The sequence below is a fragment of the Sinohyriopsis cumingii genome, chromosome 5, assembly GCF_028554795.1.
Source record: "Sinohyriopsis cumingii isolate HCF-2022 chromosome 5, ASM2855479v2, whole genome shotgun sequence".
NCBI classification, from domain to species: Eukaryota; Metazoa; Mollusca; class Bivalvia; order Unionida; family Unionidae; genus Sinohyriopsis; species Sinohyriopsis cumingii.
The window spans coordinates 21289621-21361709 of NC_142965.1; the positions used below are offsets into that span (position 1 = coordinate 21289621).

Consider the following 72089-nt stretch of genomic DNA (forward strand, 5'->3'; position numbering starts at 1 on the left):
TTGCTACAAATTGAGTAAAAATAAAGTTGCACTAGAGTTGATTGACTATATATATAGTTGAACAGTTAAAAGTTTAAAGAAAATAAACTTTAAAATGAGACGGTAATTTTATTTCAAGGTAGAAGGATATTGGATGAACGTGCTTGTCAATTAAAGCATAAGGTAATGTATTAATGTTACCAACCAAATAAAGCCATAATTTAAATATTATCGACCAAGTATCCTTTATCAAACGTCGGTTAAAAAAAACAACTTTGGAATCATGACGTTGTATTTATAGTGTAGGAAATTGATTGCATTTCTTTGTGATCTATAGTTTGGTCAAATAAACAAGCTTAGTATAGAATAATTTGACAACAAAGTTTTAGACCATTTCGTACTGTTATCTACCGTGTCAGTTTCAAAAGCATATATTTGATGTTTATGGTCACCCATTTGTTTGTGGTATTTCTACAACATTTTCCTCAGATTGGAAGAATCCAATATTACATCTATGTTATCAGTTTGGTAATCATTGTATTATTTTAAGATAATTCTGTTTTAACAATGACAAACATGTATTCATATATGCAATTAATACCAGTTTTCACCATATTGTTTCTTTACTATATTGTAATCAGGTAGATACATCAGTAATTTACATCTCTCACAACAGATCCACTATTGTGTTGGTTATTATATGATCTTGCTATTTAATCTAAATAATTATATATCTTCATTCAGTATTGTTCTTGGTGCAAATAAAAACGACTTGTAAAGTTTACGATATGCCTTCTGTTCAGTACTATATCATCTATCTTGAACAATAAATACATTTGTCTTTGTTTTAAACGAAGTAAATAATTTGGGTTCCAATGACATTGGCCTGTTTACGGGACGCTATGCGAACGATAACCGTATACAACATGCTATGTAATACTAAAAAAAACAAAAAGGAAAGCAAAACAGAAACGCTATACCTGCTATGATCAAACCATTTTGACAGATTATTCACATTATATCATACGCCAGATTTTATTGGAAATGTTTGTTATATTCCAGAAAATTAAATTCTCTAAATGTTTCGATGGTTTTTTTTACAGACAAATTAAAAATAGATACTTACTATAAATTTTATATGCGTTTTAGAACGAAGGTAATATGACTGATCTAAGATATGTGTTTACAGTTATAGTACATGTATTATGACGCTAATAAATTTTTTATAGCACGGGGGACGGCAATGGAGCTTCAAGAAAATTTTTTTTCTGTCGATATTGTTAAAAGAACAGTTATGTGCCGAATCCGATAGAGAGGGAATGTTTTCATTTCATCATATTGGCCAATTGATGAAATCCTCGACTTCTAAACTTATGATTAATGGCTCGATTCTAACTGAACATATGTTGTATGTATTCATGATTATCACGTCAGTGCCTATCCGTATTCAGTGTGGATGATAAATGAAAAGTGTCCAAGAAAATAAGTCGTAAAATCCAACTGCTATAGTACGAAGATCATGACACAACATCACATGTATCCAATACGAAAGCAGCATACATAAAATATAAACCTTAAAATAAATAAACAATACTGATACAATATGATGCGTATCAAAGCTATGACTTTCAATAGTCGTCTGTATGAAAAGAGGCAAAATATTTCGCTAGCTTTGAGTTGGAAATAGGTATGTCAGTTACCTATAGCTTTGTTACGCATATCAACAGAGGAAATATTTAAGCCTGTAATGTGGAAATTTTACTGAGAATTTTCATAACGAATTAAGTATTCAGTATCATTGGGTTAATAAGTTCTGGCATTATATTTTCTATTAATTTTGTCATAGAAACGAATTAAAATATCGGTGGCTTATGTAAGTGATCCAGGATTTTAGAAGAGTAATGGACATGCAGATAAGTCACAGATTCACCTTCTTAGGAATCACAGTATAAAAGACCAGTGGCCCAGGATTATTTCGAACAGGTAACCAAGGTGACCCATGTTTTCAAGGTCCTTGGCATAGGGTGAAGCAGAGGTCAAGTAGTAAGGAAAGGTTACTTACTGTGTATAGTGGCCCACAACCGGAGGTTACGTGTCGCAGGAAAAGTAAACTTCTGATAAACACATTAAATTATACTTCATATAAAAATAATATGTTAGAGTGCTTTATTCTCTCGGCTGATTATATAAACAATCATCGATATACTTGTTAAATCCTTGCTTTGATCCTACATAAATAACCATTGTTGGGGGCCGGCTCGCAAATCTATTAAGAGGTAGCTAGTCCTCTCCAGATGATGCCTGAATGTGTGATTCTTGTTGAATTCACTGCACGTTTTGAGATGATCGGTTTGTGCAAGGGTGTCCAGCGTCGCAGGACAAAAACCCCATTCGAATACAAATTTTATCTTGTTCAATTTACCGTCGGCTCGCTCTTTATTGTCAAACAAGTTTCGTGTTCAGGGTATTTCCTGTTTTATTTACATCAGAAGGTAACTGAGGCGCTACTCCGTAAGGGCCCTCTTAAAGTTGTTCTTTTGCTAGAGATATAGCTTCCTTTATATTCGTAAAAGAATATGATTTGTCTACTACCTCTTCTCAGCCTCGGCATATTTCAGTTTCATTTCAGATATTCATTGTTTTAATTGTCGCACTGTGTGTGTGTGTCATGTGAGTGGAGACTTCAAGAGGCTTAAATACATGTATTAAAACAACAAATTGTTCTTCAAGCAATGCGATCCTCATGAAGACCTCAAATTACCTCGCAAAGTTCCATCATGTGGCTTCTTGTGCTGAAACTGTCACCCTTTATATTAAAACGACTTAGATAGATTGATGACTAAATCTAGACGACCGGTTAAGCAGTGTCTATCTGTGATATTTTCCGAATAGTATACATTAGCTTCTTGGCTATTCTGGGCAAAGCAGATTTCATAGTAAGCATGCATTGTCGTGGGTAAAGAAATGCATTTTGGATGCAAAGCTTGATGAAAATTATCACTTTATTGCTAATCTAAATTAAAACAAACACTCAGTAGATTAACAGCATATGCATTTATACAAAGCTGCCATAACCGTCTGCTGAAAGTAACCAATCGGAACTATTCAAGTTTACTCACTTTTTCTTTCTCTCCCAAGGATGAAACACATTGGTGCATTTACATAAAGAGGCAATCTTTAGTTATATTAAATACTATTCTACTGAAGAAAATAAACATTTTCTTTTAAAGGTACTATGGAAACACATTTCTTGGTCCCTTTCGTCTACATATGTGCGATAGCATTTCAGTTTCGTTTTTCAGAAATGCTTCATCATAGCTTGACTTCTACATGAGAACTTATTTTAATCCCAGTGATTTTCAAGGAATCCAAACAATTCAGACTAGTGTATTTCTAATTAAAACTCATTCATTGATCGTAAGAAGGTTTCTACTTACACAACTTGTGATTTGTCTGCTGGCATGTGCAGTTCCTGAAATTGACATTTTATTGAAAGCTTCATTGGCAGCTCTGACTAGGCCCATTTCAACTCTATAGGTGACGTAAAATATCGAAAATCAACTTCATTTGTTTCATATACCTAATTTTTCCGTCAGTAGTGTAGCACATCATCTATATGGCCCATCTTCACTACCACCTTTCTCACTGCCATGACACAGTACTTAGCTTTGTCTCAGCAGCACATCCATATTTAGGTTCGGAAAACAAAGGTGTTGGGAGTTTTTACTTAACTTTGTCCCAGCAGCAAATATATATTTAGTTTCGGATAAGAAAGGTATTGGGCGTCTTTCCTTGAAGGTGATCACAAAGCAGTGAGATCTTACAGATGTGTTGATTGCAAGCGCCTGTTTGAGCAAGATTCAGAAGACAAAATACCGGTGGCACTGCTACTACCATAATCATCCGATAGGCTTACATTTGCTAGAAAGTGAAAACCTTTGTTTCTAAATGTTTTTTTTTAAAGAATTGATATTTGGTTTCTTCTTGTCATCGATGCACACATATTTTGAATAATTGTTTTAAAAATTTCCAGAGAACTATTTCATTGTTCTTCATCAGTATAGCAAACAAACACCCACACCTAATACGCATTACGAAGATAAGGTCTAGTGAAATATCTATTAATTGTGTTCAAATATACCTTGAGAGGGACCATTTGTCAAAATTATTCATTGGAATTGCAATGCTTGTTGGCATTTTGAACTGCATCACTAATTTGGTTTTCTTGTGAATAATTGTAAACGCATTCTAGATTATATCACAGTGATATATCAAGACCTTCGATACATAGGCAGAGTTAAGATTATTGGTATATCATCATATTCAAAACTTGGAATTAATTCGGAATATTCCATATTTTTCGACCTCTGAAAGGATATTTATAATTACATGGGATCTAATTTACAATATTCTAAAGTTGTTTTATAGATTACCTTGGTATTCTAGTCAAATAAACTGTTTGATAAATTTACTAAATATATTGCTTTTGCTTGTTTCTGTTACTTACTTTAAGACCATAGAACCGTAATACTAAACCAGACAATACATCCCGCATGTATACTGACTACAGAAAATGTCAACAGTGTCACTAAAACGGGTTCATTTCAAATGCAAAGAATCGATTCCTGCATAGGGAATAACTGGAAATGCAAAATATGCCAACAAGATTGACCTTTTCATATGACTTTGCTAAGATTATTTTAAGGGAAGGAACAAATTCTCCATCAACGTTCCATTGATGAAGTCATCATCTACAACTGCATCTAAAAGGACCACCCGAAGCATTTCGTAAATTCTTTGGGAGAATCAGCAATGCAAATCTGACAATTAATTTAAGTAAAACTGAGTTTTGCCGTGCTTGTGTTACTTTTTTTAAAGATATTGCCGGACATGTACAAGTTATTTCTGAGTTGTCAGTTCGTATTAGTGAAATGTAACTGATGCGGTTTTCGAGAATAGCTGGATATTACCGAAAACGTAGTTCCCATTTCGCAATAATTGAATTTCGTCATAATTGCTGAGCCTGTGAGGATTTATTGAGTAAAAAACATAGTTTCATTGGTTTGTCAAGCATGAACAATCTTTTGACCAACGACAGGTGAAAGATGGAGGTACACAAGTGCTTTGAGTTCTGAATGCTAATAAATTATTGAAATGTATTTTGATGAAAGTTATGAAGGAGTTGGAGGAGTATTGATTCTAGACATCATAAATAATGTGGATCATCCATTGTGCTATTTTTTCTAATAAACTAAACCATTTCTATCTAAATTATTATACTATCGAGAAGAATTTTTTTAGCTTTGAGACTGACTTTGCAACATTTAAACGTTCGGGTCCTTCTACTATTACTTCATTCAGTGATCGCAACTCTCAATGAAAACATGTAAAACAAAAATCAGAGATTGCTAAACTGAAGTTCGATTTTGCTGTAATGCACCATTGGCATTAGGCACATCAAAAGAAAATATATTTGAATGGCAGATTCCCTCTTACTTGTATAGAAGTACTATATTGCTCTATTTTGTCTATCTTTTGCGTCATTCATTCGACATATTACTTTGGACCTTTAATTATCAATGTATCATATGTATATTTCACAAATATGTGATAAAGCTTCATTGTATAAATCTTTTTGTTTTCTTTATTAGTGGAGGTTTGATGTATATTTAGTTTATACTGTGTTTTTGACCTTCGTGCGTGATTGAGGGTAGAGATTTGCCCTATCTGTCATGTATCATTTTTTAAAGATTTTTACTTGCGTTCAAAACATGGATATTTCCCTTAGAAATACCAGATTAGTTTCATGATGTATAGTTAAATATAAGTTCACGACCTGACCTTGTTGACGAATTTGATGACTTTTTAAATTTTAAGTGACCCTAATCAATGGTAGTCTGTAACGTCATAGGTCATGTGACACAGTCTATAATTAGAGTATGTATTTAAAAATGATTCATTTCTGATTTAATACCAGTCTTTGATAATCTCTGATCGATTCTTTTAATTGTGTTCAGCTATAATTTGTGAGGTATGTTTTGTTTAAATTAGTCATTGGAATTATAAAGTTCTCATTTACTTCTTTGGACTACAACATTATTTTGAGGTTACGCAGGATTAATTCAAAAACATTTTGGATTGAATATTGATATTTTTTAAGACTATTGTTACATCAGTACAGAAAAATATATTGGTACATCAGCACATCCGATACTATTGTTTCATCAGCACAGTCAAGACTATGAAATTCATTCCGCACATTCTGTACTTCGGGACCTGTGATATGACAATATTGTGAGATCTTCTCAAATTTTTCCTTTGTATTCTAGGTAAATAAATTATTTCTAAAATATTATTCTTGTTCCTTTCGATTTCATTTTAATACAGTTTGAATGCCTTAGTCTAGTAACGCTATCTGTTTCTCTCTCTCTCTCTTTCTCTCTCACTCTCTTTCTCCCTCTCTCTCTCTCTCTCTCTCTCTCTCTCTCTCTCTCTATATATATATATATATATATATATATATATATATATATATATATATATATATATATATATAACCTGCTAGTTTTTTAACTTGGTAACCAGTACAATCCTTGACTGAACCGTTTAATGCACAGGATACATTTAAATAGGAATATAATGATATTAATTAGGATTATGAGCACATTTACTTACTTTGTTACAAATGAAATTTTTCAGTCGCACTGGATTGTAATTTAATATTTACAAAATTTTTTACTATAATTTAATTTGTCTGCGTACAATACCTAACTTGGAACAGATTATATTGTTTCCAACGGCATTTCGTGGTGTTGATTAGATCTGATCCTTGGTAAAAGATCTAACAAATTCGGAAACATTCAAGATATTAAACAATTTCAAAACCTCTAAAATATGGCAATGATAAATAAAATGGAACATTTCACATGCATCAGCTGACGATTGCTTCCGTGAGGTTGACGGCTTTCTCACAATACACATCCGTATGTGTCGATACTTAGAAAAATAGCTTCTTAGTTTTATGATCGTGGTAAGATCTCCTACCAGATAACTAGAGGTATACAGGTTCCACCTCCCGGCACATTATGCATGCATAAGTGAGTACACATAGATCATTTTTTAAATTCACAAGGTTAAAACTATACACTTCCTGGTAACTCTCTATTTGAAATCAACTACATTTTCTTTCACATGTAATTTCGTGATAATTCACTAAAAGTGCTTCGATATAGTTTTTGGCTTTAATTTTAATAAACTTTAATATTTGCAGTTATTAACCAATTGGATAATGTTGACCTGTCCGAGACCACTCAAGACCATTTTATTACTTTAGCTCTGCATACATCGCTATGTTGCTTTAAAATTATGATGTATACTGATTGATTTATTTGTAGTACGATGTACGCCAAGGCATACTCAGAACGTTACTTTCCTAGGAGAAAATCCTGGTTATCCCATGTAGCCTGTTCCGGTAATGAGCAATCGATTTATGAATGTTCACACCATGTCAGGGGATCATGGACCTGCGGAACGCGTAGCGAACTTTGGGTTCGTTGTGGTAAGTTAAGCTGTGTATATTTAATTTGTATTTGAGAGGTTTTTTTTTTACTTGATTAAATGCTATGTAAAGTGTATCTTTAACAGACATTGTCAAAAGCAAGTTCATATTGTAGCTGGCTAAATATTATCATTTGTTGTTACTTTGTAAACAAATAATACACTATCAATAATTCCCTATATGTGTGGGAAAATATTATGATTACTATCTGTAGAAGTTAACATATTTATTTGAGTCCGGTTCTAGAGCTTTTGTATTCCCCATAACAATACATATCCAATCTGATGCTTTTGACAGCCTTATTATAATTTCAGCAACAGATTTTATGTTGCAAATAACTTGGAATGTTCTAGAATATACACTTCCATTAAGTCATAGCATTTCCAGAGAATGCTTAATGTGACATAGGTCAAGTAGAGGGTTTTATAATCTTGTTTACCTGAGAAATTACTCATTCCTGCGATAGCATATGAAGTGTAGATCAGTCTTACTGTTGTGTTCAGTATTTCATTTCGGTGAAATTATTTATTTAAATTACTTATTCACTGGAATTACAAAGTGCTCTTAAATAATAGTCTTGGATATGAACAAGAATTTGGAATTATAGCGAGGATATCTTGGAATATATCATAGCCATTAATTAGAAGACTGTTATTTCGTCATCACATTTCAGGCTACTTGTACATTAAAACATTCAAGACAACAGGCACAACAACGCCTTCCAACGCCAAAATATGTTAATTTCCAATCTCAAGAATTGATGACCATCAATAAAGTTAGAAAAGCAAAATATGTCCCCAAATTCGACCTCTTAAATGGGTTCTGGAAGATTCCTCTTACGGATAGAGCAAACAATTTTGGTGTTTGCAACCTATATTGACCCTACCAACGTAATTCTATTTGGTTTGCACAATTCTCCCACTACATTCCAGCGCTTAATGAACATGATAATATCTGGTATAGATGGATGTGATGCATACATCGATAATATTATAAACAGTGACAAATAGAACGATCATCTTAGAAAATATCTGGAAATTCTTCATTGGACTGAGTGAGGTAAATTTGACAATTGATTCAACAAAACTATTTTTGCCGAGTTTGTATTACATTTGTAGGACATTGTGGGACAAGGTCTGTTAAAACTGAGGTTAAGGCTTTCTCTAAATCCCCTGTACTTATTAGGAAAAAGCACTTGAAGTGATTTTCAGGTATGGCCGGAATTGTCATAAATTGTGCTGAAAGTTTTCCATAATTGCTGAACCCCCTCAGCAATTTGTTGAGTAAGAAAAACTTGTTTTATTTTTCTGACAAATATCAGGAAGCGTTCGCTAAAATAAAGGCTATACTTGAAAGTGCGCCTGTTCTTTCAGCTAAAGATTTCAACCAATCGTTTAAGATGTATGTTGATGCAAGCGATGTCGGGGTTGGTGGTGTAATAATTCAAGAAGATAAGGTCGTGTGTACAATCCAGTTTGCTTTTTTTCTATATAAAAGAGTATGTAGCAGAGACATTATTCCACAGTCAAGAAGGATTGTTTAACTTTAAGTTTAGATCCATAACTGATTGAGTTGTTTATTAATTCAGCTCCTTATCCGAATATGGTATTCAGTAATCACATCCCCCTTACTTTCATCAACAAAATGAAACATACAAATATAAGCTTTTCAAGTGGAGTTTGATGTTGCAAGAATACAAAACATCAGCATTAGTCACACCAAGGGATGAGATAGCCTGATCGCAAATGCAATTTCTTGTATTGTTTTGATTTGTGTATATTTTTGTGTTATTCATAAAACATCTGTGTTATATAGTATTAGCATCATTTTTATGTTCTATTACTGTGGAAAAGAAAGCTTTATTGCATCAATCGTTATTTTCTTTCCGAAGGTGGTGTTCTATATCTATATTTTTAACGTTTGGTACATGACTGAATCTAGATTATGAGTATTTTTATTCACGACTATAAATTGTAAATGATCATATATAGTCAAGACATTAGCTAGTTAATTTTTTTGTACACGATTTTACAATTCTGTTATTAGATATTAAGAGCGTAGATTACGTAGGATCTATAAATAGTTGTTGACGATCATTAATAATAATATTATTAATAAGACCTGTTTACGTGTTTGAGGTTTTATCCATTGGTCAGGTCGGTCAGGTGGGTTCTTAGAAGAATTAGGCCATTTCCAATTGGTTGGGTTAGGTCACATTAATAGATATTTTGAAATATTAGATTGAGTAATAAGATCCGTCACGTGTGGTAAGTTGCGACATATATTCGTAAAGCACTCTAGAAATTATATAAGGAGTACATAGGGCAATCGATTCATTCCTATTTTATATCTATTCATATTTCCTATTCTTGTCTTGTATCGAGTGTATATACATTGTGAGGGGACCTTTGTTAGGATTATTCATTGGAGTTACAAAGTGCTCATTAGAGTAGAACTTTACTCTAGGACTATATTGAATTATCAAACGAATTCTGGACCATGCCATTATAATATGTATATACGAGGATCTGAAATTCATTCGGAATAGTCGATTCTTTTGGACTTGAATATAACTTTTCAGGATCATTTTTGATTCAGTTCATAATACTGGAAGTTCCTCTTACATTTTCATTTTATAACTTTGATAATTAAATTGCATGTCTGATATTACTAAACGCTTTGGTTTTGTTTATTTGTGTTACTTAATTTATGACCATAGAATCGTAACACCGGTAAATCAACTTACTACGAGTGGTGGTGGTATCACATTGGTGATAAGTGTTCATCCACGTATTGCTTCATCCCTTCTTTGAGTGTATAAACATGGCCTTTAACAAACGCAACTGACACACCAGAGTCTCTGATTCCCTCGTTTTCATAGATTTCGCACTGTTTCCTTGCAACACCGCCTTTCAACTTGACAAGAATACATTGAATGTGAAAATTAGTTTGGTGCAGTTTAGCAGTTCAACCTTGGGAAAAAACAAGGTCACCGAGGTCATTACTTACAACAAAGCAAATGTTAAACTTTGTCCAATCCTCTTTGGTGACATTCCTACTCCGATCCACCTCAGCCCCGCGTCGTTGAATTGAGTAACGTCTGTAAATATTAAATACATTTTGTAAATTGATGAACATCCTTTAATTTGGAATATATAAGTGTTGGCGGTTTGGGGGTGGACGATTTGATTCCCTCATGTGCATGCAACTCTTCAACAACAAGATGACTACATATGGAGCTGAAAAGCGAAGTTTGCAACTGCAGAGTCGAATTAAACAGTGATTTCGTCCATCGTCCCGGGTTAAATAATGAATAATTCAATTCGTGGTACAATTCCATATGAGTCAAAATATAAACGATGCTTAGTTATCACCACATACGCAACCCAACCAGTAACATGTTGTCTAATCCAGTGCGGATTTCATTTGTGCATGACGCCATTGATAACAGTTAATTTTCACATAAAAACACCAAGAAAATGATTGACTGATTTTTCGATCGCGGGTAAATCAAGATTGGTTATCGGCGTTGTCTTCTGCGTGTTTTGTATTTGGCGGTCTCTTCCTGGTAATCACAGACCGTTTCCTTTTTATATTCGTATGCGACCGCCAACCGCTTTAATCCACATCATACCATCATATCCCACACCTTGTCCAATGGATATTTTCAAGGCTATGCGCGTCAATGTCACGGAATATTAATATGGTACAGTTATCAATGATCACTGTAAGCATGTGTGCGTATCTCTAAGTCAGATAGATCATATCAATGTTTTTGTGTCGATCTTGTGAAAATAGTATTGCTATATTGATTTGATTTCCATACATCATACCATCGAAAATGACAAGGTTATTTTCACTTGCATCCAAATATCCAATGTTACGAACGTGGAAACGAAATCGACGGTGGACGACGAAGTCGATTCCGCTTTGTTACCCATGAACGCCTTGTCACTTAATACCCTCTTCTAGTTCTTGAAAACCTGATATCACGATTGATCATCAGCTTAAGGCGCAATCCCATACAGCCATCGTAAAAACATATTCAGCAAGAGCTGAGTTTTTTCTTATGCAGCAGCGTCAATCATCAGTGCACAAACCTAGTTTGGAAACACAGAACTTCTCCATCACAACTATCTTTAAGCGGAGTAGGCTCTGCCTGCCCGGAAAAGTCAATGACATTGCATTTACATTTGCGTGATGACATTGAATAATACAATTGCTGTACAACTATCATATTTTTATATTATAAGCATTGTGTCAGGAAAACTCGCACTGCAAATCCAATTTGGGTTCGGACCGTAATAGTAGAGCTGCAATCAAGGAAACTTGTGCTCGATGTGGGGAAACAGGTTTACGTTTATGAAAATCTCTGGTCTCAGAACTTCCAGTCCAGCGGCGGAAGGTTTATTAAACGCCACCGGCGGTAATGTCGCGGCTACATTGACAAAATTACCAAGAACACCATGAAGTAAATATTCTGGTGAAAATACATATGCCTGAATACGATTACTATGGGCCCTGGACTCGGCTTGATCTACGACTTGTTTCCTGCAAGGAACTAAAAGCCAGGTGAGGTACACGTAAATCGAGTTCATGTCGCATGTTACAGACCCTGTTTATAATACATCAAAATGTATCAGTGTGCGTCAATGTGCCGACGTGGATCGAGTTCATGACTTGAAGTTTAGGCCAAAGTGTTACATATTCTTCGGTTGGTTTCCTGAGCCTTCGTCTTTTAGCATATTAACAACCATTGTATTGGCGTTACTAAAAAGCGGATGTTCTTTAGGTTAATTGTTGTTGTCAAATTCTTGCATTGTATGCTTGCAATATCAGCATAAACGTCATAGGGAGTTATATGCATCAGCAGTGAATCAGTCTTGACACAAAGTATCTTGACACGATGCTGGTAAAATGGTTTGATCTTGTCGTTATAAAATACATACGTGAGCAGCTTCGAGAAGTCATACAAGGACACGATAAAATAAAATTGGTTATTTGAGCTTGAGCTTTGCTTTTGTGCTATGAACGGCAAAGTCCATCATCAGAAGGCACTCTTGTTCATTATCACCGACAAGGTCGAGTTGAATTCGCGTTTGGAAAATGTTCTATTGTTCTCCCGAATACAGCAATATTCATGAATTTAAAGACATTTTTTCAAAGTTGTTCGTGGCATTCGTAATCATCTGTTTATATGGGTCCATGCAAGCATCCTGGTGAAATTCAAGAACTCGATGAAGTTTACTTACACGCATTCACAATCACAAGTATAACTGCAGATTTTGGACGTGTAATACAAAATTATTTTTCTTCCTGAGACTCAGAACAAACTTAGTCATTCGATAAATTTAGGTCCTAAAGATTATTGATATTTTGGTACATGATGTATATGATGCGGGCAGCGGGGTCATACCAGTATATGTCTGGGTTGTTTGCGCGCTCGTATCGATTATTGACCATTAAAATCCCCCCACGAAGTGAGCGCTATATAAACAAATGTTGGTCAATATCGACGAGCAATTCCAACATCACTTTGGTTTTCTATAACAACTCAACCCAAGCCATTGCCGGTGATGAATAGTAGTGTGCATGATCGAGCTTTTCTTCGTCAATGGTGGCGAGTTGGAATTAGAAATTAAGAGAAATGAGGAAACATCAAAAGGTAATTCAAACATTTCAACGTATTTCAAGTTCATGCAAGTGATTATTATGAGTTAGTTAACATTGCTACCAACCATACAGTTGTTAATATCCTCCATTTCTGACTTCCTCCTTTATGTTGCTTTGCACGACTACATTCGACTTCATTTATCGTCACATGGACTTGTTTTTGTTCTTACGGATTGTCGCTGGTATCTTTCTGCGAAGGGAGAGACAGAGACATACATACAGACAGACAGAGACAGACAGAACCAGATACAGAGATAAAGAGACAGAGAGACTAGTAAATTATGATGACAGATCGTACCAGATAGAGAGAGAGAGAGAGAGATCTGGGGTTGGAGAAACTTACCATAAAGACATTTATTCATTGCATATATATATCATTTTATATTGATAACGTGCAGCTTGAGTTTCAAATGCCGAAACATCTTTTGTAATTTCTGAGTGGAATTTGCCAGTATCTTTTGAAAAAGATGGTCACATATTTTTCATTTCCAATTTTGTCAATGTAGTCATCGATTCTTGACATTTGTTTTGGTCGCTCTGTTCACTTGGTTGAATTATTCTCCAGCAAATACTGCATTTTGAGAGAATTCATCCTAATAAGAGACTGTTTCACATGTGTAGAATATACAATATCAACCTCATGGCAAATTTTATTTGCTCGCGTTAAAACACCGGGAACAAGTGCTCATATTCCCATAACAATTCTGTTAGTTAACTCTTGCATTGTGGCTGTATATGTGAACGTTTTGCTTTCAGATTGTTTAATATTAATGAATTTCGAAGAATGGTTATATTAAGTTCACTACGGTCTGATTGTATGCCATCGTTAATATCTTCAGTACGTGATACAGGTGATGCAAGTATAACTAAACTGATTGAATAATTGACTGGATTATTAATTCTGTCAACATAGTTCTTTAACATATTTCATGGCAAAGTTTTTCTGTTTCCTCCTGTCAGGTGTGTTAATTATATAACTCAAGTCACTATTCTTTCAATTGTATAATCGCCATAGAATTTATCCCTTTGAGGATTTTGATGTATGAGCATGAGAGCCAGATGTATATCACCAGTATGAAAACTCCTTCCAGATGTATATAAACAGGATGAAAACTCCTTTCCATTGTGCTCCTGTCATATATTAATTTTAGTTTGGACTGAGTATAGTGAATAATAGTTATTGCAACTGCACAATTATTTGGGAAATTATATTTGAAATCAGAAATATACTCAAGAAGATTAATTACGGAATGATCGTGTAAAAGAAGTGTCTCTTTTAATAACATCAGTGGTACAAGTACATTATGTCTAAAACGTCTTCAAAACGATTAAAGCCTGATAAATCTCGAACTGATTCCCTAATATTAAATAACAACAAATGAACACCTTCATCCATATCTACTCATGTACCAATACAACATGACCGAAAATTTTGTTTACATTTCTAAACCCCCTTGACTTTCAGGGTGATAGGGAAAAGATTTCAACTGTTGGTTACCTAAACGTGCATAATCTGTTGATACATTTCAGACATACACTTTTGCCACTGCCAAGACTAGAATGAATTCGGAAAGCCAAATTTTTTAAAATTGTATCAGAGCTTTTGCTATAGATTTAGTTGTAAACTTCCTCAATGAATTTGACTCTGGAAATATTGTGAAAGCACTCTTTATGGTCAACAAGTATTGGTTGCCTGGCTTGGTACTACCTAAGGAACAGACACAGTTAACCATTATTATGCTAAATGGTTCGTCAAATGCAGAAATAGATTGCAAACGAATCATTGGAATCTTAAGAATCGGTTTTCCTACTATTTGACAAATATGACAAAATATACCGTATTTAGAAACATTATTTTTAATTTTCGGCTAAACATTGATTTACGATCATGTGGTAAGTCTTACTGAGTTCCTGATAATCAGCCAAAAGAGTTTCGTGAGCTCGTGCATATGATTTAGGAACAATAAAATGATAGCTCAGTGACCACTCAGTGACCAATGGGTATCTCAGGTGGTCTCCGTTGTCTCCTGGGTCCGGATATTTCATAAAATAACAAACTGGTACATGTTTCGCTAAATATCTCTGAAAAAACCCGGTAGATTTCAGGAGCGTATTCCTGTTCGGCAAATACTGAATGTCTGTTGTCATCCTGATTAGAATAAGGACGATGAGTAGATAAAGAGTATGACTGCTATCAATTTTTGATTAATACCATGAGTAAAAGTGACCTCATCAAAAGACTGACCAATAAATGTGTCAGAAAAGGGAATAATTTCTCATTAACTTTGTTCTCAAGAGATTTTTTTTGGCCCACAATCAGGGTATACATACGAGATTTTAATTTTAATGAGATCAACAGATTGATAAAAAAACAAGACTTGCTAGTTACAAGTTATCTCCGGCTACGTCATTACAGTTTAATACATAAATTCCCTCAGTGGTTAAAGAAGTCATTGATCTAATTGACACGGGTCCTGAGACTATGCCTGATGACATATTTACACCATGGAGACACATTTTAACGAAGCCACATTCTACTAACTGAAAAAGAACACTTTTATTAGAAGATGACCCAATACATGTATTGCTTTCAATACAAGACCAGACCATGACCTTGACCTCTTAGAATTAAGAATATTTCGAATAGCTCTGTATTTAATCTCATGTTTTATTTCAACTTTTAGCAATTAGAAATAACATGCCCATTCCTTTTACATTAAGCGCAAGTAGGGAGAGATAAGGACTTCTGATCAGTCTTATCAAATATGTAATTCCTAAATGGTGTTCCAGACTTGATTTGATACCGAAATATTTTGTACGTGAAAGCTTTTAAGGGTAAAACCTATTGAAAATATTAACTTTATGAGTCAAAAAATGACCATCACCTATTCAAACAGCATTTTTCCAAGTTTCTACCTTTTGCCCATCACGATAGGTCTTGACATTATTATGGATACAACTAATGAAAACTTTAACTAATATGAGTTGACTGAGGTTATCGTTAGCCGAACACCACCTATCAATGATTGTTCTTTTTTCGTTGCATATTAAACGTAGTTTTGTCCAGTTTATTGTCTACTGAGCTGATGTGCCAATAGTCATAATGTAACACAGTGAATAATCCATAGTGTTTTTGAATGAATTCACAGTAATCTCAAAATAGTTTCCAACCAAACAGTCAATAGACATCTGTAATTCCAATAAATAATTCATCATTTATATAAATGGTTCCGTTGCATATTAAACGTAGTTTTGTCCAGTTTATTGTCTACGGTTCTTAAAACTTTGCCGATATGCTTCAAGTACCAACTGATATCCATTGATGATACACTACACAAGAGCATCATAATTAGCACTTTGTTCTACCGACTGTGAACATATTGAGCTTTTGCACATAAGTACACTTTGTGAAAACGTTATCAAAATCAAAGTAATTTTGTTAAAATGAGAAAAATGTTGATCTACTTCTTTTTCTTGAACGGGGTACTAACCTAATATTTCTAGTAACATCAAAACATGAACGTCTGTATAAATGAGCGCAATATTAACTTTCACCTGCCAGTGCTGATGTTTTAAAAATTAAAATGCATTTTTCTTTCTTCTTTCTGCATCTGCCTATCCTCTATCTCTCTGCATCTGTTTTTTCTTCAATGTTTCCTCTGAATTTGAATTTCTTTCACTATTATGTTTCTCTTTGCATCTCCTTCTCTTCTCTATATCATCCTGTCTCTTTATCTCCCTCTCGTTTTCTTCTGTAACTTCTCCATTTCTTCATTCTTAATTTGAACTTCCGTCATTTCTTTCCTGAAACTAAGGTTTCGAGAACTCCAATTGCATCTTGTTTTTGTTTTTAAAATATTATTATTTTAATTACCAAAATTCTTTGCCACCAATTACTATACCAAAATATGTTTTATATCTGCCGTCGTTTAAAAAAGTTTCCTCCAGAAAGAACATTCTGTCTGGCAAGCTCAAACACCTTTCTTTTTTCCAAGAGCTCTTACCCTTCCTGGGTAGAATTAAAAACAAAGGTCTCCAGTTTTTGACAAAATTGTAAAACCTTACTGGTTTTTCTTAAGATTTCTCAAATATATGAAATTAAGATCTTTACCAGGGACTAAGAAAATTCCAATGCTAAGTGAATTTAAATTTCAAATTCAATTTTAATTTGTCTGAAATATTTTAAACTTCTTCATATACCGGAGGAGCCCCAATTGTTTCTTTTGCGTACATATAGTCTGAAACTAAGTATCATATAACGCAAAACGAACAAGTTCAGTAAATGGAACAAATAATCTCTTTCCGTAGAATGCAAAGTGAATATTTAAAATTATCTTAGATTATTGCGAATTAAATCGAGAATAATCATAAAGGTTCTATCATATATCGATAAGTATAAAGTGTTTTGAACTAATTACAGTATATACTATGCTGATGTTCCAAAAATCTAGGATAAGCTGATGCGCCAATATTCTTGATGTAACACAATGAACAATTCATTGTGTTTTTGAATGAATTCACAATAATTCCAAAATAGTTTCCGACCAAAAAGTCAATGGGCATCTGTAATTCCAATAAATAATTTATTATTTATATAAATGGCTCCTCTCACATTAAATATGGACACAAGAGTAAGCAATTCATGACTGATATTAAAAGGAGGAATGAATAATATTCAATTTTGCCAGCCTTATATACACCCCCATTTGACCATTGTCGCATTAACCTTCTGTGACAAAATGACATCATCGCAATGGAAAATCACCGCAAACTGTAAACAATTTGATCTCTAAGGTCTTCAGCTCAAAGCCACGTAACCACCCTATTACCTATTTATAGCTTACAAAGAAGACAAACCTGAGAGAAGTCACATGAACTTCTACTCTCAATTACAGACTAAAGTCAAGTACTTATTACAAATTGAATATAAATGACCATATTATATATTCGATTCTATTGTAGTGTTTGTTTCTTTTGCCATTCTATACCATGACATATCGTACATAGTATCTACATTATTTCATAAGAGTAACAAATATTGTTGTGAAGTATTTCTTGCTGTAATCATAGCCCGAATGTAGCTTCTTCTCATTACCTTCAAACTCGTACCATTAGGCATTCTGAACATTTGTTTGTCTGATCCAGGCCTCGTGCATAGCTTTCTTGCGAGATCTTCAGTATGTGTGCGGAAACATTCTACACGTAGGATTGTAGTACCCATAACGAGGCTTACTATGACACGGTACATTCACTAAGTGATTGACATGTTAGTCAACCTTTAAAATACGGACTTAAATGACATATAAAATAAACAATGTTTCATAGTTTTGCATATGTTTCATACATACCACATACAATATGGATACGTACTATAGGTTTTGGATTCTGATCAAGAATATTGAAAATCGTCCGATTATCATACTAACTCATTTAGTACATAAAAGTGTTGATAAACTTTATTGATATTGACACTTCATATATAATGCAAATATATCCAGACGGAGGAAACCAAAGAAAAAATAACGAAAACTAGTGAAAGCACAGATATCGGGAGCAATCATTTATACCAGTCTTAACCATGCTATCGTTTACTTTAGATTTCTCGGATTCACGCTATGCTTACATGTATTGCTTATGCATAAATAGTGCGGTTAGACTGAAGAAACGAAAAGAAAGAAAGGACGAATTATTGTTGTTTTGGGGTTTAACATTGTTTCCTCAGCGCAAGATAGGTTACACATGGTGGCCAGTAACTGGTGGAGGAAGAACCCTAGAAATCCTCAGTTAGACCCACCGAACTACGGGCAGCTACTGGCAGCTTTCTCACATACCGACATTCCGAAGCTCGAATCCACTGGGAGAGCCGTGAGATGGCAGTGATCAGTAAAGCGAGAACTTTAGACTGCTCGGCCACCAGGGTGCCTAAGAAAGGAAAACAAAACGACCATCAGTATAATCAGTTATGCATATATTTACCATATTTTATATTGGCTTAGATCTCTCAGGGTCATTAGAGAGTTTTGTTGAACGAGATTATAAGTTCCGTGCGGTAGTTATTTGTGAAGAAACCCATTTCACATGCATGAAAGGTTTTTTGTTATTCTTAAATGCACTTGTCAATTTTAAGCAAGTGATGCTGACAATTATCATCTTGTTCTCTATGGTTTTGGTTCAAGACATACGAATGTTACTTATGTAAGATATAAAAGTAAGATTAACTTGAAAAGAAGAAGATAAATTGTGCGCCCTTGTTTAGCATTAAAATGGGTTTGTTCTGACTTACGTGACAATCGAGAAATAAGAAGATTAATATGAGCTTTTATACGCATCAACGTAGGATATGAACATTTCCCTGATTACGAGATTTTAATTTTAATATCCAACACTAGCGCATAATAAAGAATTATTTCTTCAAGTTAAAATGGTATATTGTAAATGATGATGTAAGCATATAAAATAGCAAGGTGCCAAAGCAACATTTCCCCAATGTTAAAGGGAACATAACAACTTAAGTTTGCGCTGAAAAATCAGTCTAAACTTCCAATGACGCTGAAACACATATCAGAATTCTGAGAACGGTCGTAGAGTTCTTTGAGATAACTATCGATAGAATGTTTATCTTGTGAAAAGGTAGCAAATAAAGTCCACTTATATCCCTAAGATTAAATGCAATACATACGACCCTCCCCCCACAAAACCACATAAACATCATAGTCATCATTTCAACTTTGAAGTATAATTTATTTAATGAGAAGAAGAATGTAAGCACAAAACACAACAACCAGACTATCTGTAAGCGAGGCTAGGTAAATGCATGCAAATATTTCGTATAGTTACAACTTTAAGTATAGTCACTGAAAATTTTAAGATGCAAATGTGTTGTAAGTATTGTTTATCTTGATTGTTGTAAAATATAGTGATTATAAAATCAAGGAATTTTTCTAGTTGGCGAACAATATGACCATGGAAGTCATGTGATGAAAGAGGGCAGTAACATCATAAAAACTTAGTCGAATGTTTTATATTCATTTGGTGTCGACACCAAACATTACACCGGATGGTCGGAATTATAATCATGTCACGAGTATCTGAGCCAAAATGCTGACATCGATAGTGGACAATATATCACAGAATCATAAAGAAGGATTGTTTTTCTCACCTTCCTCAACGAAAAAGTAGGATCGAAGTCAACATGGTGTAATACTAATACGATTGCAACTTGAAAACTTTAAAACACCCATTGACAATTTTCATATCTCAAGACAGAGTATACAATGAATACATGTTTAGTGTATTTACAACTAAATTATATTAGGTGTATAAGTGAAGTGATTTTTAAGCATTCAAATAACGGTCGCCGAGATGGCGATACAAAACATCTGAATTATATAAGAGTTCACTTTGACTCTAACTTTATCTTTAATTGATACAACTAAACTAAATATACTGGGAACCTAAGGTGATGCAATGATACTCTGGTTTAAAGATTTATTTTACGACTACAGAACTGGTTATATGACTAATGCTTTTAATATTACAATACACATATAACATGCCACATTGGATATCAATTTCTGCATTATATATATATATATATATATATATATATATATATATATATATATATATGTGTGTGTGTGTGTGTGTGTGTGTGTGTGTGTGTGTGTGTGTGTGTGTGTGTATTATCCAAGTATAGTTATCTTGGGAGTACTACTATTACCTCGACAATCCAGCCCTTCCATATACTAATTTTTGCTAAAGGGAGCCAAAAGTTGTATGCAGCCTTAGAAGGCGGTCCAGCAGAGTGATCTCACCTTAAGATTAGGTATTGGTGGAAAAACCCATGAGCCTGTCAGTTACCAATTCCGCTCATGGCAACAAGTACGTTCTCGTCATGAGAGAACTCGCAAAAGCCAGAATTTATTTGGAAGATATACCATTACAAGTTGGAGCAATATTCCACTTTTTTCCCTTTACAATTTTCTACTACTTTATCGTCGTCACACATTTAGGTACTTCTATACGACTTCACAATAAGTTCGGTCTATATTTATTTTCTGTACGTGCATGTCTTTAGTGCTTATATAAAACTCATAATACATGTGTTTAATTTCGCCTGTTGAGCTCAAAACATATTTATATATTTTGCTTTTCTACTTACTAATTTTGAGATTTCATTCACAATATATACTTACAAAGGTGAAGTCTTATACACTTTGCATGAACATCATTATGACAATATTTGTCAATTGCCTTTAAATGCTGTGTGGCAATGTGCATTAAAATGAAATAAGAAACCAACAAAAATTTCTCTTATTTTATTTTCGCTCCAATTGATCTCTTCCAGGATCGATGATTACAAAAGCAAGTTCATCAGGTAATTTGAAAACTTATTTTGTTTGAGTGACCTTACAACAGCAAAAGCCCTTGCTTGCTATTACTCGATATATCAATTACGTCAAGGCTTTAAACCATCGTAACCCTAACCGGAATGTGTAATCGAAATTCATGTGATTGACATATCTTGGTAAAAAGGGAGGTTTTATATCCATCCTATTAAAAAACACATTATGTCGTACATATTTGAACGAGTCGAGTGGAGAAAAACAACCCGAAGTAAACCAGAAGATTATTCTTTATGGAAACGTTAATATATAGCCATATCTGATAATTCATTTTATATAATTTATGCTGGTTTTGTAGTGAATCATCTTCGTTGTTTTGGTATGGCGTAAAGTTTATTCCCTAATGTACAAATGTCGGGTAAACGAGACTGGATTTCTTATTCCATAATGTGATGGTTGTATACATTAAATACAAAATAATCACACACATCTTCAATTCAACTTCGTAGCTTCATCAGTTAATCATTTTTGTTTCTTTATTAAATCTGTACAGTTATGTTAATCCCGCTGTCCCGTTGAAAATCTATTTACATTTTGCGCTCGATACCAGCTGCTTGCTAAAAAGAATTAACCTGGTTCATCTATTTTGAAATAAAATACATTAAACGTTTACAGCAGGGATCTATTTCTTGATGACAAAATCATATTATTCTTTTGATTTATTGAATAGGTATTGATGTTCGTTTGGTTGGAGGACCAACACAGTATGAAGGACGAATTGAAATTCTGTATAATGGTACCTGGGGAACAATTTGCGGTGCTTCAAGAACTGCTACTGACGTAGTCTGCAGAATGCTTGGATATGGGTAAATATTAAGATTCAATTTCTCGCATCATAAGTAATTGCAAATTATATATCGTTATTGGTGAAATATTACTCCTGCTTTTCATTCCTATACGTTCACAAACCAAATATATTGTTACGAGTCTATCCTCTTAAAATAGGAAACAGAAAAGAGTGAAGACTACAAGCCTTGTAAAAGTTAACAAACAATTTATTTCCTTTGAATACAAATTTAAAGTGAAAACTAAGAAAAATGAACTTACGGTATTGCAAAGTAAATCCAAAACAAATCCAACAATTAAAGTCACAAGTCCTTGTAATAAAAAGTCCTGAATAAAACTCAGTTCAAGTCCCGAAGAGATCCAATATTGAAGGCGATGACGAGTCTGTTATGCCTGTGAAGTGCTGATGTGTCAACAGTCTCTTGTTGAATCACATAAATATTATTTCAGGTTTGAATTCAGTATAAATTCCAATGAATGTCTCAATTTTGTCCAAGCAGTTTTGTATTTCCAGAGACAATAATCACTTAAATTCAATAATTTGAAGAAAAACAAATTCAGCCCAAACTGGTCACAACATAATGGCACATAAAGTGCTACATGTTAAAGCACGACTGGTAAAATCCTCACAGTCACAAGATAATATGGTTCTCTGCTTGACTTCAGGTCACAGTTAGCATTTTCTAAAAACAACCATTACCTAATGGAAAATAACCTTCAAGGATGATCAAATGAGCCTTGTTTATTTACAACACAATAATCTACACAAGTCTATAAGGAATCTCCAAAACACTGATCCTGATCAACATATTTACTCCTTGTTTACCTGAATAATAATCCTGATAATAAGCTCATATACAAAGAGAATAATGAAACTATTATTAGTTGTTTACATAAAAAAAAACTTTAAAAAATAATCAGGTCAAGCAGAATAAACTCAATTTTGGCAACTCCAGCCTACAGTGTTACATTACAATAACATGAAATGAAATGCAAAACATTAAAACTAACAAACACTTAAATTAAATATACAGAACAATATCCTGACAAACTCATATAAGATGAGACAAGAATATCCATCATTTAACGCGGCGCTTGATTTCCATGCTCAGTGAAAAACTTGATCCAAAGCCTATGTTGTTTTTTTCTGTTATCCAACGGTATGTGCTCTAAAGCATGGGTGAAGCACATGCAGTTTATCAATTCTTGCAGCAAGTGCTCTTCAGCAGCTGTAGAGTTAGCTCCCAAAGTCTTTAGCGTTGACTCCTCTGTTGCGACCCTTACCAAAGAGCAAATCGAATGGAAATTCTCATCATGTAGTACATTCACCAGGCATGCGTCGAATTTGGACTTGGTTGTTTCTGGAACTACCTCGAAGACTACAAATGTGACTGATGTCGTTAGCTTTTTCATGGTGACCTGTTACCTTGGCAGTTTCTTTGGTGTGGGTTGGTGTGCAGCATATTACAGATCTTGCTCTCCTAATCTGTTGACCATGATGTCACCCGACTATCCCCACATAGTCTGTCTGCCACTTTAATAAACCCAAATAAAACGAGGATGCTTACAAAAACCGTGACTGAACTCCGATTTGTTTGCTGCGATTTCTGAACAGATTGGGCTATATAATGCATCTTGAGGTGTCAAATTATATAATTTCAAACAAGACACAAAAGTCTTGCTGCCTGAGGACAAATGCATAGGTCTGATTAACATGGATAAATATGCACCTGGTAGTACAAACGGCTTCCATCGTATGACATGTCTGCTGGTTACTCACCTTGGTGTGCTAGAATTCCCGTGCACACTTGTAGTTAGACCGAATCAATAACTGGTTGTGTCAAGGCCACCCTTGGAAGAGTGATTACGTAATGCGAAGGTTCCCAGGCGACGTCACGCACCTCCTGGCACGTATGCTTAACTTCGTTGGTACTAGCCTTATCAACATGCCGCAAAGGTTTTCTTGCTCCTAGAACATGGTCATGCTGATAAAGACAAACTCTATTTACATCAAACAAGACCACCTTCTTTCTCAGTTTTTGTACCACCATCCTGCCACATTTTAAGGGATGATATGAATTTAGACTGCCCTTAAGTGAAGCAGCGTGCTAAAAATGAAACACGTTTAGCTCCCAATATCCGTGAATCCTGTATTTCAAGGCCTGAGTACTGGAACCGCTCCCCACAGTTTTTGCAGTGCCATACTCAAAAGATCGAATGCCGACGATCCGATGGCAACTCACCGCATCCGTTACATACATATACGGTGGTAGAAGCTTTGACAAGACGACTCATGCATTTGCGGTCATACCAATTTACAATCAGCATGTGTTTCTTTGGACAGATAGACCTGCAAATAATGCAGTGCTGGCACAATGGCAGTGTCCGAGCTCAGATCTACCATGGTTCCTTTTTCTGGAATCGCACAAAGATTGCAGGACGTATGTCCTATGTGTACAAAGTGCGTGTCAACATTTGGAACGAGGTGTGCAGTTTAATTCCACGTTCTTGAGACTTTTCTCAAGTTTCACAATTATTTGCTGACGTGACCAAAGCCGACTACCACCACAACTGAAGATGTCCTTCATTCCTGAAAACGCGATATCGCGGAATGAAGGAGTGTTAAGAATTAATCGAAAAAGACATTCGTGCCAAAGACGAAGCCATTAGAAACCAAATACAGAGGATGCGCCTCAAATCTATGTGTGCAGTCTTAAGTGATGTGCATGGCCCTCCCAGCCTGTCAGGGCTTCAATTTCTTTCTGGAGTAGTGGGCGCCCAATAACAAGCTCATGATCTCCCTCATAGCTGTGAGTTGCTGCGCCACCGGCTACGTTACACAGTTGGGAACCGAGAAATTTACCTAGAAGTCTACACAGAAAAAAAATTTGTGTACATATGCAGGGGGAAAAGTTCTGTGATCACAGTGTAACCCGTGCAGACCCGCTTTTATGATCAACTACGTCCTCCACCTTCAGTAGCAACAAATAACTGATGTGCCGGATGCAGTATAAAATGATCCTGGTCAACGTACCAGATGACATACAGCAGTTCAGCGTAGACTGTCTGCACAGGACCCAGAGTTACTCGAAGGACAATGTGAGGATGACCTGTTTGGAGTGCAATCGGAGAAGAGGACTGCGCTAATATTCTAACAGCGAATCTGCGCTACCTCTGTATCGTTACCGTTAAAGGTACTGAAGACACTATATTTCGGGTCGCTGCTAAAGCAAAAACTTGCGATGATTCCATCACTATAACTGGTTCTGGCAATGAATGTCAAATTATATAATCCTTTAGTTGGGTCGGAGGCTCTAGAATAAGTGTTCCAGACCTGTCCTGGTATCAGTGTGGGGCTCTGTGAGAACTCGTTAATACCAGGATGGTACAATGTTTCGACTGCTCTTGGTAATAAGAGATTTGTCGTAAAATCGGCCGTAAACGGCCGGTCGTTATCTGTTAATGTTCTCTTTCGGTATTAAAATACAAATACGCGGATAATTGTAATACGGGCTTCCATTTTTGGAATGGTTGCTGACTACAAAGAGGTGACCTCTGTTGTAAACATTAAGCTCACTTACCCAAACTATCCGGTCTAATTCTGCACAATAGCCCCATGTAAGTGTTGTAATTTCAGTCGATCACGGACATGGCTCGCATACAGCAGTGAATCACAAAAAAGTCATGCGACTTTGCGTCTACATTGAACAAAACAAACTCATCTTTGATTATTGTTTATGGAAAAGCAGAACATTGTGTGAGACGTGATTCCTATGGGAAGTTATCTCCGTTGGTGTAGATTGTATGATGGCGACATCTGGAAATCCTCTATACGAATTTTATACCAAAAAACTGCGTCTATTATGCTCAGTGCACCATCACTTCGAAATTAAAGAAAATAACGAGATCAGGATCCATCACTGTGATTTTATGTTGGTATGGCTTCTTTAGTAACAGTCCTGCAATCACCTTGAGACTATGACTCACCCCTTTATGACTGCAGTCTAAGGCCCTAACGTTATTGCCCGCTAAGTGGGCAGTATTAACGCGGATTGTTATAGCCTTAAACGTGGTGTGGGTAAGGGCCAAAAGTATAACATCGGTCATCAAAATTACGGCAATAAACACATGTGGATGCTGTTGGGAAACTGTCTAGAGCTGTTCTAAGTGCAGCAATAACAATATATAATCACCGACCAGATTTCAGACTTTTACTTTATTGGCCTCCATAAAGATCGTGGTGACAGAATGTGGATAACGCTCTCAATGTGTGCAAACTTAGACATACACGTATATAATGACATCATGAGTCAGTATTCCGTTCCGTTTAAAGTCCCACAGGAAAGCTTTTATAAGTACATCTGCGTATACATTTGCCGTTGGAGACACCATCCAACGTGAGGGTCTCGACATCAACGCACACTCGTGATGGCATTTTCAGGAACGTACACAATGTTTCCTACCGCAAAAAGAAATCACACTATGCTTAGGCTGAAGGCGAGAAAACAAAGCCAGATATCGGAAGAAGAATCATATATGCATCATGACGATTATGAAATCGTATATGACAGAGTATTGATGCAGTACGCGTACAAAGTGCGCGTGTGTGTATGAGTCTGTGTGTGTCTGATTTGGATTTTTAACGTAGCTTTAATACTTTTTCAGTCACATCGCTACCATGTCGGCAGTGTGGCAATTTATAGTGATGTCTAGCACTGGGGCATCATACAGCAGACGTGTTGCATGATGTCCCACACAGTCACATTATCCTGACACCAGGCTGACCAGTCCTAACAGTAACCTCTTAATGCTGAGCGCCAAGCGAGGCAGCTGTTAGCACCATTTGTATAAGTCTTTGGTATGACTCGGCCGGGGATCGAACTCACGACCTCCCGCATCCGAGCCGGACGCTCTAACCAATAGGTCACCGGAGCGGTCCGTACAAAGTGCAGTATATGGACAAGGAACACAATCTACTGGTGAAACGTATCTGCATGCCCTGGTGGTTTACATGAACTAGTCCAGATTGGAGTGGAACGAGGATGCAAAGCAGGAATTAGCGGTCGAAACAACAGCCAGAAACACTGCACTATGATGATGGGGGAAGGTGAATGTTTGGGGTGCGTAACGATCACGATCACGATTGATACTAACGTTTGGGGGTTAAGGCCCCAATAATACTCGTTTTATTGGCAGGAAAATGAAAACAAGAGTCGAAAATCGGCCAGAAAACAAACAGTAAGTGAAGCTGCACATATAAGCGTGGTATTTGTGGCTATTGGTGAGCATGTTGGTAGGCTCAAAACCTTTAATTTTCAGATTTAGCGGTTTCAATCTAACCGACGCCGCAAAAATGATGACTTTGATAGCACAATGGAAACTCTTAGCAACATCCCATGGAACGTTGAGGCAGGAGAGAAGATCTTCTACGATGAATCATGTATTTGCCTGAGGTCCGCGAAAGCATTTCTAGACAATGAGACGCCACAGAACAGGATATCGATTACGGAGATAAGTCATCAATTTATGGAAAACCTCGAAAATTTACAAGATAAAAACGATCCATAGGTAACCCCTTCGGTCCCCTATTTTGTCAGGACCGAGAGAAAATGAGCATAATTACATATCACACCTAACGGATGTTTGGAATATACAGGTGAGGAACTGACATATAGCTTTTATTGCTGCCAAATGGCGATGATGGAAAGCATCGTGGCCAAGGAGGTCCTGAGATAAAAGCAATTTCACGTAGAAGTGCAATAAGGTTACTACCAAATTTCAAGACTAGATTATATGGAACCTGCTGTGGTAAAATCAGACTACCAAAGAGGAACAAAGTCGATGGATGTTAAAATCAACGAGCTTGAAAATGAATGGGTAGGATGAATTCATAATTATGTTTAATCTCAAAGCATTTGGACAGATGATACCATTCCTTGAAGATCAAAGCAATAGTTAATGTTATTGTAAAACATAAGAGACCTAGGCAAACATAAGTCAAAGCAAATAAATGCAACTTCAATTTTAAGATCGGGCGGAAGCCCTCTCAGAACTAACATAAAGAAAATGAGTTCCAAGAACGAAAGAGATGCAGGCAAACATCTATGTGGATAATTCAATATAATCCATTGACAGTTTGGACTAAATGCATTATATTCAGATGCGGTTGTATTTGAGGGAACAGAAACAGGAGACGGAAGGGCTGAACAGGATTAATGATATAATTAAACTTAGGCGAAAACAAGAATACAAAATCAGAACGTATACCTAACGTACTCTATGTGTGAGATCCAGAAAGAGATGAAATGCACCTGATCAGTGAATGCAGAAAGCATTCGCATGTAATAACATGGTGAGGAAGACCCATACTAACAATCACGATACATTGAAGCTATTCAAAAGTCTCATATAAAGTAAGCGTCGAAGTTGCACAATCATGTGTACGAAAAATTGTTTGAGACCAATATGTACAATATTTTTGGGAGATGCAATATGCAGGATGACAAATGAATGAAAAAGAGGGCAACGCATTTAACAGATCGAAACAAGAGGAACAACGTGTGTGTCATATATACTTCATTATCGGGACTGTTGTGTTAACTCGAAGAATCATGCTATTTGACTTCAGTCTGGCTAGAGAGCTCTCACAGGACCTATAAGCATATGTATTACAGTGACAATAACTTTAGAAGAAGTAATACAGCAACACAAAATAAGGTTTATAAAGCTTGTTCGAGCTTGCTTTACAATGCTGCATATATTATGAACAGGTTACACACTACGGGGCGGTTCTATGAGTCCATAGCATAAATGAGACTGCAATAATTTTAAATTAATGTAATGCTAACGGATAATGCAATAAACCATTACCCGATAATGTAATAATAATCCATGAAATTGATTAAAATCCAACATATATTTTAATAATAATTTTAATATTTATTTTTTTTAAATTAAATAGTGTATTATTATGCTTCTTCTATTATATTACTTAATTTGAAAATACAAAAATTTCCCAAGAATTTTGAATGGAATGTATTTTAGTGACAACGATATACAGGCGGACTATAATTGAGGACAATCGCGGTAATTGCTGCTCCGAAAGAGTGATTTCTCATCTGAATTGATAGACTGGTGTCAACAAAGAACTAATCACTAAATCCATTTTAGTAGCCACGTACACGAGGAAAAATAGATATCGGTGTGGTCCTTGTGAATATCACTATATGGTGTGCATTGAATGAAACAGGAAATGATACGTAATGAATAATATTCTGTCAAACTATGATATCGTCCACACATCGTCCACAACGAAGTAAAACATCAGAAAAAGATACGCCTCATAAAAAAATGCTTCGATTAAGGCCCTTAAAATTTATCAATCTGATTTTTGTTTTGTGTCAACGATTTAATATATTGTACACGTTCTTTTTGTATTTACAGCGTGTAAATCATGAGCGTTAAAATTCTTCCAATAACGATGGACAACTAATCTTAGCAAACATAAAGCAGTTTCTGACGAGTTAACATTGCATTCTAGGGACTGCTTTTATTGCGTAATGGCTCTAACCTTTCACCCTAGGGCAATATGATAAGGCAATCATTTTAGCCACAAAGCACGTGAATGTATCCTGTATAATAATCAGTTTAGTTTATGGGATGTAAAATAATATAAATAAAGTGACAACACTCCGGGATATTTCGATATATGTGAACCCGTGTTTGAGAGGGTACGTGTATGAATAATGAACTGGATTTAGTGACAAGCCACTAGTCCAAAGATCTACTCCATCACCCAAACAATCATATCTGAATAAAATTAATTATGTCCAAATGTGTAATTCCTATATTTCTTAGAACAGCAACGTCACACAGAAAAGATACAGTAAGCGCCGTTCAACAAAGCATATTGTTAAGTTACAGGAGTAGAACCAACTGTAATCATATCATGCTTTATTAAATATATTGGGCCTTCTTGTAACGTCATCCAAGTCTAAGGGGTAGGTGAATGAATTAGTTCGTAATGCAAGGTAACTTGATCGACTCGTGAGGTAAGTAGTTAATTGAAATTACACTCATATTTTCGCAGGAAATACATAACATATTTACTTGTAAAATCTTATAAAAACAAGTCCGTTTTATTTTTAAATATGCATTTTAAATATGAAACATATAATTAATATCCTATGAGTGATAAATATAACATGATGCTAGTATTTCGTAAAAGCGGTATAGAGTGTAGAATATAACATTTTAAAGTTCCGCCCGGAAACATCATCTTTATCGTAATCCAGAGGGTCTTTATATGCGCATGTGAGTATATAAGATGACTTTTGACATTTATATCTATTTGAGGACGTGAAGATGTATTCCAAAGGTATCTGAAGACATATTGATTTAACTACTAATGTATACCGTCTTAAAAATATTATATGTGTCTTCTTTTAGAACTGGCAGCACACTCTCTTCGTATCAGCCGATTTTTCTAATGGACTTCGTTATGTGCACTGGAGAGGAGAGTGCCATTGATCTGTGTAAATTCCGTAGCCAATATCCTCACGACTGTGCTTACAGGGAACTTGCAGGCGTAAGGTGTGGTGAGTTGTGACCTTTTAAATCCTTATCCTGCTAAATGTATCCATTTGTTTTTACATTCTTTGAAGATCATGTAACGGATTCTTTCACAGATGTTGTTTGTAACGTATATGCATTTTCAATCAGAGTATGATTTAAAATACCGGGAAAGTGATTATTCGTTTTTACTTGGTTTCTCTTTAGGACAAAGTATGCATTGCCAATCTATAGCAAGCATTTTTGGATAATTTCCATTCAGACTTGAATAAGAGAAAAACTGTACCACTGAACCATAGGAATACTGTAAATTTAATCTTTTCTTGCAAGTTCATTTCACGGTTTCTTCATTTAAAATATGACTTTTTTGGGGGGTGGGTCATAAGAGACCTGTTAATCTGTGAAGAACGCATTATATAACCTGGTTATAAACAGGATTGTTCCTGTGTTACATTATCTTTGACCTGCTAGCGACTTGTCAGTTGGAAAGAGTTTCATAAAGTGTATTTTACAAAGTATTCCCTACCATCTTGACATTTGTAATGGTCCAAATATGGTTTCCATCATGCATAGTTTGAATCGTCTGCTTAGAAAGATTAGTGTCTATTTGGGAAGTTCTGAAGGAAACTTTATAGCACATGACAATTAATTATCATCATGGGTTATTGATAGTGCATTTCATTGAAGAATTGAATCGAGTATGTGATTGCGTTCGGACTCAGCTTTCGGGAGTGGGTTCTCTTAGAACCATGTTTTGTCGCTGTAGTATTGGTCAATTAGTAGTGAGTTAGATGTAAGAAGATAGGATCGGCTGACAAAGACTGAGTAAAATATATATTGCGCAGGTGCGCTAAAGTCTTTCGGGAGACGTGGTATCCTGTTGGAAACTCCCGACCTAAGTTTTTCGGGTACACAGGAATTGTCCTGCGTTACGTTTGTTTGCCTTGTTAGAGACATATGTGTTGAGAAGTCGTTCCTGCAGCATACTCCGTAGGTTGTTGTGGGAGTGTTTGACCCTGGATAGCAAGTCGGAAGAGTTCTTTGTTGGATTCAACTTGGTTAATTAGTGTTCATTGTTGACATTTAATTTACATCTAAGCAATCAGTGAATGAACAAAAAAAAGTTTACTTAAAATGTGGGTGACGGTTTGTAAGAAACAAGCTCATTGATTCTGAAATTTATCTTAATAATGTTCGGGAATCATTAATCGGGTTGGTGGTTGATTTTAGGGGAGTAATCAATTTTGGTTAATGACCACATAAGTGTGACATTTGTGTCACTCAAGGACGAGTGATCTTATGACGGCGGGGGAAGTGTAAAGAATTTGGATTATGTTCATTTGTTTAGAGCTCTCCGTTTAAAGTATTTCTTAGATGTTTGTGAATCCATGTTTCATTATGGGTAGTTGGTCCTGAGGAAATATTCCTCAGACCGAATTATTTAGACAATTGCTAGGTGTAAACGTCACGGAGTGAAGTGTTAGTGGGTTTCCATGATGCCATGGTTTACTTTTGGTGCATTCAGGTCAGAGCCGCATGATTGTCCCTGGAGTTCAATAGTACTTATTAAAATCTAGTTCTGTACATTGATTGTGTGACTGCTGATGCAGTATTTATGATTGGAGACTAGTAAATTACACAATGGAATAACCGAGAAGGGACTGTTTCGTCGTCGGCAGGCGCCGTTTCTTGTTGCCATGGTGGCAAAAGCGATGCAACGTTACAAGCGAAATGTGCATTAAAAACATGATTTGACTGGCCTAAGGTAGCGTAGTAAAAATAGCTTCCTGTACGAAAGATGGAGGGCACATGACGATGGAGTTTGATGAAAAGACTTCATTAAACAGTCCGTCCAAATATGTACTGTGTACTATGTACCTATACAAACCAGTAGCATATTTCAAATTGCTTTATACACCGCTGCGGTGGCCTAGTATGTTTAACATCAGCCTCGGATGCGGGGGATTGTAGGTTCAATCCCCGGCCGAGCCATACCAAAGACTTACAAAAATGGAACTAACAGCTGCTTCGCTTAGCACTCAGCAATTAGAGGTTAGTATTAAGACTGGTCGGCCTGGTGTCAGGATAATGTGACGGGGTGGGACATAATGCTACATGTCTGCGGCATGATGTCCCAGTGCTAGACAACACTATAAACTGCCACACTGCAGACATCGTAGCGATATGACTGAAAAGTTTTTTAAAGCTACGTTAAAAATCAAAATCACACACACACACACACACACACACACAGACACACACACACACACACACACACACACACAGACACACACACACATAAATAGCTTTATGACGGTGCTTAATAGCCTCACACAAACAACACCACCACCACCGTCAATGATTGATAAAGCAAATAGTTCAAATATGGGTTGTTTGACTTGAATTGCAAAAAAAACTTTATCAGGTGAATAAATGTTGATGCAAGGTTAAATTTGTCATGTAAACGCATATTAAATTTCAGTGAAATATTCATTATAAAATCAAAAATTACATTGCATCTAAATCAATCGACGAAATTTATCACGAAGGCCAAGTGTAAAAATTACATTTTCTGATAGTAATTTAAATTTTGGAAATTAAATGGTATTTATTTGCAAGCCAACATGCTCTATTAGAACACCGGATAATATGTATTCGTTTTGTAATTATCATCAACACATGCGTATCTGCAAAACTTGACTGAGATTAATATTTAAATTCACAAATAAGAATCAACATATATTGAATAAAACCATATCATTTTCTTTGGTCGAAAAGAGCAAATTGAGGAAGATGTGCTAAACGTTTAAATTAAACTTTTTTATTTACAGGTTGCTTTGCTGGTACCTACCGTGATGGCTTTGTATGTCAAAATTGCTCCACTGGTCAGTATCAAGATAAAATGGATCAAATGTCCTGTTTACCTTGTCAAATCGGACATTATCAAAACCTTACTGGTCAGTCTTTATGTTTCTCTTGTCCAGTTGGCCAGTTTCAAAATGAAAGTGGTCAATTATCCTGCAAAGTCTGCCCTGCTGGCCGGTTCCAAAACATAACAGGTCAAAGTGCTTGCAGTTTCTGCCCAAATGGTACCTACCAAAACATTACCGGTCAAAGTACTTGTAATTTATGTCCAATCGGTACCTACCAAATCAGAAGAGGTCAATCAATGTGTGAGAAGTGCAGTGCTGGTTCTTATCAAAACATTCCTGGTCTCCCTTATTGTCATCATTGCGGACCAGGAACATACCAAAATGCCACTGGCAAATCTTCATGCGATTTGTGTCCTATTGGATATTTCCAAAACCTGACTGGTCAGATTTATTGTACACCTTGCCAAAAGGGTAGCTTTAGTAATCAAACAGGTGCAACAATTTGCAATCCATGTGAAGCTGGGACGTATCAGGGATCAAGTGGACAAACTTCATGTTTATTTTGCCTGAAACATTACACTACACGGTCTGAAGGATCGGAATCGGAATCTGCATGTTATATAGGTAAGTACCCTTATTCTATAGACGCATAGGTGTGTGTGTGTGTGTGTGTGTGTTGGCCTGCATGTTCATTTGTGTGACATGAAGATAATTGTATATTCTGATTCATTTCACAGTATTAGTGTTTTACCTATGGCGGTTATGTTAAATTAAAGATACGAATATTGTGCTTATTTCCTAGACTGTCAACATTCGTACAAGATTATAACCGAAATAAGTATGAGCAACCTTTATTAGGACATTTACTCGCATAAACATGTAAGATTTCACATTATAAAGCTCATTTGATTCTTCAAAGGCGTAAAAAAATTCGAGTCTGCAAAAATGTATTGACAGCAATAAAAATAAAATACAACGTATATTTAAATGTTTCAGAGCAATTAAGTACTTTGAAAAAGAAAATTATATTATTTTAATTCCCTCACTTCCATTTATTGGCAACATTAAAGGATCTATAGTTTGATGTACTCTTCTATTTTCTGAAAATGAGAAAGTGTAGGGGCTATCAGTTTTACCTTGACATGCGTGGTTCAGTTTGTTATTTTGACGCTGTTTTGTGACAGAAATGAACTTGATTTGGCTATCAGAAACTTTCTTTGTTAGACATTGTACAAAATTATGATCAAATAATTTGCATAGATTAAATAGTTATAATTGGTTACTTAAGATATTATATATGTGTATTAAACAGTTTGCAAACTTTATATTGCAAAATATTGACAATTTTGTAGTATTTCAATCACTTTACAGACACAATTCCTTCAGCTCATCTTACCGGCAGTTATGGTACTTTTATTTCTTATTACAAACGTTGATTACATTTAAATTTGCTCTCTAAAATGTTTGATCCAAAAGATTTATATAGTGCAGATTGTGTCAAACTCACCACTATACAAATAAATGCCACTGACTAAATAAAGAGAAAATGCTTTTAATTACAGAGACGAATAAAAGGGCACACTAATAACAAACATTTTCCATTACCTTAGGTTTTAGCTGCGATGTGCAATAGCATCAAAGTTTCTTTTTTCTCTTTTTCTCAACGAAATATGATTACATTTGGTAAATATTGTTAAAACTTAAATTATTAACTTTGCAAATTAAATTCCATCTTATGCGCCAGTTATCAGTAAAGAAACAAATAGGTCGTTCTATTTTATGCGACCAACAATACTGATAACAGTTGCACTTTATATGTCACAATGGCAAAGGTCATTACTATAGCAAGAATTTTGAAATCTCTTTATCCTTGTATATGTTACTTATTAATAAAATAGATATCACAATTAATCGTGCATGATATGCACTCTGTATTCTTATTTCAACATGACGCGTTTGTTGACGACATTATCACATTTGTAACCTATTGTAAATTCATTCTTTCCAAATATATCTCTATTTGGGTGATCGAACCCTTGATTTATACTTTTGTATCTGTTATTTTCCTTGTTTACTAAGTCATGTGTATTAATATGTGATGAGTGTTATTGTAATATCAGTTAAACTTTGCAAAACGTCATTCCACATTTTGGATTTTATTTCTAACGAGTTCCTTTCACAGTAGGTGGATATTCTAAGGTCTATTAGTCTTTTAATTTTAATGATAACCATGACATCAATGACTCAAGTTTACAATGCTTAATTAGCACGATTTTCACTAATCAACATGGAATATTCGTACTGCCTACAAATTTGTATCACTTTGCAGGAGTCACGTTGTTGTGATTGACTGACACTGTAAGTCAAATGGGGCTAGACACAAAATAGGATTACTTGACTCTGATTTGTGTGACAGTGACCAGTAAATTGACGGTTATTCCTGCGCACAAGTGACAGTGTCGCCATAAAGAAATTTCCCCAGCACCTCCTAGTTCCCTAATTTGCTATGACGTATATATTCCAAAGTAAACGTGCAGTCTATAAACTTGTCTCCAGAATGTCTGTACTGTATTACACCGAATAACCCTGATTAAGGACATTTTATTCTTTACTGTAAACCAATATAAATACTTAAAGGTGTACCAAACATTAATGAAAGAGGTGTGGTGAGTTGTATAAGGACACACTTTACAGAAAGTGCATCTAGTCGGGTGGGACGTATGCAGATACCCGTTGATGAAAGGATTTATTACCTCCACCTTCTCTACGTTCTATCCTGTATGGAGACGCAAACTTATCGCTAATTTATTTTGCCCAATGGCCAGGGTGTCTCTCTTTTTCCAGAGGACACAGTTCTGCAAAGTAAATGCTGTGGCATCAATCTTAGCGCTTCACAACACACACCTTATTTCATCGATTTATCTGCATACCCCAAAAACAAAGATTCGTTGCTATCATTGCGTTAAACTTCGGAGGGCCCACGCAGTTTAGAAACTGGAATGCAGCAAACAGTTGTGTAAATGTTGTATTGTTAAGTTTCTCTGTACATTAAAAGCCTCAATGCAACGGTACCTGTTTCTTCAAATCTATATAATCATCGGTTAAGGGCCAAGGCAGTGCATATAGTAACTTTGCGATCGTCGATGTAGTAGTAGTGGTAGTAGTAGTGGAAGTAATAATAATAATAATAATACTTATAAGACGAAAAAGAAGACAATATTGATATTATTGTTATTATAAATATGCAGAATGTAAACTTCCCTTAAGTACGCTTATGACATTAAGGCAATATGATCTATGGAGCATGTATAGTAGAAATCTCCTTAAGTAAATTCAGTATATGGATACAGCTTATGAAAGGTATTCTTTGCTTGCTAGAGGTAAAACATATAGTTTCACATTTACGTCAATTTAAAAAAAAACAAACTTTAGTCTTCTTTTGTTCAACCAGAGACGCTTACCCTATTAGAAGAGTTTTCTCGAGGTGATTTCATGAAACTGGGACAGCAAAGGTGGAGATTTCAATATATAGCATTGTACGTTGTTAGGACACGTAGAGCTGGAAAGCAGATGTTGATGATCAGAAGCCAAAATTTAAAAAAACAAACGAAAACATTCACGTCTTCACAACTCAGTTTCATTAGTTTTTGTTCTTACCGTTAGGTAAACAAATTGCTTGTTGCGCTTATTTAAACATCAACTGAAACAAGGGAGATAAATACTATAAATAAAAAAGTTGCAGAAAAACTTAAATTGTAGTGACTATCGTCGATGTTGAAAATACTCACATAATATTTAAATCTCAAAAATGGAAATGAAATAAAGACTTTCAATAGTGCCTTTCATGCAGTCAATACGGGATGAACAGGTTCGACTTTTCCTGATTTATCTCGTCTTTAGTAAAATGCATTACTAATTGCGAAATATATCTGTACTTATTTTATAATCATTTAATGATGATGTTTATTGTGCAGCTGATGTGAGTCCACCGATATTGTTTGGTCTTATAGGAGGTCTAGCTGGGACAGGGTTTATCATCATCGTGGCTGTCAGTCTGACTGCGTATTTTGGCTACAGGTACGTGAACAGGATACACTGCAACCTTTTATTCTTTCTTTTTTCTCTTCTGACCTTCATTTAACAGCATAAGTATCTTTATGTTGTAAGTGTTATATATTTTGTGATCATGACTTGCCCCATCGTGGAAATATATGTAAATGTATAATATTCATAATATTTACAAGTGAACATTTACATAATAATTACTTGACAATATTAAGATTTATTTTGTCCTGGATTCAATATACAAATTTTAAACAGTGAGTATGTGTCGATAATTAGTGGTAGTCCTAAGGTTTCAACAGTGTTAATGTTAGTTGGTAATCCGAAACTAATATAATAAATGAAAATTGGTTGCCTTATGCGAGTACATTAATACACAATACATTCTTTTCTCATAATTTTGCAATCAGATATTTGACTAAAAGCATATCACAGCTAAAAGATGTATTATTTCTACATGTCGATGTCACAACAAATCAAAACAAATTAGCATTTTGAATGATTTCGTAATAATGACAAAACAAAGAAATCCAGCTATATCCTCAAACATGTAGGTAAAAAAAAACTATTTATGTATATTCTATTGGTAAATAAGTTGATATTCAAGTCAGTAATTAATTTTATACCAACTTATAGGCGTAAGGGATGAAACAATAATAAAAATAAAAAAAAATTCCCTAGGTGTATGGACTTAATATATGCATTTTTATTAATAGATCAAGTAAATATGGTTATTTGGGTCAGGGTTTTGGACTTTCCTAAGTGCGTTTTACAGGTTATGGTTTTCGTTTGTACACATAAGGATCAATCTAGAAGGTTAGATTCCATTAGGTAATTGGTTTTTTGTAGAGAAAGCTAATTGTGACCACAGGTCAAGTAGACAACTGTATACTCTTGTAATTGTGAGGAATTGGTCATTAGTGCTTTAACATCAAGCACCTTTCAGTTGTGTTAGGTTGTGACCAGGAGTTTAGGGCTGGAATCTTCTTTTTTGGTGCTCAAATTATCGAATTCAAATGATTATTTTCTCTGGAAATAAAGATGAGCTCTGATAAAAATTTTATATAAAGACATTCTTTGGAATTTATAGCGAATTCAAACCTGTAATTAATTTTCTGTGCTTCAACAAAAGACTGTTTACACATCATCACTTCAACAGCTACCACAGACACGTCATCGACTTCAGTTTTGGAATATTTTCTGGACTTTAACTGAATTTTATTCAGGACATTAAATTATTAGGACTGGTGTATGTAATTATTGGATTATTTTGGGATTTAATTCGCCATACCGTGAGTGCTCGTACTGAAGACGAGTATTCATTAGCTCATAAAGTTTATTTTGTCAGTAGGTCTTCCACTCAAAAGACTTCTGGTAAAAAAGTATTTCAGCCTAATACAAGCCCTTCCAAACCTCAATCTCGTACAACTTTTAGAAATCAAGTTTCTGATAAGATTGATCAGAAGTCCATATCTCTTCCTACATGTACCTATCGCAAGAGGAAAGGACACGTTATTTCTGATTGCTTCGAATTATAAAATAAGTAACATAATCATGAAACACCTGTTCCAAATGCCCTTAGTTTTAAGAGTTCAAGGTCACGGTCAAGTATTGAAGGCAATACATTTGCTGGGTCTAATAAACGCCAGTCTGATTTTATTTTGGAGAATTTCGAAGGGTTCTATATCATTTGTGAGTGATTCAGTAAATCCTGTCCCTATTAAAATTTTAAGCGAGACAAGAGCTTCTCAGAGTTATTTATTATCATTCACTTTGCATTTTAAAGAGAAGTCTTCTTCCAATGAGAGTGTGCTTATTCGTGGAATATAGTGTTGCTTTGTTACTGTTCGTCTCCATTGTGTAAATTTGTCATCAGACTTAGTCTCAAAACCCGTGACAGTCGGAACAATGTCGTCTTTGCCCATTGAAGGCATTCCATAGATACTAGGCAATGGCCTGCCTCGAGATAAGGTTGTGGTTAATCCACTTGTAACTGACAAGCCTTGTTTGGATCAGAAAGTCGATCGGATTGAAAAGGATATCCATGATTTGTAGCAAGCTTGTGCAGTCGCTAGAGCTGAAATAAAGAAAGCTCTTGAAAATGATGTTGATCAGGAAAGTATTCCTTTAGATGACACAAGTATCGGTCAGTTTTTCATGAGGTCACATTCACTCCTTGTTTGGATCAAACAAAAGGTATTGATTACAGTGATCATTTTTTAACTACTCATTCTCTTTATTCTAATCAGGGTGACAAACGACACTCACTTTTGTCGTCGAACAGAAAAATGATCCTGAGATCTCCTGTTTGATTCAAAGGGCCATTAGTGAAACCGAAGCCACTGAAGTACCTATTTGCTATTTTGTTTAAAATGTGGTTCTTATGAGACTATTGAGACCACCTGAGGTACCTGCTGGTGGCGAGTGGTTAGTGAAATATCAAACTGTAGTTTCAGAAATTGCACTGACAGATAATGCTTAGTCTGACATATCAAACTCCTTTGGCCGGTCTTTTATGGATTAATACGATTTATCACAAGATCATGAAACACTTCTTTTGGCCAGATATTAAAAGCGATGTTTGTAAATACTACAGACCTTGTTAAACTTGTCAAATGATAGGACAACCTGGAATATTTGCTTAACGTAGAGCTATTTTATGTTTGATGTTGAACGTTGTGCGTGTGATACAATGTTTTGGACTTGGGTCTTTATCTCCTTGCGGTATCGTGCCCTGCTTGTGCGTAATCAAACGGTATGTTCCAATGTGTACTATTTTTGACGCTCAAGCTTATTTTAGCAACGCACACACTAAGATCCATCATCATCACTGGTATTGAATCTGATCATAATACGTTTGATAGGAATGATAGGGTACATGATGCTTTGATGTTTCAACATTTATATATAATCTTCACGGCTCCTATATGCATCTGGGTTAGTACATGCATAAGCGTGAAAAACATCATGCAGGTTGTTAATGTCTGAGTCACAAAGCCTTCATCGGTCAGTCTGTAATTGAAGTAATCAAGTGTATATGCTCTGTTTTCATTTCAATATCACTGCACATCGTGCAATTCAACAGGGTGGCGGATGATTACTAGCCTAATATATAAACTGTAAACAAATAGCGAATATGCACAAATAAATAAGAAAATATTCAACAGGTGCTACTAGATCAAAAGAGACCACGATAATCTTTTTCAGGTTACTTCAATATGTAATAAAACTTAATGTACCAACTATATTTATATATCTGATAGGAACAATATAAAGAAAACAAAAAGACAAAATGGGATACAACATCACCTTCCACAAAAATGAAATATATTAACGATTGCTCGTGCAAGCTATGATCTTTATATTTTCCTATTGCATGGATTAAACCAGTGCCAATGATGCAGATGCAGAAAGAAAATGATGTTTACGTCTTATTCACTTTTTGGAAAAGTACATCACAGGTATGTGGACAATAAAATGGGAATTAAAAATAACAAGAATGGATACATATAACAGAACGTCAACGTAGCCCTAAAGAAATTTCGCAAAGAATTAAAGGCTGAAGAAAATTAAGAAAATAAACAATCAAACAAAAAGCGAGAGATAAAATGTGTTGTCATTTATTATTTAAATTCAAAGTCAGACAATTCTACTATTACATAATATTTATCAGTAGGGTAGTGCCTACGTTTCTCAAGCTTGCGTAATTTAATTAGCTCCTTCATAGCTTTGAGTTAGGAGTTGAATGGTTTAATTCAAGTAACTGAAGCTAAGTCCATGATGATTTAGCGTAAGGAACGATCAAAACATATCTCTGCGAATTATCCCTAAGACAGCAATTAATTCTGCCTTCCCCGCCGGTTTGGTGCATCTAATCCTCGGGAGCAAACTTCGTGGATTGCCAGACAAGATACAGCACATGTGCCTATGCAAAAATAAATATAAAGTTGAAAGATTTCACCCAAATCTCCCTTCTCCGTACACAACTGGCGGTAATTATAAAACATAAAATTAAAGATATACAATATTTTTAGTGAGTATTTAATAACTGAAAATGCATCGTCATATGTTAATAATAAGACAGTTCAAAATCTTCTATTATAGGAACCAGAACATTTACTAGCAGGACATTTTCAATTAATTCTATTGTATGTTTTACTGTCTTTGAAAATTGTTGTTTTTATTATACGTGATTTATAATTTAGAGTTCTAGACACAACCTTCAATCTAATTTTGGTTTTAAAAAACAATAGTTTCGGTTTTAGCAAAATCGTTGTGGAGCTACGTGGTACAAGTTAAAAGGTCTCCAAACTATAGCACAAATGGATCTAAACAGGATTTAAAAATATCTTATTCTCGGATGTCAATTTAATATCTGTGTCCTACCTTATAGCTTCTATTGCTTTGCTTATCATTGGGTTTAATGCAAGAGCTAGTTATTTCAGTGTTGTAGTCAGTTAACGTTATAATTTGCTCTCTTGATAAGACACTGAATAAATCCTTTTTGATTCTCGAAATATGAAAATAATCTTTTTTTTCTTCCTTTTATTTGTTCCAAATCTGTTCTATGATATAAATACCTTTGCACACTAAAAGCTGAAAAATAACCAACAGTATGTCTTTCAGATATGTATCTACATATTTGTCTTTATAAAGATCGATGACACATTGTTAAATGTCCTTGAAAAGTTAACGAATTATTACATTTGCGTTCAGATTAAATTGCGAAATCTGAAGAATAAACGACTGGTGTAGAGTATATATAATAATGATTTACAATGTATCTGCAACTATAAGGTATTTGTGAACGTATATAAACAAGATGGGAATAAGAGGATGAAAAGGATCTTTGTCTTTAAACGCTACATTCGCGTATTCAAAGAAGTCAGAAAATTATTCACATTAAATAGATTGTGTTCAAATTATTGCAAAATCAAGCTAATGATAATGACGGGTACAAGATGCATCAGGCAATTTGGGGAATGTTTTTTAGCGAAATCAGAACGAAACATAAATGAAGAACGGCAAGGTAAAGCAGTTCTTTGAGAAGAAACTACTGAATAATTATTCACTTACTCGGATATAATGATTTCTGTTGTGGAGAATTAAAATAGAATGGTAGATAATAGATTGTGGAAATATTTAACAGAAACGAAACTAGTAGTGTTCGAGATCTATTACCTAAGTGGATTCCAGATACAATACCGTGTTTCACAGATCAGTGACAATGATTCCGATTTATGCGAGCGTTTGGAAACTTGGATCATAACTCTGAATTACATTATTTGTATATTTGACATCAAATACTTCTGGAACGCCTAAATATAAAATTGGCCAGACATAGAGAGTTGAGAATTAAAAGACAATATTTTCATATGGTAATGTACCTGAATTCACGGACGAGTTTTTAAAAATGAGAAAGGATATAATAGGTCATCATACTGGAGGCCTTAAACATAGACAATATTCATTGGATATTATGCATAAAGAAGTTCGTGTAAGAAAAGGAACGCAGATTTGAGATGGTTCAGTAAATAGGGTACAATTAGTGTTTTTTATATTTATGACCTGGAAACATTGTGGCATTAAAATAAATAGAGGACATACAATTGATCACTTGAAAAGTAAAGAAATAGTCTCAAAATATAAAACAACAGTCATACAAAATGAGAAGTTTCGCTATGTTGCGTATTAGCAAAGAAGAGAAGGGAAAACAAGACAATAACTGCTTTTTTGCAGAGAAATATACAATAAGTAAATTGCATGCACTTAAACTGGTGATAAATGTTGGAATAAATTTTAAAATTGTTAACATAATATGAACATAATTATTTGTTGTTAGTGTTGGAGTAAAAGGTCACAAGGGATCGAGGTAAAGTCAAAAGAAAAATACATTTCCTGTCAATTTGTATAAAATAAATGAGTTTTAAGCACCTGTCCACGTCAATCAATAGTGCCGCCGCAAAATAAGAACACGATTACATTAGCCTTTAATCAGTGCTCAAACTGCAATGGAATTTGGTATAAATAGAATGGTCATCAGAGGACTCCATCACTTTATCTTTAGAGCTGATAACCAATGAAGATTTAACCGCATAAGTATGGATATTTTAATGTATTTTTCAAAGAGTAATTGAACTTGTAATGTAAAAGAAAAGGAAAGGTCAGCTGTTAGATATTAATATCACTTAACAACGACGTTAAATATAATCACCATAAATTTAAGTGAAAGGGTAGATAATATGGTTAAAACAGCTGCATACAACATTTTATCAGGAAAGACATCTCATTCTGAATTTTGTGCTGATATATGCTGTTAACCGCAAAACTTTGTAGGTCATTCAGCTTGGAATGATGATGACTATTGTCAGATATATCATTAAGAAACATCCTACCTAAGGTGTTTACGACTGTATTGTTGACATCACCTTTATCAAATGCTATGTAAAATGATCAATGTACAATAATGAACTAATTTAGGCATTGTCACTTGCATATTTTGATTCTGTTTAATACTACTGGGAACGATTATAATACAGTGATGCATAGGATTAAAATATTTAGAATCATCTGGTCTCTGAGCCTTTCGCAACTTCTGCTTGAAATCAAAGACATAATCAAGATGAATAATTTCTGAATCTTCGGTTAAACAAAATTTCTCTAGTATTACCATCAATGGTCCACGGACAGTATTTCTAAAACAAACCCACTTAAGAACAACTAAACCAGAATGATTATTGAACTGATTCCCTAACAGCACACAACAGTACATGAACTCCTTCGTCCCAATTTTCTACTGTCTCAAAGCAACATGACCTGATCATGTTCTTCAAACTTCGATGAAATTTTGTCTACGCCCAGGGACTTTGAAGGTGAAAGGTAGAATATTTAAAATGTTAGGTGTCTAACTTGCTGGACGTATTCAGATTGATCATATGTAAGAAGGTCAAAAGGTGAAGAAAAAAAAAACCTTTTTAAAGCTTTTAAAATTGTTTTAGTTTGTATATTCCTGAAAGGAATTGCCTCTGAAAAAAAGCTTGTGGTCACACACGTTTTGAGTAACAGGTATTGGTTGCCAGACTTGGACTTAGGAAAGAGATAGACACAATCCACCCTTATTTTGCTAAATAGTGCGTCAATCTTCACAATTAGGAAACATCACTTTTAATGTGTAGCCAGTAAATATGATTCGATATCGGTGATCAGTCGTATCAACTTCCAAAGACGTTTCACGAATTAGGTTAAGAATTGCTTGTCGGTATGATTTAGGAACATCAATGAATAGCCGACAGACCATTCTTCACCAGCGGGAACCCTATGTGGTCTCCATTCCATCATCAGGACTGTAGAGTTCAAACAATAATCAACAGGTACTTGCATGGCTTCACTTTTGCTAATAGCCCTCCCCCCCTCCGAAACAAACAGGAGATCTCAGGATCTTGTTCTTGTTAGATAACGAGTGACTGTTTTTTCTAACTCTGATTAGAATAAAGAGAATCAGTATTTGAAAGAGGATCACAGTGATCAATGCCTTGATTGATCAATACCAGGGAAACGTGACTTCATTAAGAAAGTAAGCATTGAAATTGTCTGCTAAAGGAATAAATTTGTGACCAACATCATTCTCATGAGCTTTTGTTGTAATAGCTCAAGTAACTGCAGGTTATAAATCAGGGATTTCATTTTCATTAGGATCAAATTTCTGATCCAAACAAGGATAGTCAGTTTCTAGTGGATTAACCACAACCTTATCTCAGCCAAAATCATAGCCTAGTAATAGATTAATACCCTAGATGAGTAAAGACGTTCGGACAGTCAAAGGTTCTGAGACTAATTCTGATGGCAGATTAACACAGTAAAGAGGAACATTTACAAAGCGGTATTCTACTCTCTCAATAAGAACATTTTCACAAGTAGAAATCTTCTCAGAAAAAGGAAAGTACCTCATAATAAAAGACTTTGAGAAACGCATGTGTCCCTTAATATTTGAATAGGGATAGGCTTGGTGATATAGTGATGTAGAATCTTTCGATATTATTGGTTCATAAATTTCGATTTTAAAGTCGGACTGGGGTCTGTTTGACCCAACAAATGGATAAATGTGACCTTGCCTTCTAAGAAATAAGAGCATTTGGAACAGCTCTGACCTTATTCTGATACTTACTTTTTAATAAGTGGTAATCAGAAATAAGCTGTCATTTATTCTTACAGTAAGCTCACCTGCGAAGAGATAAGGGTGATTTCTGATTAGTCTTAACCGAAGTTTAATTCCTACAAGTTGTGCCAGAGAGAAATTCGGATGTGCTCGTAAGTTACTGAGATCTTCTTGTACCAAAACAAGGTGCTGAGAAATGACTCACAAATTAAACTTTGTGACTAAAGGCATAATCGTCAGGCGTACGAGCATCATTGTTTAAAATTTAGACCTTTTTGCTCATCGCCTTAGGTCTTGATATCATTATTGACCCATTCTACATACTCTTGAAGTATTATGAGCTGTCTGAATTTATGTTATGGACAACTTTATTTTTTGTGACTCTTGGTACATGGTTTTATCTAATGTTATATCTTTTATTTCATGGCTGTGAATAGGTCCGACTCGAAATGAGTTGTAAGGTCTGTTTTGTAGGGTCTACTGCGAAATATAGTCCAGTGGACGATGTATATAAAGTGAGAATTGAACAATCAGTTTTGTTCCTATGTTAGAGGACATCACATTTCTTGTGTTCATGTTGTAAGTCTGTAGACGTATTTTCATGTTGTACTTATATATGATTCGAGACGGAAATCATTTGCTTGGACTGTCCAGTGGAAATAGAAAGTCCGCATTATTTGGACTATAATATTATTCTGGAACTGATGTGAATTAATCAAAGGATATCTGGACTATGTCATCTCGATACCGTAACTATTCCTGGCGGACCGGTACACTTCCAGTTTTAAAATTTATACACAACTTTTGAATAATTTAGGGCTTCATTTCAATTTTGTCAGCTTTATTCTTGATTCAGATCCTTATACCTTAAGTTCTTCTCATATTTCCATTTAAAACATTGACAATTAAAAAGTTTGTGAAGGTTTACAAAATTTGTTGGTAATGTTTCTTCATGTTACTTAGGTTGTGATCATAGAGTCGTATTTCATAATATTGTTGAACCTTTCTGACTGAGCACCATGTATACAAGAGTTATTATTTTTCCTTGAAAATTCGACATGAGTCTCTCCAGTTTCTTTTCTACAGTTCATAAATCTTTATCGATATGCCCCAGGTGCCGACTCATAATCCTTCGAGATACGTTACTTTAAAAAAATCATTAACAAGTTCTTGTACCGACAGTGAAATGTACAATTCATGAGCTTTGTGAATAAGTACACCTTGCAATAATAATCTCCTGTGCTGTTTTGGCCATTTCGAATTTTCAGAAAGTTTCTCAAAACGAGGATAAGTTTTGTCTAGTACTTTTTCTCTGAAAGGGGGTAGCAGTCTGATATATCTTGTGACATCAAAACCTGACGGTGGAGAGGTGCTTTCCGCTTGCCAGTCTAATTCTTTTAATTTGAATTACCTTATCTATCTTCTTTTTCTCTTTATATTGCATTCGCACTTATCTCTCTTCTATTGTTCTTTCACTCTTCATATATTCTTTCTGCAATTGCATTTATTTGTCTCCTTCTTGAATTGCATTTAATTCTCTTTTTCCCTTTTTCTTTCCTGATTTTGGATTTATATTATTACTAAATTAAAGCTGAAGCTTTCTTGTTTTCTCTTTCCATCTGGATTTTTAAATTCTATATCATTTTAGAGCAGGATAAATACTTATTAATCAATCTCAACGTACTTTTATGCAATGTTTGTTTCCACCAAATAGATATATAATATTCATAATTAATTCCAGTGGTATTCCGAATGAATTACAATTTTGAACCTGATGATATACCAGTATCTTTCAATAGTGATGATGTTTAGACAGTCTTGATGTATCACGATAAAATAATCCAAAATGTATCTGAATGAATTTATGATACTCCCAAAATAGGGATTTAGTGCTAAAAGTATTAATGAACAAAGTGTGATTCCAATAATAGATTTAAATTAATCTTCTCAATGTTTATCTGAACATTAATATAAATGCTTCCCCTAAAGACTGGTCCAATGAAAGGATAAAGACTTTCTGTTTACTTCCCCTTTATCAAAACCTAAGTCACAATATGAGGACCAGAACGACAGTCAAAGGTCAAAGTTTAATTTATAGAAAATTGTATAATATCAGGTATATAACTAAAACTTTAGTAATGAGCTCGGTAAGCAGGTACGCCGGGAATTCCCATCGCAATAACAATGTCCTGACCTCAGTTCCGACTAAACATGTTTACCTTTAAACAATAATAATCACACAAATGCAAAATGAATATGCATAAGAACATGTCCCAGACGAAACCAATATGCAAATACTAGACATATGAGCCGTTAATAAACATGAAAGAGAATAATCATTGCCTATAATTGAGTGTGTCTGTGTGTGTGTGCGAGTGTGTGTGCGTGTGATTCGGATTTTTAACGTAGCTTTAAAAATTTTTCAGTCATATCGCTACGATGTCTGCAGTGTTTTAGTTTATAGCGATGTCTAGCACTGGGGCATCATGTTGCAGACATGTAGCTTGATGTCCCAAGTCACATTATCGTGACACCAGGCCGACCAGTCCTAGCACTAACCTCTTAATGCTGAGCGTCAAGCGAGGTAGCTGTTAGTATCATTTTTGTAAGTCTTTGATATGACTCGGCAGGGGATCGAACAAACGACCTCCCGCAGCCAAGGCGGATGTTCTAACCACTAGGCCACCGGAGCGGTCGACCATAATTTATGATTGCGTTGAAGACCTCAAAGCAGTAATATTCCTTCTGTGGTGAAAAATATCATTAACCGCCAAAGGCGAGCTAGAAATGAGAAGAAAGTTTAATTCTGTAGAAGATGTCAAATCAGACAAGAATCTGTGCAATTTGATGATGAAAAATATATAGAAGACTCACAAAAGGATGTAAGCAAAATAACTTTACGCAAAAACATAATTGCAAGAACGATAGGAAATTACCGAAATGGACAAAGATCTTTTAGTTGGACAACCAACACAGTTCGAGATAACGTTTAGTGCAAACATGGAGAACGTAAATTTAAAAGGTTGAGAAAAAATTATATCAGATGAATCAATTAAGTGAATCTTGAAAGAAGTGGGTGTAACAATAGCTATAACTCCAATGATAGCGATGACTAAATCACCAGTTGGCATCCCTGACAGTATAAACATCGTCATTATGTACTTTCTTTTCTACATGCTTTTATTCGCTTTGTTTCCCTTGATTTCTTGTTGCACTGTTACCGAGCAGTTTTCCTCGTTGGAGTGCCATTCGTTATTTCGTCAGTATTAATAGAATAGTTTAAACCAAACCTAAGCTTTGAACATACTGATGTATTCTCCCAACCTGTAATTGAAATTACACATTATCTCCTGATTTCGAGATTGTTGCTTTATTGTAAAACGCTTGAAACAGTTTGTTACAATGTCTGACAACTCCTACTACAGCATATTTTTATACGATGGTTTGTGCTGTGCCCAATCACTGTTTGCTCTATTCACTTTTCCCAATTAGCGTTAGCTGTAGTCAGCTTTCAATAAAGCAAATACAACATTGCCTAGGATATGGAATGTATATTTAGCAGTTATAATCATATAAACATAATTTGCCCATGGCTGTTGATGGTATATTGAGTAGCTATGAAAATAAACATACTTGAATTTGAATTTAACTTTCTGGAAATTGTTTAAAGAGGTCTTGAAGTCTTCCTGTATTCCTTTTTGATAAAAAACTGGAGATTTATACATTTACAAATGGTCTCGTGGTGCTTGTATCCTACACAATATTGTTTTATTTTAAACATTTTACAAGTTTCCAACAAAATCTAATGAATATAGCAGTATGCATGCAACGTAACAATGCTCATCTAGTACTTCTATGTAGGTTACATTCCTTTTCTTGTCAGTCAGTAAATTCTTTCACTTTAGCCACGTCGGCAGTCTTCAAAGATAATCATGCCCCTTTTCTTATTCACTGGAACAGTATTGCTTGGTTAAAACAAGTTTTCAATGCAATGCATAAGAAATGGCCCCTTTAAATTTTTTATCATATCTCAAACTCATTTGTTTGGTATCATCCGAAATGTATGTTGTATACCCGAGGTCCAGATCTTGACGGCATATATGTGTTATGTCCTTTCAGGTTTGATCACTGCACTTTTGTTTTTTTTCTTCTTCATCTTCAGTATCATTACTATAATTTGTTGTTCTTTGATCATTTTTGTATGTATTCATTTTTAACGTATGTATTGTAATAATAATAATAATAATAATAATAATATTATTATTATTATTATTATTATTATTAATTCAGGTGGTACAAAGCAAGGAATCTTTTGAGACGATCTCACAGTAACGGAGAATCAGCATATGATGGCATTTACCGGCCTCCATCGTCTGACTACGCCACAATAGATGATACACAATTATACGACGTACTAAAGGGATGTAAATCTGACATGCCAGTCGAGGGAGGCAAAAAATCTGTTGTTAAAAATCAAGGAAGTGCATGTTTACCTATTGAGATGGAATTGATGTATGTCAACATGGCGTTAAACACCAGGATTGAGACAGAACTGTTTACTGATATTTCCAAATGAGAAATGTGTTATTCCGAGTAAGAAGAAATCAGAGTAAAGTACCATCCTCGCATCAAAATTCTCCTCCCCAATTTCTGATACTACAACGGAGTACAAATGAGTTTACTTTAATCTCAAATATTAAAAGAAATATCAAAATTAAAGAAACGAAAATGAAATTTGATAAATATGGAAACAATTGCAGTTTGACTGCCATAAATGTGTAGGATAGTATGAACAATAAATGCCACTAAACCCAACTTCTGAATATATTACGCAGGACATACATTTACTTCAATGAAGCAAACCACGCTCTTCTCCTGCCCCTGCCCACACCCTTCTCCTGCCGCTGCCTACACTCTTCCTGTCCATGTACTCGTTTTTGGACCTTCAAGTAATGATCAATACATATGCCTAAATACAGTAGAAATCGGCATTGAATACTTAAAGACCGGTACTTCATTTATCGCCTTTCGATTACATGCTACCCATTGTGAATGGATATTGGAATATCCATACATTCCTTAATGTAATTTTAGCACATTCGATCTATTTTGCTTTGTACAAAGTATTACGTGGTGTATATTATATTTAGTGCAGATATTCATCATTCATCCTAACATGTACCGTAATGGATATTTTATAAATTTTGTTATTTACAAAATACATTATATATCAATTACTTATTAATTTGCTCATCAGTTTCTTTTGTTGATTTGTCTGTAAATAGCACGTGTCCATCAAATATAGGTAAATTGTCAACAGTGTCGTAATAGACAGCTTGCAATTAGAAACATCACCTTAAACATTATCGATTATCAGTATAAATACATCTTATATCAATTTATTCATCATTACGTTTCAACAGTTTGAAATTTGCCAAAAATCAGTCATAATTACTGATTTTAATGTATTAATCTCTGCAATACTTACAATACTTGCTGTTTGAATTAGTACACATTCAAATCTTGTAAGTTATTCATAAATTAGTAACTTTGTTTTCAACCCTGTAAAATAAATTGTTGTAGTCTACTCGCTGCCTTTATTTAAAGTTATTGAACATTCACACTAAAGAATCAAAACGAGACGTAAACATTCTCATTTTTTATAGACCCAGATATCTGCATGACGAGTTTAATTACAAAACAAACTGGACTATTGGAAATCATCGATGCGTATAATTAATCATATTATTCTCATATAAAAAGGTGAATCGGAGCTGATGACGAAAAGACAAGTAAAAATTAATCAAATACTGAAAAACAAAGTAAACAAAACAGAAAGCTTCTAATTTGGAAAATCTTATTTTTTTTTTTGCTTAAGCCGCATAAGAAGCATGCCCTAGAAAGTTCACACAATAGCAATAGTCGGCACTGACAGATAATAGCAATGTTATAAAAACATCCAATAGAAAGATTACAACATAGCAATAGTCAGCATAGACAAATGATAACAATGGTATAAAAATGTGCAATAGAATGCTTACAACATAGCAATAGTCAGCATTGACAGATAACAACAACGGTATAATAAGGTGCAATAGAAAGCTCACAACATATCAATAGTCAGCATTGACAAATAATAGCAACGGTATAACAAGGTGCAATATAAAGCTCACACAATAGCAACAGTCAGCATTCACAGATGATAGCAATAGTATAAAAACGTGCAATAGAAAGCTCACAGCACAGCAATGGCTGAATACCATTACATTAATTTGAAACGGACGTGAATACATATATTTTTAAAAAACATTAAAGAACCACTTAGTGAGAACTACTATTATAGATAGAACATATTACAAGGAACAACTACACGAATAGGCATTATGTTTCAACGACTCAGAACCAAGTATGTTCCAATCATTGATAGAAGAGATATTCATATAGGCTTGTTTCGAATACGAACAACGAATAATACATATATGCATACCTTTTGTACCAGTTTTTACTTTGCTTAATTTATATCTCTTTAAATCCTTTTTGTGCGCTTGGATTGTAAAACTCTACTATTATTTTATGTTGTTGAATCTATGGTCTTGAACTAAGTAACAGAAAAGGACGAAAAACCTAGAAGTTTTGTAACATGCAACAAATAAGGTATTCCTCAACAATGCAATCTTAAAATTGAAAAAAGAAGTTAAAGTATTGTGAATTAAATCCAAAAAATTCCTGAAAGTTCTATCACAAGTGCAAATGTATGAAGTTTCAATTGAACTCCTGCGGTTATTAAAGTAAAATACAATATTGAATGTGTTGATGTGCATGTAATCTCGAACGTGCTAATGTGTAATGGCCGAGAAAACTACCATGTGTTAAGTCTTTTGATGTGTCACAACTCTATAATCCAAAATTGCCTTTGACTGAATTCATTATAATTCCAAATTAATGTTTTAATCCACAAATACTATTGATCACTTGGCAGTTACAGTGAATAATAATTTTAATACATAGATCCACATAAATTAAAAAGCAAAACAATACTGATTCCACTTCGGATGTTACGGCAAGAATGAGTAATTTTCAAGTAAACGACATTGATAAAGAGAGCTGAGACACAATATTAGAGCCTCCTTTCTAAAACATTCAAAGTTGTAAGCAAGTTTTTTTTTAATTTCCAAGTAAAAATCTAATATCCCACATTCAGAAATGAGAAAATATGCTCCATTAATAATGATGTGAATATTTAATATATAATCATAGAGAAACATTAGATATGCATTATGTTGTTTGCAAATGTCACTGGTCAGGTGCACCTTTAACTTGATTTTGGACTACGGTCAATTACAAAATACTAATAGACAGAACATAAAATCATTTATTAAAACTAATATTACGTAATTGTGTACATTTATTGTTTAAGTGTATCTGGAATAAATGTACTTGGGTTTCGTTTCTGAGCGCAACGTTACCTGAGGGCGGTTTATTTATATTTCTATCATACATTATTTCGATATAGTGAGTTCAGTTCAATCCATGCTGCTATATCTCCAGATGTAGAGGTATGTGAATTGTAAAGTTGTATTATTTTCTTAACTGAATTATAGTAGAGAGTTGTTTTGTTTTATTGTTCTAACATTTATTGCGCATTTGTGATAGTTCTGAACTATGTAATGCAACGCTAGTCTGTTTTTAAGTTTACCAGTGAATAACTGAACAGAAGAATTGTATCCACACAAATGTTGCATATATTAAGGGACGAGCGAATGCTACTTCAAGTTCTGTTATATTCTGCCTGATGCAGACTGGTATACGAACCTGATTATTGTGGTAATCTCGTACAGCAGTCCCGATGAAATAATTTTTTATGAAATCAGTATGTCTACGTACGTGCATGCGTAACACATGTCATTGTATTTTATACATTACCGTGTGGCATGTACTACACGGCCTTAGGCATTATAGCTACAGCTGTTGGGACGGCCATTGTTAGACTGCGAACGGAGACGATGTGTTTGTCGGAGTCAGCATAGTTTATTTGAACTGTCTGTTTTGGGTAGTGTGCTGTTGGAGCTGTCCGTCTTGGAGCCGAGATGTGTCTGAAGTGCGTTGTCTGTGATGTGACGGAGTTTGTGTGAAAGCCATTATTTGACTGTCAGTGTTGGATAGGTGTACTGGGCAGTGTAGGGTTGCTGGTGCTGTGTTGTCAGCTGTGGAACATTGTCTTGGAGGAGTGGTCTTTACCGTGGTGCTGGTTTGGATGTTGAGTAGAAGTTATGTGTGACTTGGTACCTGGTTTGATGTTGTCGGTGGTGACGTTTCCACGGAGAAAGATAGTGATTATCTCGTGTTGAGAGACCAAAGCTCTGAGACCAACGGGCCTGCAGGGAACATGGGTCCTAGAGATCCTTTGGCAGGCTGGGAGGGGCGGACCATTTGTAGTGGCCTCTTGACCATCCGACAGTGGTGAAACATAAGATACAGTATCCCGTCATCTGGACGCCACAGGGTATCTCCCACCTTTGGGTTACTTACCATTATCGCTATTCGAGCAGAAAATCCACCATTATCGCTAAAAGAGCAGACATGCCATCATTATTGCTATTGGAGCTAACATCATTATCGCTATCTGAGTGAAACTTATCATTGTTTTGAACTTCGCCTATCACTATTTTCAGTGATTAATCGTTTCTTTTATTCGTATAATTTTTGTTTAATTTCACTTCATTTATTATTGTTCACAATTAGTTTTTAATTACATCTTACAATTTGATCCCGGTAGGAACCCTATCAGGTTTCCTTATATCAGTTATTTAACTCGGTGGACATCATTGTATTAAAATACCAGTGTTGAAATGTTATGCACACGAGTTTGGTATAGGGTTTCTCTGTCTTTAATCATATATAAATAGATATCGTGTTTTCATTATCATTCTTAGTGTCTACATTGTAATAACCTGACCCCAACCCGGGTCATCTTGTTACAGCTATCATACAATACATATTATATATACATAACATTATATAATATGAATAATGCTATATTATTATAAATAAATAAAAAATTCTATTATACCAAGTTTGAGGATTTGTTATAGTTGTTTGATGTTAAGTGCAAGATGTGATCAACAATTAAGTTTGTTCAGCAATATCGTTTAATTCTCTCTTTCACATGCACACATATACACACATATTGTATGTAATGGTGGTGATAGAGTGTGTTTGTAGGTAACAAAGCTGAAATGGGTGTTTTGTATGTCCACGCGTTCCATATTTTGGTAGTGGTGCATATTGTTAGTTTTGTATGAGGGGTGGTTTCCTTCAGGCATATAAAGTGGTACGTTTGTCATTCTGTCTAACAATCGTTGACTGGTCACGATAGAAGAAAATCAGTAGGATAGCAAGATTGATTGAACTCCATATGTATCTGGACGAGTTGGCTGTAGATGCTGTTGAAGAAACTGCAAGAATTCAAGAGGAGTAGAAAAGAAAAAACAAGAGGAGAAGGAAACGTAAAAGCAAATTCAACCTCACCTCATTCTCAGACAGACCTGTGAGGTGAAACCTGCGGTGAGGACGCCATTACCACAACCACAGCGCCAGCCACAACCACCGAAAGCTGCTGTCACCTGGATTGAAAACTGGGAAGAGGAGTTGGAGAGAAAGCGAAGTGAGTAGGAGCACACAACATCCGCGGGTCTTCGCAAAGCAGAAGGAGAGAACGAGTCTTCACTATCCCTCAAACTGAAGAATGGGATAGTGAAGCCAAACATACCCCATCTGCGCTCCCAACAATAGCAGTTGATACGGAGAATGATTGGAGTCAACATTGTGTGTGTGGTGCTAGACCTAGAAGGTGTGAGCATTGAGTGGGTGCATTTGGAGCTAACCATATCTATAGAAAAGAGTTACTGGGTGTCTTGGTATGTTAGTATATGTGAGTGTCTTTTCACAAAAAGCCCTAATCTAATGAATGTTTGTTTTCTGTTAGAGTTTAGTAGTGTCAATAAACACTATATCACTTTGATTGGGTGATATTATGTTTGGTATTTTTTTACTGATTGTAGATTGTATGTGATGGTTTGGGTATGTTTTGTTAGAAAAAGGCTTTCCTGCTCCACTATGAGATGGTATGAGTACAGTGTGTTTTGTTGGTATTAGTGTGTTAGTTTTATAAAAACATGTAAAACCTGTTTCTTTAAGGTCGGCACTGTTAACTCTTTTGGTTTTTGTGGTATGTGATACGTGTTGTTGGTGTAAGGGGATATTTTCCTTCACGTTCGTTTTTGAGGCATATAAACCGATGTATTCTTCAGTCGTACCATTCAGCACTACCACTGAATGATGGCGTCCAGTAACTTTCACAAGCTTGAAAAGTTACAAGAGGTAAGAGATACTCTAAAAATGGTAGAACAGTTGCTAGAACAAGTGCAGGTAGGCTGGTACAATCCTCAGAGAATAACAATTAAAGCGAATAACTTAAGGAGACCAAAAGGGATTTTGAAAGATGTAATAAAAGAGGAAAAAGAAAATAGAGGAAAAAGGAGAAAAGGAGAAGATGAATAACGAGAAGAAGGACTAAGAAAATAAAAAGAGGAAAAAACGAGAAGGAAGAGGATGGGAAAGAAGACGAAGAAGAAGAACAATGTAATAGCGAAGATGAGAAATTGGTGGAAAAGACGAATGGAGGAACGAAATTAGAAAAGACCAACGACCCTTTTCAGGGCCACTCCATTGCCTCGAACAGATGTCTACTCAGTTGCCATATTTGTGTATCTGTATGTGTTTGTGTATTTGTTGGTTTGTTTGTTTGTTTATTTGTATATGTTGACCCATACACTCTTGACCCTAGACAGAACCACCATGTTCTATTTTCCATAATGCCCGAGAGAGTCCCTTTGTTCAATTCCCATATTGACCTCCTTTTTAAATGACCATATATCCCCCAAGTGGTCCAACAGATTATGTTCAAATCCCATGTTGCCCCCCAGGTGGCCCAGTATGTTATATTCCCATATTGCTCCCACGTGGACCACCATGTTAAATACCCACATTGATCCCAAGTACATCCACCCTTTTCTCCCGATATAAAATCATATTGTCCAGCGGTTCTCCACTATACTACTATCTCAAGTCTAAATGTATGAAGTTAGAATTGAATTCCAGTGATGTTTAAAATAAATTGCAATCTGTTCCAGGGATTTAATCAATATGTTCTAATAAAAAGAATAGAGTGCTGAATGTATAGATTCTTCTTCTAAGACTACTTCTATCACTACTAATGAGTCTATAATTGCTGTTTTACATATATGCAAGATATTTAAAAACAGTTCTTGGACAATGTGTAAAGATGGAGCGAGCTTTCCTGCAGGACTGATCTTTACCGTCTATGATATCGACCATTTAAAATGCATGAAATCCTTATTAAAGATTCTCGTGAATGTTATGCATTTTAGAGTTCATTTAGATCCGGCAGTTTGTTCGATAACGCTTCAAATGAATGGGTCTAATTACATCGCTTTTACTGGTATATCTTAAAACAGTCTCTGCGAAATATTTGTATTGCATTACATTATAAACCGCATTTGCATTTTGTCCAAACAAAGCACAATACTAAGAGCTGCATATGAGAGAAAGAGACCTTTATTATCAAGACTTCTAAACACTTTATAACTAAATCGACGTTCACCACTGAGACACTAGCAGCAGCAGCAATAGCTAATGACAGTACAACATCGGCAGGAATGGGACACGGTTATAGGAAATGTTTAAGGCAGTTACAACTAATGATGTCAAGTCCACAAGTTTAAGTTACTCAAGAAACCCCTCTAGTCGTTTTCGTGGCCACCTATATCTATTATTGCCTAATTAAATAAATTTTGAACCCCTCAATGATCAACCTTGTGCGTGTGTTAGTTTTGGAATATCGTATTCAGACTGAAAGAAACAAGGAGACAAAGGTGCGAGTTTTCTTTGATATATATTCTTTAAATCACAATCATTATCACAGTTCATAACACAGGACAAAATCCATGTTCTTCCTTCTTTCTTTCTCTTAGCGTCGTTCTCTTTTGAATTTTTCAAAAGCTTTTTCTTTATTTTTTTCTGCCTGTCTTGCCCAATTAGAACTTCTTTACTACTATGTGATCTTTGTGTGATTTTCTTTCTGAAGGCTGAAAGAAAATATTATTTTAGGATGAGAAGTTCCATACATTGTGAGAGTGTGTTGGCCCAGTGAAATCAAATGTTGAATCAAAATGAAACGAGTACATCTTGCTAAGGAGAAACCATAAGAAGCCATGAGACAACTTTTCCCCACTTTCGGTGTTACCTCATAAGCTAAGTGAAATGTTACACAAATGTAAGCGATATTAAAGATGACATAAGTGATCCTAAGCCAACACTACATGCTGCCACTACCAGACCTAGAGAATCAAGATTTACCGAAGAGAAAGTCGCTTGGATATTCCTGAAGATTAGTAGAAAACTTGCCCTCCAAACATTTCAAACGATAGGTTACACGCTGAGATGTAAAGCGTTCAAGTTTTATGTGTCACCAGAGAAAGCAGTGGGCTTCATTACATAGCATGGGATTCATCATTAGAGACATTGAAACGACAGTGCCGAATTTAATGATGACTATCCTTTTGAAACTATTACTCATGATAGTTCGATGTATCACGTGTCAAACAAATTCAATATAGAACTTCGTTTGAGACTGTGTGTCGAGTTCCTGCTATACTGGTACCTCAGTATACGTTGACGTCGTTCGCGGAACTGTCGTGTTCCGAGGATTGGATTTCCAAGACAGAAAGTATATTCATGTTTATTATCATCAAACTCATGTCGATGCTATTACAGGAATCACATGAATTATTTGTGGGAGACATGTCACAGAGGATTTACTAGAATCTAAAGATCCATTGTGGAACGAGATATCATGAGGTTTTGGCTTTTAGACTTTGCGTTCATAAAGGAAGCAAAGAATTCGTACGTATACATCCATGTCGCCCCTATTACATACGCCGTATTTATTTGGTATAAAGCAATTCCAAGAAGAGAAAAGTGCTTACAAATTAAATAAGTGTTTTGTGACCAAATTCAGTCATTATTCGAAAATATGACAAAGAACTTGAGTAAGTATTCAATGACGATCAGAGCAAAAATAAAGTGGAAGGTGCAAATTGTATTTATTTATTTATATATGTATTTATTTATTTTATGTTATTTATGTATTTCTTTTTTTTAATGTTCACATAACACCGAATTACGCGTAAATACTTTTTGTGTAGCCCATCGTGTTTGTGTGAAGTATACGCAAGAACCTTTATTTCAACTGTTAGAATTTTGGCATGATTCCAGGAGGACGAGGAAAGATATTTCGTGGACCACACACTCGTCCTGAATTTGGACTTTACGCCCCAACGATGACACTAGGAACGGAGAGGAACACCACAACAGTTACAGAAACTTTCATCGATATCTTATTTGAAGGCAAACCAGTGCGACTAGCTTGTTGTACACAGAGAGTTCCATGACATATATTGTTCATTGGGAATACATACCTCAACCTAAAATGATCAAGTCACCATAGCAACGGTACGGGGAACCCAAATGCTAAATCTAGGCTCTACTAATCTGTGTGCATAGCTGTGTTTTGCGACCATAATGGTGCCGTATCCTCTGGCGTCTGAAACTCTGCATTACCTTGTCGTTCTACTATCGAAAGTGAGACGTTCGTTTGTCCGTCTATGAATCTCACCCATTTACCACTCACACCTAACTTTGAATATCACTACAAAACCTTCATTGATAATCACACAACAATTAATAATACACGTGTAACAACACTTTCGCTGGCTATTGTAATTTTCAAAGTCGATTCCAGACTTACAAATGAAAATGGCCTAACTGGAAGAGCCTAGGTTTAGATCTTGAAACTTCACGAACAACAGTATAAAATTACAATTTACCTGGACAATTATGTCAGATAATTTAGAAGAGGAGAGGACTAGTAGTTTTCCACTGGACCTGCAAGAAAACATATACTGAGAGTTTGTCAGGTTTCGAATGAAACAAAAAGATCAAATATATCCTCTTATTCCTGGTGAAGATGAAATTTGTTTTTAACAAGAATTTTGTTTAGACAGTTGGTTTTAATAATACATTCAAGGTCGCTTGCAACAAATTGTTGGTGGCGGGGGGAGGTGGCAAGCATGTAATGGTCAGCCATTAAGTTTTAAGGATTAGGGCAAAATATGTTTACAGGTGAATTCGGTGGGGGGGGGGGTAAGGGCGGGAACCCATGAACAAATTTACGACTGGAAGGACGTACTCGAATTTATTTGTCTTAGATTTCACGTTTGGATACAATAGATGACCAGCTATGCAAATAACACATGCATAAAATACCGTGTGTGATTGGCTATGCAAACGACACTGCGTGTGAATGCCTATGCCTATGTTTGTGATTGACTATGAAAAGACACTGCGTGTGAGTGAATATGCAACAAACACTTGTGACTGACTATGCAAAAGACAATGTGTGTGATTGACTTTGCAAAAAACACAGCATGATTGACTATGGAAAAGAATGTGTATGATTTACTATTGAAAAAATATTGTGTGTCATTTACTATGCAAAATACTGTGTGTGATTGACTATTAACAAACTATGTGTGATTGACTATACAAGATACATTTGTGATTGGCTATGCAAAAATACACTGTGTATCAATGACTATGCCAAAGACACTGTGCAAAAGATTGTGTGTGATTGATTATGGAAAAACAGTTTGACTGACTATGCAAAAGACACTATATGTGACTCATCAAATAAAATAATTTGATTTAGTCGGAGGAGAAAGATATAATTAAATGTGGAACATAGTATGGTGTTGTTTAGTGGAGGACAAATGCTTATTTTTGTGGATCCTATAAATAAAACTGACTTATAAAGTGTGATAAGAACTGAGAAATCATAAAACAGTTTTGAGCACACTGGCTAAATTAACTATATACAACCCACCATTCCCAATTATTTATGACTTCGTATATATTTAACCACGTTTGGTTTCAAGAACGAGGACATGTCATTTACACATCACCTTCCTCTTTATTTCATGGTTATAGTGGCTCTGATGGTGTCGTTTTTTGTTCACTTTCACGATGGAATCTTAATGCAGAAGCTTACAAAACTAATACAGATAATTGACACACCATAAAAAAGAGAATAGAAAGCAAAGTCACAAACAAATAAAAGCACCAAGACAATAAATACTGCAATAAGGACTGGTACTGCTGCACATATTCGAGGCAGTTGCGCTGGGTATCGTTTGTACATCGCTTCTTCTTATTCTAATCGATTTTTGAAGATTACTGCCAAGACCAATTCCCTATTAGATGATTAAAGGAAGACCCATTTATAAAACACTTTCTACATTTCCAGAGTCGACGACTTCAACTAACTTAGCTGCCACCACTGCTAAATGTGACCTTTTCTAAGACAAAAGTATAAGGCTTGACAGGCATTTTAGATAGTTTACCGTATGTTTCATTGACAATACGTGCAGGAGTTAATCCGTTAGAAACACATCATTTCATAGTAAAATGTATTCGGCAAGATTCACTTCAGTTTTCTTCCTCCTCAAACCATTATGAGACAAAGTTCACACGATCATCATCGTTCAAAGAAACATTCTCTGAAAAACGGATACAATAGGCATTTCCTGTTAACTTGAATGTTTCGTCAGAACTGACAAAATCCATCTCTCCAACGCTAACACAATTCAGACACGAATCATCACACTATAAACAACCCAGTTTATTTAACATTCCTCAGTGACAGTCATATAGATGTGGTTCCCAAAAATACCGTATGCTATGTCATATCCAGATAGCATCATACCATAAAAGAAGATCACGACGGTTATTGGAAAGTGGTTGAAATCTTCAATAACACCGTTGGCCAAATTACTTTCGTCGTCAGTATCCTCCATGAACATGTTCGTGTTCTCCGACTGAATTTTGAACAGCAGGAAACATTGCAGCCTTTACCTTTCCGCCGGCTATTACTAGTTTTAGTATAACGCTACAAGGTACGTTTGCCATAACCCATTAAGGAAATATGTGTCAAAAGCAACATTTTAAATATAATGAAATATTAACATTTGCAGTCAGTAAGTTGAACATTATTGGTGAAATGATAAGCAAGGCGATCGGTGAAAATGAAGCCAACCATGAAGAATTTTATTTTGATAACTGATGCAACATTTAAACTTACACGAATAAAATCAAAGAACAGATTACTGTATAATATGATAACGACGAATGTACATAGGTTGACTGTACAAATCAAAAGTTAAATTAATTAGAGTAACAATTACAATGTATACATAATAATTACAAATTACAATGTATACATAATGATTACATTGTGAGAGTACCTAGATTTAATAAACAGAGACCAATAGACGAACAAATGAATCCGAATAAGATTGGGTTTTCAAACACCTACAAATGTACATTTTCCTCGATAAAGGATTCTACGTTTACTACGTTTTACTAATTACTTGTCGAGATTGAACAATTTAAAACTTGTACAAATAATATTTTGATCAAGATATGTTTGGCAAAATAAGTTTTACGCACGGTGGATTTGACGGAATTAATGCAAAGTTCAACCCTTTTAAAGGATTACAAAGATTGAAAAAAATCAGTCAAAACTGGCAGATCAAAGACTTTCACATTAAGTACCAGTATTTACAGAGTTAAACCGTACTAACCAACAGCATATATGCATCCGAACTTAAACTGAACATATAAATTCGTGTAAATTATATTGCTTGATATAATTTGATCATCAATATTAGTGATGCATGCATGACCTGCAGGATATAGGATTGATGAGTGCAAGAAAGGCAATGGATGCCGTAAACCGTGGACACGGGTGAAAATCAACGTCAAATTCGAATTAAAATTTACGTTACTGGTGTCTGGCATTGCCTTGTATAAACTGTAGGATCCAGGGATACCAGTCGCTCTCTCTCTCTCTCTCTCTCTCTCTCTGTATATATATATATATATATATATATATATATATATATATATATATATATATATATATATATATATATATATATGTATATATATCAGTAGTAACAGTAGAAGTTAGAAGTGGCAGCATTCGTAGTCGTCACTTTAATAATAGTATTAGTAGTAGAAGTAGCAGGCGTAGTGATCATCATATTAGCAAAAGTAGTAGAAGTTGCAGCAGTTGTGATGGTCATATTAGCAGTAATAGTAGAAGTAGTAGCTGTCATAGTGATGATATAATCAGAAGTAGAAGTAGCAGGCATAGTGGTCATATTAACAGTAATAGTAGTAATAGCAGTCGCAGTTGTCATATTAGTGTAGTAGTGGAAGTAGCAGCATCATTTGCAGTTGTCATATTAGTAGCAGTAGTAGTAGAAGTAGCAGCATTCGTAGCGGTCATATTAGCAGTAGTAGTAGAAGTACCAGCAGTCGTAATGGTTTTATTAACAGTATTAGTAGACGTAGCAGAAGCATTCGTAGTTGTCCTATTAGTAGTAGTAGTAGTAGAAGTAGCATCAGTCACAGTTGTCATATTAGTAGTAGTAGAAGTAGCAGCAGCAGTTGCCGTTGTCATACTAGTAGTAATGGTAGAAGTAGCAGCCGTCGCAGTTGTCATATTAGCAGTAGCTGTAGATGTATTAACAGTCATGGTGGTTATACTAACAGTATTAGCAGACGTAGCATCTGCAGTCGCAGTTGTCATATTATTAGTAGTAGTGTAAGTAGCATCAATCGTAATGGTCATATTGGCAGTAGTTGTAGAAGTAGCAACAGTAATCGTAGTAATTATATTAGCAGTAGTAGTCATATTAGCAATAATATTAGACATAGCAGCAGCGGTTATAATGGTCGTATTAGCAGTAGAAGGTAGGAGTAGTAGCAGCAGTCGTAGTAATAGTAGTAATTATAGAAGCAGCAGTAAAAGTATTGTATGTAGTGTAAGTACTATTAGAAGCATCAACTGTAGAGCTGCTGCCTTTTGTCGTCTGTCCCAAAGTTGAAATCTCAATCATTTGGATTCTTGGTTGAAACAGTCTGATTTTCAACGTATTACCAGATGTCACATCTCCTGATATATCTGGAAAATAAAATTGATCTAATTCAATTATTGTGAACCTACTTACCTGAAACTATGAAATAGTCCCATTTTAGGTTTGTACCAACTCACATAAGTAAACTGTAATATTTTTAGTCGTCGCAATAAAAAGTGTTTAATTCATAATATATTTGTCAGACTATATATATATATATATATATATATATATATATATATATATATATATATATATATGGTATCAATATCCGTACACTGTAACCAGTTAGTAGGTTGCACATAGTAACCAAATATACGGCTTTTTTATCAGCAATGATACCACCATTGACGTAATATAAACTATGGTAAACGATTCTTATCCATACCGACATAAACCAATTATCTGTTTCATGTCAACATAATTACAATTTATGTTGTATATGCGAATATATAGGTAACACACGTGGACGAGGAGTGCATGCATTTTTATGCAAGTCAAAACTTATGTTTGTTTTAAACTAGACGATTACCTATGAATGAAGCATGCTTGCTTTAATCTAGACGATTATCAATGAATGAAGAATGCTTGCTTTGAAATATACGATTACTTATGAATGAAGCATGCTTACCAACGAAGGATTGTAGAAGATGTAGTTCAGTGAAAGCAAATGATGTTATTTTAATAGGTCATGATTGGCTTTCATGCCATTGATAATTAAATGAGATTTTATTTCAATAGATTATATTTGGATTTGTAAGTCCAGTGAAAAGCACCATATGCTATTTCAACTGATAATATCTGGAGTTGTATTTCAGTAATGCACAAATGATTTTATTTCAATAGGTTATATTTGGCTTTGCAAATGACATTTAACGACAGTGTCGACTGATTTCTTTACCTATTCTTTGAACATTGTGAGAATAAAATGATCAAAAGTTTGCATTATTATCATGTAAACATTGAACTTTTTAGAAACAAACGTTCGACCTTGTGGTTTCATTGTCTTTATGCCATGCTAAATTCCACGAGAGGACCTGATTGTATATGCTTTGTTAAAACCCATGAAAGGACCGGTATCTGTATGTTTTGTTAAATTCCACGAAAGGCCATATATGTCTACGCCGTGTCGAATCACACAAAATGGCTTGTATATCTACACCTTGTCGAATCCCACGAAAGGGCCTGTATGTCCATTCCTTATCAAATCCCACGAAATGCCTGAATATGTATGTCATGTCAAATTCCAAGAAAGGATCCATATGTGTATGCCTTATAAAATTCCACAAAAGGACCTATATTGTCATGCCTCGTTGTATTCCAATATAGGGCATGTATATGTATGTCTTGTTAAATTCCATGAAAGCATTCATGAGTTTATGCCTTGTCAAATCCACGAAGGACCCATATGTTCACGTCTTGTCAAATTCCACCAAAGGATCCATATGTTTATGCTTTGTCGAACTCCACGAAAAGATCCTTATGTTTATGCCATGTCAAATTCCACCAAAGGATCCATATGTAAATGCCTGGTCAAATTCCACCAAATGATCCATATGTGAATGCCCTGTAAAATTCCACCAAAGGATTCTTACGTTTATGACTTGTCAAATTCCACGAAAGGTCACATATGTTTATGTCTTGTCCAATTCCACGAAGTGACCGATATGTTTCTAGTATTTTCATATTTTCTTTTCCTGCGATATAAAAGATCGTATACTTCATTTTCTGTTTTCTGGTTTTAAACGGAATTATTTGTCACGATGAGTTACTATATCCCATTTACTACTACTACTACTATTACTACTACTACAACAACAACAACTACTACTACTACTACTACTACTACTACTACTACTAATAATAATAATAATAATAATATTGTTATTATTATTAACGAGGGAAAACTTATTCAAGATAAATTAAATCAAATTGGATAACAGATTTAAAAAAATTACTTCAAAAAATACAGTACATAAATTTGCGTGATGTAGATATATATTAAGTGTGAACGTGAGTGTTTCTTCTGCATATCAAAGACACCTACAGATTTCACCGACATGGAGAAAAACAGAAAACTGGCCCAAAGAGCTTTGACTATGATCCTAACGTTCATTTTCACATGCAGTACTCATTTCCAAAAAAGGTACTCGTTTTATTAAATGAAACTTCTATTAAACATCACATAAGCTCTAAATACATTAGCCACATTTATAAATGAATAAACCTTTGAATGAGTTTGGACAGTACTTGATTTTCAGGCAAAACAATGAATGATGCAATCTGAAGCCGGTATTGCGTCCAAATTGATATGAATCATGTTTTTCCTAGAATTCGTGGATGATGCAATCATAACTAAGTTTTCATCACTCTCCTGAACAAATTGCCCTATATCAGCTCTAGAAATCATACAATGTCATGCTCTATTTTTTGTCAGTGTTTGATTTTGCAAAGGGACACATTTCGGTTTAGCCAAGGTGACGAGAGATGCCTCGCACTTGTGTGAACAATGCAGATAGCTTCTGTTATGTTTATGGTGAAATAACGTTTGCATCACAAAAACACAGTATAACCGTATAACCACTATGCTTAACAAAGCCTATCACCTTTATTTTGACTGCAAATTGGTCATGGCAAGAGGTGGGCCCCACACATATGCTGCAACACTTGTGCTACAAATCTTCGCCAGTGGTTGAACAGGAAAAGGATATATTTGCCACTTGCAGTGCCAGTGATTTGGAGGGAACCAACAGATCATATCAGCAATTGTTAATTCTGCCTGGTGCCTACAGCAAAGAAGGGTGTGTCAAAGAAAAAAGAATGGACTGTGTAGTACCTTAACGTCCCATCCGCTTTACACCCGTTACTCCACGGAGGACTGCCGGTTTATGATGCACCATAATCATTCTCACTTGAGTTGGACAAGGAAGAGGAAGACGATAAGACTTCTAGTCTTGAACCATCAATGTCACATGATCCATATGTTCTAAAATCATCCTCCTCCTCTGAAACACACCTCATAACACAAGGTAAACTAAGTCACCTTGTCAGAAATATCCAAGGGTAAGGCAGAGCTGCTGAGCTGCAAGCTACAGCAGTGCAAACTCCTGGCAGGTGATGTTATGGTTTCCATGTTCGGTGACCGTCAAAAAGATCTTGTTCTATTCTTCTTCGTGGAAGGTGATCTTGTAGCCTGCAAAATCATCGATGGAGTGATGGCAGCCCTCAACAACATTCATGATTCATATGAGTGGAGACTGTTCGTTGAATCATCGAAATGGAGTTTAAATCTGTTCCGAAGTATAATGACAATGTTTTGCAATCTATTTCAGTTGGTTATGCAGTCCTTTCGAAGGAAACCTATGAAATCATTTAACAACGTTCCAAGGGTAAGTGAAGCTAAGATAAAGGAAGGTATATTTGTTGGTCCTCAGATCGCGAACTTCTTCGAGATGATGTATTTGACTGTGTACTGCATGGCAAGGAAATGATAGCATGGAAAGCCTTCCAGTTAGAGGCAGCATATTTTCTCGGAAACAACAAGACAGACAACTACAGGGAGCTGGTGGAAAATTTCCTCAAGGTACACAAAAGACTTGGTTGCTACATGTCACTAAAGATACATTTTTTGCACTCTCATCTAGATTTGTTTCCACCGAACTGCGGAGATGTGAGCTACAAATACGGCAAGCGATTTCACCAGGACATTACAACAATGGAGAAACGCTCTCGGAAAATGGAGGCCATCAACGCATGCAGACTATGCGTGGACAGTGACAAGAGATGCTCCATTTAATGAATACAAGAGACAAGCCAATAAGCGCCGAGTAGGCACTGAATAAGGACTAAACTATGTACTTATATATGCATAATATTTTTTTGTTTCATAATAAACTTTATTTATATAATTCTTTTGCTGTTTGTTAAGTGTTACATAAACAGGACAGACGAGATATTATCATATAAAGGAACCATAAACACATGAAAAACCTAGGTTTACAATTGATGAATAAAACTTTACTATATACTCAAAATAATAGAAGTAAAAACTATAAACTTAAATATCTTTGAAACTTGTCAATGACCTGTTTAATTGTCATATTTAAATTCAGCACATCAAAATCCTTAATAAACACCACGACTTCTAAACGACTGTAGACCAGTGTAATTTGCAACATGTTGTCCATTAGCTACCGTTATTGCTATACAGATCAGTTATTTAGAATTTAAAACAAGTGGCTGTAAGTTTATACAATTTTTTTCTTCTATTAATCCCTCTAGAAATTATTTTATAACATATATATTTAAAGTCAAAACATTTAAAATTAATTTTTGTCTATTTATTTTAAACTCAACAAATTTACAATTTATGTTTGCTGTGCAGTTTGTGTCATGCCATAATGTCCATTAATAAGCACCATTTTGTCAACAACATTTTGTCGATACCATTTTGTCTGTAAATTTTTGTCCGGTAACATTTTATCCTCCTAACATTTTGTCCGTACATTTTATCCGCTACGTTTGTTCCTAATACCCACCAGCACAGTGCATAGTGTATAAAAAGAGCAAAAGTTTTGTTCTATTGCAACAGCATTTTGTAAACGAATACAAAATATTGTTTGTTTTTATGTATTGCTTAATAAAATATTCTGAATATCAATTGGTAAACGGAGCAGATGCAGACGACATAATACGTCGTATCCATTCAATCGGAGGTCGACAGAAATGTCGTTGGTGTTGCCATCCTATAACTGGCATGTATGTCGTCTTTGAGGTTGAGGAGTCAAACGTTGATTTTACAAACGGTTACAGTCTTATAAAAGTGTATTTCACATTCTTTTTTCGGCATGTTTTAAGAATCTTCATAATTACATCATTAAGTTAAACAATTAACTGTATTGTCTTCTTCTGACTGTGCAAATTTCAACACTATGCTAATATAATTAATGAAATTACCTACTCTGAGTGGTGACCAGTTATAAAACAACGGCAAATCCATTTTCATCAAAATGTGTTTGCCTTGGGCAATACGTGTGACCCTTGAACAATGCTTGTGGCAACTGAACAGTAAATGTGGCCTCTGTACAATATATGTGGCCTTTGTACAATATTTGTGGCCTTTGTGTCAAGGAATTATATAAATCCCTTTATTTATTAAATACATGTACTCGGGTTTCCTTTGTTGTGTACATCGATACCCGAAGGTATGTTGTACAATATTTCGAAACAGTGAGTTCGGTTCATCTTATGCGGCACGTGCGAAGTGCTCTAGATGGGAAAAACCGATATTCATCAAGCGCACAGACGATATAGGGCTACATTGTCTGTGCACAAATGCCTCACCGTACACGAAATATATGCATTACGGAACGTCTTGTCAGTAAGCTGTCTACTTAAGGACTTGCACATCTTCAGCTGCAGAGGTATGTGAGTTATTTATTAATTTCGTATGTATATTATAGGTTATAAGTATCGTACTACCACGTTTATTTTTGCACATTTTCTGTTTAGCTCCGGCTTGCTTCGTATAATGCAAATATTTTATATTATATTATAGCTTAGTGAATTAACTCACCAAAAGTCCTAAACGTTCTATCAAAAGTTCAAAAGTAGAGGGCATTGCGAATGAATTCCAGTCTTGAATGGACTGATGTGTCAATCGTTTTAAATGTGGTGATGGGCTAATAATCTTGCTTACAAAACTCCGGCCAGATAAATTTGAACTTAGTCGGGCTAGACATAACTTTCGAAAGAAAATGGCGTTTTGGTCTACTTAAAATTGAAATTTGGAGTTATGTTGTGTGTGAATGCGCATTGCAACAACTTTTCTATTTGATCTGGAATGAACAGAGTTTGGTAATTTTGTTGATTCTACGAAATTCCGTGATTATGGACGGATTTATCTGTGCCGCTTCGACATGAAATACATCGGATTGAAGCAGCGAGGGAGAAGCGTGTTGACATCTGCAAGTGTGTTTCTCTTTTGTCATTGAATGTTTGAAATCATAATATTAGAAACATTTGAAGTCTTCCAAATGCAATTATCAAAAAGAAGCTATGGAATTTAATGTTTATTTCCTTTTTAAGTGGAGTAAGGAGGATGTAGTTTGTCCTGGAATATAGTCTAAATTACATTACAATTTCGAAATGTGGAATCAAGCTTGAGAACCAATGACATGACTAATGTAATTCGGGTTTGCTGGGCTAAGAAAATACATTTTGAGGAAATTCAGGATGTAATACTGTAATTATATGTTTTGCCATTCTTATTACCAGCTAAAGACGACAGGTTATGCCTTGTCACTTGCATTTTATTTGTAAGGATCGTGTCTGGCTTCTTTAGCTAGCCTAAATCCGAAACATTATATCAAAAAAAAGTTAACGTGGAATGTGCCAAAGCAGATGGTATGTGGCAGTAAAAAAAATAAAACATCACATTTAGTTCATTCTGAAACAAATTTAATCAACCAAAACGTAAAGCGTCTACTACAAGAGTGAGCATGATTTATTTACAAAGTATTTCCTAATACACTATTAGTAGTAAATGGGGGCACTTTACCGTCAATGGGAATTAGCATTACAGAGATCCCTGGGTCAGATTAGCGTCAAGGGAAATTTAACATGGAGAAAAATCGTGGGTCAGATTAGCGTCAAGGGAAATTAACATGGAGAAAAATCGTGGGACGGTTTAGCGTCAAAGTAATTTAAACAGGGTGGGACTTTATAGCGTCAAGGGAAATTGAACATGGGATTTTTTTTTTAAAATTTTTTTACAAAAGGGGTAGGCAATGGAAAGGCTATCTCTTTTCGAGAAATATGGCTGGCCCTGAAAAGGGCCTTTGGGTTTATGTTAATATTAATATTAACATAGATGGCATCTGTCACATCTTCTTCTTCTTCTTCTTAAACTCCTTCTAACTGCCGGTCCATACACAAGTACCCTCTTGAGACATCCTTGTCTTTCTATGTAAACTCTCCTCATCCATTGACTAGTATCTGTCCTATCAACAACAGTCCACTTGGACCTGACATACATGAGCATGTCCGTCCTAAACATCATGGAAGACACAAGGGTGGATGACTCAATGAGCGGGTACAAACACAAACACACAAACACAAACACACAAACACATAGGCTAAGAAACAATAAACAAATCCATAATCTACTATCCACACAATCGTACGTGACCGGTTACAAAACCCAAACTATACTCTCCACATACGCTAAGAAACAATAAACAAATCCATAATCTACTATTCACACAATCGTACGTGAGCGGGTACAAACAAAAACACACAAACACAAACACACAAACACATAGGCTAAGAAACAATAAACAAATCCATAATCTACTATCCACACAATCGTACGTGACCGGTTACAAAACCCAAACTATACTCTCCACATACGCTAAGAAACAATAAACAAATCCATAATCTACTATTCACACAATCGTACGTGAGCGGGTACAAACACAAACACACAAACACAAACACATACGCTAAGAAACAATAAACAAATCCATAATCTACTATCCACACAATCGTACGTGACCGGTTACAAAACCCAAACTATACTCTCCACATACGCTAAGAAACAATAAACAAATCCATAATCTACTATCCACACAATCGTACGTGACCGGTTACAAAACCCAAACTATACTCTCCACATACGCTAAGAAACAATAAACAAATCCATAATCTACTATTCACACAATCGTACGTGAGCGGGTACAAACACAAACACACAAACACAAACACACAAACACATAGGCTAAGAAACAATAAACAAATCCATAATCTACTATCCACACAATCGTACGTGACCGGTTACAAAACCCAAACTATACTCTCCACATACGCTAAGAAACAATAAACAAATCCATAATCTACTATTCACACAAT

General features: G+C 35.1%; 1 protein-coding gene across 1 annotated transcript; it reads left to right on the plus strand.

Annotated features, from left to right (window-relative positions):
- Positions 1-33779: 33779 nt before the first annotated feature.
- On the plus strand, positions 33780-55136 carry LOC149798758 (uncharacterized). The gene is made up of 3 exons (XM_089957634.1): positions 33780-34469; positions 37820-37922; positions 50353-55136. The coding sequence occupies exons 1-3, from the start codon at positions 33875-33877 to the stop codon at positions 50636-50638; spliced, it is 984 nt and encodes a 327-aa protein (XP_089813760.1). The 5' UTR covers positions 33780-33874; the 3' UTR covers positions 50639-55136.
- The last annotated feature ends 16953 nt before the right edge of the window (positions 55137-72089 follow it).

Coding starts and splice junctions, on each gene's coding strand:
- LOC149798758 (XM_089957634.1), top strand. CDS start 33,875: ATGGATCAAATGTCCTGTTTACCTTGTCAAATCGGACATTATCAAAAC. Junction 34,470..37,819: donor GGAATCTGCATGTTATATAG/GTAAGTACCCTT, acceptor TTTATTGTGCAG/CTGATGTGAGTCCACCGATA. Junction 37,923..50,352: donor ACTGCGTATTTTGGCTACAG/GTACGTGAACAG, acceptor TTATTAATTCAG/GTGGTACAAAGCAAGGAATC.